Source organism: Cibotium barometz, chromosome 37, assembly GCF_041138505.1.
Source record: "Cibotium barometz isolate CiBa-2024 chromosome 37, ASM4113850v1, whole genome shotgun sequence".
NCBI lineage: Eukaryota > Viridiplantae > Streptophyta > Polypodiopsida > Cyatheales > Cibotiaceae > Cibotium > Cibotium barometz.
The window spans coordinates 44,010,898-44,082,986 of record NC_141082.1 but is presented as its reverse complement, the minus strand read 5'-3'; the positions used below and the strand labels follow the sequence as shown (position 1 = coordinate 44,082,986).

The 72,089-nt window shown below is 42.9% G+C and overlaps 2 protein-coding genes across 2 annotated transcripts in view; one reads left to right on the top strand and one right to left on the bottom strand.

The window, feature by feature from the left end:
• Positions 1-3,765, bottom strand: part of LOC147617302 (uncharacterized) — a 9,706-nt gene extending 5,941 nt beyond the window's left edge. Inside the window, exon 1 of the mRNA XM_086776950.1 lies at positions 3,238-3,765. Within this exon, the coding sequence (XP_086633076.1) occupies positions 3,238-3,650 (413 nt within the window). The 5' untranslated portion in view covers positions 3,651-3,765. The remainder of the gene's footprint in view (positions 1-3,237) is intronic.
• An 18,642-nt stretch (positions 3,766-22,407) lies between these two features.
• LOC147617301 (glycerol-3-phosphate dehydrogenase SDP6, mitochondrial-like) lies at positions 22,408-62,256 on the top strand. Its single transcript, XM_086776949.1, has 6 exons — positions 22,408-23,063; positions 23,228-23,701; positions 28,225-28,556; positions 59,939-60,099; positions 60,195-60,453; positions 61,537-62,256. Exons 1-6 carry the CDS (start codon positions 22,697-22,699, stop codon positions 61,831-61,833), a joined length of 1,890 nt encoding a protein of 629 aa, XP_086633075.1. The 5' UTR covers positions 22,408-22,696; the 3' UTR covers positions 61,834-62,256.
• The last annotated feature ends 9,833 nt before the right edge of the window (positions 62,257-72,089 follow it).

Here is a 72,089-nt window from a genome sequence, read left to right as displayed (position 1 = left end):
CATTTTTGTACTTGCCCATGCGGCATGCCAACTTTTGGGGCTTTATATATATTCACATGTACATTTGTCTACTTTCATTTTCCATGCAACTTGCAAGCTGCAACATTCTAATTTTTTATGTTTTGGGTAAGTTGTAAGTTGTAAGTTGTAACTTCTCTAGGTTTTGCATCTATATTTTTATATTTTTTAGTATTTTTTAATGGACCGTACCTCCACCGTATTTTTATTTTCAAAATTTAGCGGTGCATTCCGAGACCGTATTTGAACGTACCACACCAAATCGAAATTTTCGTACCTGACAACTATGCTTCCATGACAAGACCAAACATATTGAGATCCACTTTCACTTCATTCGTGAGCTGGTCGCCGATGGCATCATTACACTGGAGTATTGTCCTTCTCAAGACAACTTTGCTGATCTCTTCACCAAACCTCTTCCTCAAGATACTATAGATCAGCTCCTTACCTGTATGGGAGTCGTACCCCGTACTGGAGCTGAGAGGAGGTGTTAGATATGTCATCTCCAGCTCTCTTTCACGCCATTTTATGCCCCTTTTTTTCTAGTTATTTATTGGATGTCATTACAGATTTCCACTATTTTATAGCTTATTTTTAGGCATTTATCACTTTTGCTATAGTCGTGTGCCTTCTGCTACTGGTCGATGGGATGTATATAAGCATGGCCATTGTGCCTTCATAATTTATTCAATACTTTTCAATTCTTGGCTCAAGTGTTGGATCTCTCTTGGTTGTCTACTCTCTCGTGTGATCTCTATTTGCTTCTGCTTCATATTCACATATTCTCACAACAATGTGATTCTTGTCCCTTCAAGGACGGTTGGTTTATAGCCTCCGAAAGCAACCGGAAACATCTCCCACACACATAGTGGATGGTTTATTTGTGGTCAAGGAAAAAACTAACCACTCCCACTATGGCGAACTCTGACAAAACGAGAGAGCACCAGATCCTGGAAGAGACTGTTACTTCTACAATGATTGCATCAAGAAGCAAAGCTTCCAGTGGAGACCACATGCAAGCAATGTTCCAGCAATTTATGCGTATCACGACGCAACAGGGGAGACAATTGCTTGAGAAAAAGGCTTTGATTCAAGCCCTGGAGAAGCGGCTACCTTTTCCACATTCCTCTTCACCCATTTCCCTCCCCCTCGCCAGTTCTCACCTAGATCCCTTCCCAGATCTCTACGTCGGCTAACTCCATTGCGGAGTTAACTCAGCAGTCTCGTGCTTTACATGAACTGTAGGTACGGGAGTTTGAGCTTCCGATGCAAGCAACAACTTGCGCTGTTGCACAAGAAGAACAAAGACGACACATGGAACACAAGTGTTTTCTTGCAGCTCTCGATGCAAGGATAGTACCAGCGACTTCCTCGACTCATCTTCATGAGAAGGTGAATTTTGATGAGTTCAGGGGATTGTGCCAAAACACGCAACCGGTCCTCAACAAAGTCACTCACTTGGCATTACAGTTGCAAAAATCCGAGGACAAGAAAGGGCAATTCCTATATTTTTTAGACACGCAAATCCAATGGGATCTCTTTTCCTTTGGCAGATAGCTCATAGGAGGTTGGCTATGGGCACCTGGCTGGCTATTGGAGGTCGGCCTACCCTATGTTCTAGGTGTGGACACCCACAAGAGTCACAGTATCATTGTCTTTGGGATTGTCCCAAGGCGTGGCAGGTCTAGCAGCGGATCCTCTCTATCTTCACCATGGATCAGGCATCTACCCACCCAATTACCTGGGGACGGCAGCCTGGGCCTCTGAGTCAGCACCGGCTCTAGCATACAAGAAGATAGGATAGGACCTTGCCCTTCTCCTTTCTCACCACAGTATCACGACAACCCCGTTTTCAGCAGCCCCAAAAGGGGGAAGTACCACACACACCTGTAAAAGGTGGGAGATCATTAGTAGTATAGTAACGTCGCACATTTGCCATGCTTGCTGCAGCGAGGCCATAGAGGGAATTACAACACCACCCGCTGAGTCCATCCAGAGCATATGGACGGACATCATTCACACCCTCTGTGGCCAATGGGAGAAGTTGCGAGGCTGCTCTGAGCGTATGTGTAAGCGCCGAGAGGCTTTTCTGTGGATCTGGAGTAGCTGTCCTTTCCCCATGGTCAGAGACAGTGAAGTTACTTGGCATTACAAGCCACCTATTTGTCTCTTCCTTGTGCCCCCCCACCACAAGCCTTTCTCCGAGAGCAGCCATCCACCGAGGAAGAGCCACTCTCTGTCCCCAACTGTTTTTCTTGTCTCCCTTGATTGAGACTGGGTCATGTACTTAGCCGTTTCAACTGCAATTTCATAACTAACGGAAGGATCTTTTCTTGGAATAGAAAAAATTTGATGGGGTCTCCTACTTTCATATGCCATATCTAGGAATTTAACCTCCCACCAACACCATGGGGGCAGATCACTTCTATCTGGCATTTAGCATGTCTTGTCATGGCCCCCCTGGCCCTATCCTCCAATTTCCACATTCACTTTCATTCTGACCTTGATTCAATCTATGACGATCGTCTCAAAAAACCACCCTTTATCTCTCTTCGCCTCTGCCAGCCTTCGCTTTACAGCCCAATGCCATAATTCATGACTCCACACAGGCATGTTTCCCCATATCATTCACAAATGATAGCTTGACGGTGGTAGTTAACATGACAATCATGCTCCACTCCAAGAAGAAACTGATGAAATTATGCATAAATCCTTCTTCCATTCAGTCCAACCTCTTTAGGATGGTTGCCTTATTATGTAAAGATCCTCTCTAAGGTTTCAGGACTGGATCCCCTGCCACTCGTGGCTGCCCAGCTTTTTGCTGATCCATGTGTGCAACTGCATCAGTCTACTCTTGTGTCTTCCGTTATGCTAATAAGCCTGGCAAATACCAGTTGACTCTGCCTACTCAACAAGTGTTATTCCAGCTTCCTGCTAACAAGACTTGACAACTTGAGGCCATTCATTCATGTTGTCAAATGAAATCATTGTGATAACATGTCGCTATAGCTAAAACGTCCTAAATTTCCCAGGCGATTCCAAGAAAGGTCTGAGATTCTAACATTAACCTAGTCTAACATTAGACATACTCTATGTGTGAAGTTTTGCCTCTGCAAGAGCAATGTGGCGTTGTTTTTCTGTTGAGAATTTCATCTTAGAAGGGCTTCTTTACAAAATGTCTAGTGGCTTTCAATAGCAAAGACGTGAGGGTTGACTTACTTGTTGTCTTGAGAGGGCTCGGCGTGGGCGGCCATACGGTGGTGGATGGCGTCGGAGGAGGTCCAGCCTAAGGGGTTGAGGACGAAGTTGAGGTGGTGGAGAGTTATGGGGGAGTGGGCAGAGCGCGCGAGATCCTGAACGATCTTGGAGAGGGGTGGGCTGGGCGGCATGAAGAAGGAGTCCTCGGGGCGGAAGGGCAGCCAGCTAGGCGCAAGCTTCTGGAATTTGAAATCGCAGTACAGCTGGTCAAGGGCCCTGACCGTGTTCGCGCCCTCCTCCTCCGCCGCCTCATCCGCCAGCGTCCACCCCTCCGCCTCCACTGATGAGAAGAACCTGCTGGACGACGCTGCGGCTGCCGGTGCGGTTCGCCGCAAGAACGCTCCACCCTCCCGCCGTAATGCGAACAACGCCATATCCGATGGTTGTCTTGGCCCAGCAAGCGCAGCAATGAGAAATGGAAACGCGGATGATCTCTACTTCACGGTGGAGCGTCGTATACATAAATACATGGGTTGTGTGCATACATGAGCGCACCGCCATTGACCGACCAAGTCACCACAAAAACGTATACGCTACTCCTGGAAAATGTTGACCTTGCCTTTTAAGCAGTGCATCTTTCTAGTTCAACCTCTAAGAGCAAAATCAAGCCTCTCAAAGAGTGCATCTTTCTAGTTCAACCTCTAAGAGCAAAATCAAGCCTCTCAAAGAGGACACAGGACTCTCTTGTCCAATCCAACATGTCGCGTAGCGGACCTACACAAAGAGGGACATTGTCTTTTACACAGAGATACATCATAACACCTCAGAGAGGGTTGTCCAAGACGGTGTCAAGGTATGTATGGAAGTTTGAATATAGGGGCTACCTACACAAAGAGAGAGATACATTGGAGACCTAAGAGAGGGTTGCCCACGATGTCTAGGTACATATGGAAGTCTGAATATAGGGGCTACACTCGTGCCTTTGGTGGGGGGGTGCGTTGAGCATGGTCAAGATTCCAAATACTACACATTGCAGTGTGTGATTTCCACCCGAGACATTTGCCTTTGCACAAGGTTTGTTGTAGGATGGAAACCATATGCCCCTTTGCTGGCACATATTACCAACAAAGAGACATCCTCCTCTGGGGGGTGACTTCAATGCACAGAGGCCAAGGTTCATTGAGCACAGTCAAGATTCCAAATACTACATGTTGCAATGTGTTATTTCCACTCGAGACATTTGCCTTTACACAAGGTTTGTCGGAGGATGGAAACCATATGCCCCTTTGTTGGCAGCAGATACTACCAACAAAGAGACATCCTCCTCTTGGGGGATGCACAGAGGCCAGGGTGCAAGTGCATATGTATGTCTTTCACAGTGAAGGCCCGGTTATGCTTGCAAAGGGGTAGACCCTGGCAAATTTTAGCTACATTAGTCATCACATGACACTAGGCACATCACTACTTATAGCATGAGTTACTTCGACATGCGGGCCATGCATAAGGTGTTGATCTACAATGGGATGCCCCATTGTAGATACCATGACATGCTTTCCCTGTGGGAGTGGCTCAAGCATCAATGACACTGGGCAAATCACTACTCATAACATGAGTTACTTGGACATAGGGGCCATGCATGAACCTTTGAGATCTGCAATGGGATGTGCCATTGTAGATAGCATGACCTGCTTTCCCCGTGTGGGGGGGGACTCAAGCACCGTGGATCACTTGATGGGGTTTCTTGTACTTATATACGACACATATCTGTAAATTCACCATCCCCACCACCACCACCCATTTGGGCACATTATATGTACTTGGCCTTCACCATATCTTGCACCCCCTTGGCACACCCATCCAAGATCGCCCTTATAACAATGGTGAGCCACTGGTATAATAAGTGGCCATGTACATACTATTCTAGGTGCTTGTTGGGGTATTCAGAGCTTCATATGTGTGAACCAACCTTTGTATATGTTTATGTGTCCATGTGTTTGTGAACCCACTCTTATAAGTAGTTAAGTGTACCACATGTCATTAGTGCGTGCGTGCGTGTGTGTGTGTGTGTGTGTGTGTGTGTGTGTGTGTGTGTGTGTGTTGACATGTGTCCTATGTCAAAAGATAAGGCTACTCTAAAGCCTTCAAAAAGTATTGTACTTGGTGAACTTCAACACATCTAATCTATCTATAATTGAATCATGCAAAATCATTGGTTTTGTACTCTCTCACCCTCTCCATCTACACAGTGCTCTCTCTCTCTCTCTCTCTCTCTCTCTCTCTCCTTTCTACCATCATGGCTACCTTTTATCCGCTAAGACCCATCATTGGTATCAAAGCTTGAGCCAAGGTTCGCACGATCCTACCACTAGCTCTAGTGGAGCTTGTGATGGCCCCGCCGGCTAAGCTAGGTTGAGGTGGTTGCTCAACCATGGGGGCAAAGACCCTAAGCCACCCAGGCACTGGGCGAAGCCCTACCTGTTCTAGGTTTACCCATAAATATGGATTTTTTGCCATGTTCAATACCGTATTTCATTCTGCTACATCTCCAAACAAGGTAAGCCACACCACAAGTAGATGTAGCAGAATGAAATACAAGGCATGCTAGTAGGACTTTCTTTATGGTGGTGTCTATCAAGGAATGTCCACTAGCCACACTAGAGTGGACTTACTCAAGAACATTAAAATCCGCTCATCCGATTCCAAAAAAATGCTTGCTAGAAAATGGTCACTAGAAAAAATCCGCCACATTTATACTAGACTAGTTTCAGTGCTCATGCTCAGCCAGAGTCTGGTACACTTCACCTCCCACAGTCTTCCTCTAGGTCAACGACTTGGGCCATGTTAATGGAGATGTGGTTGTGCAACTTGTCTTGCCTAGCCTTAGCTTCTTATTGGGCATTTTATTTCATTATAGCCTTTTTTTATTTTTTCCTCTTTCTTTTGGTGAATGGCCTTCTAAAGCGTTAAAGGGCCATAATAGCATCTAAGTTTGCTACCGTTGAATAATCCTTTCATCTCTATACCCTCAAGTGTTCGATGCATGCGGATCCTAAAGAGAATATGGGGGAGAGAGAGAGAGCTTGAGTTCCTTGCAAGCAAACACACACACACACACACACAAGAGACTGTAAGACACAAGAAAGAGATGGATGGCTTAATTTTCTTCTATCTTCTTCTCTTATCTACAACCATAAGAGTACATACAAAAAGGGAAAGTACTCTCCTACAACAACATACAAATAGTGTGAACGTGACTATATAATCTGGCACTATAGCTACGCCATAGCTCTAGTACTCGAAAGTGGATTTCTCACAGCCTGTCATCCACTAGTGGCATATCAACCATAATCTCACCAACCATGCCAATGGCATAATTGTGAAAGGTATCACCCATGCGGGTCATCAATGTCCGCATAGCACTAGTTGAGCTTAATATCTCAACACTCCCCCTCGAGCTCAACTCCACACACTGCACTCCAAGTAAGCTCCTAAACCTATGGAGCTTCTCTTTGCCCAATGCCTTTGTGAAGATGTCAGCCACCTGCTCCTCACATATACCAGATCTACATCACCTGCTAGAACCTTCTCCCTCACAAAGCAATAGTGTACCTCAATGTGCTTCGTTTTCTAGCATGGTATACTAGGCTACTTTTGCTAGCTATATGCTACTTATATTGTCACAATAAATGTTAAAGGTATATATTTTATCATATTTTTTATGAATTAATAATCTTACAAAAATATGTTTAATTTAATTTTTATAAGATTCAGTTTAATGGAATATGCAAGTGGGCATGAGATTAATGTATAGATGTAAATGTGCACATAGTCATTTTATGTAACAAGGCCCACTAGCAATTTTATTTGGGCAAAGGTTTTTATATGTACAAACCTTAGGAGACTTCATATAGTCAAAATTGTGTAAAGGAATACCCCAAAAGTGGGAAAAGGAACCCCAATTTGTACACTCATCTATTCTTAGCTCCTTGGGCTAATTTTATAAAATAAATTTCTCTAAATACTCATGTCATGGAAGTGGAGCTACACGGCATGGGGGGGGGGGAGATTCACCCAATCTTGTCTTGATGGTGATATTATATTCTTTCTCTCTTGTCTTATGTTATGCTATGTGATTTGATTTTTCAATTAAATTCAAGTCTTTGTTTTAATTTTTGATATATTTTATGAGTTTTTAATTATTTCTTCAAGAAGATTAAAGGGTCCTGTGACAATGGTATTAGAGCTTTGGTTTAATTTAATCTTCTTGAAGGCTGTTAAAAACTTGTGGACAAAGAGATGAAAGAGGCAAAAACAGAGGTGATTTTGGTAATTTTTTTTGAATTTAAATTGAAGAAGAATAAGTTTATGGATTTATGTTTATGAATAGGTGAAAGAAGCTTGTTTTTAACCGTTGGATAACCAATCTCTATCAATCTATTGCCTAAAGGATAAAACTAGGTGGAAAACCATTAGTGGGTTTTCCAAAACCATAAAACCACCATCCTCAACATAATCTTTCTGTACTGATTGAATCGGCAAAGAGAGGAGCATTGGAGAGCCATAGTCAGAATTGCTAAACCCCCTCAATTTGTATAATGGAAGGCTATTATAAATCCTACAAATTGGAGAATTTAGAAATTTATCCTTTTACGAGAAAAGAGGCACGGATTTCATGAAAAAGGGGAGAAAGAATTAAAAATGCATATATATATATATATATATATATATAGGGGGGATATTTTTATTTTCCCTCAGGTGCGCTGGGCGCAACCTTTTTCCTTGAGATATTTCAAGCCAAAGGCTTGTTAAGCTTTAATTTTAAGCTAATTTATAAATATATATATATATATTTATACGTTTTATTTCTCTCCACCCACCCTCCTTCACGGGCAACGGAGTGCAGAGTTAAATTTTTCTCAGTCTGCTTCTCTATGGGCCGCCCGCCGGCCGAGGGCAAATAGCTTGGAATGGAGCCTTTACTAAAAGGCTAATTAAACCTTTGCATGTGTGTGTGTGAGCCTTTATATATATATATATTAAAATGGGTTGCTAGAAGTCTGCAGTAGCTAACCACAAGAAATTTTTTAAAAGGAGTTTTAGGTTAAAAAACTTTTAAAATAATAATAATAATAAATTAAGCTTTGTAATCAAGCTTTTCTTTTATAAATAAATAAATCGAATTTTAGTTAAACTTTAGTTTCCTAAAATCTCTATTATTTTCATAAAACTTTATGTTTTTTTTAAAGGCCAAAGCTTATATTTTAAGTTTAATCATTAAAGCTTTAATATATATATATTATAATTAAAGTTTTTAGAAGTGCATATTTTGTTTTTAACAATCCCCTTGAAGAATTTTTTTAGATGGCCAGTTCTTTGGAGCAATGACAGGAAACGTTGCTTCATCACCATCGAGACTCGGCTCCCACAAATCATGAGCTAAGTCTTCGTTTACGATTACTCTTTACCATTTGTAAATTAATTAAATTATTGCATGTATATTTTGTGTTTGTCCAATCAACTATTTTGCAACCACCCAACACGATATCTAAGCTAAATATTTACTATACTCTCTCTATTTATATTTTTATTTCAAATATTTTTGAGAGTATATTGTTTACAATTAAACCTTAATTTATTGTTCCTCGATCCTTTAAATTTGTTTAAAATGGTCAAACAATATCCTTTTAAATCCAAATAAATTTGTTTAAAATGGTCAAACAATATCCTTTTAAATCCAAATAAATTTCATAAGTCATTCTTGAGATTATCACATTTTTTTTAAGGATGATTATTTCATTTGCATGTGTAAAATTAATTATTTCAACATTTATATCCTAGTTTTTAATTAAAAATTATCTGGAAAATATAGTTTACATGCTAGAAAAATCCATAAAAAGAAAAAGAAAGCTTTGTTGAGAACCTCAAAAAGCTTTAGCTTTTGGGAGTAAGACCTTATCTCAAGGCTTGGAAGAGACCCTAAATCCTTTGTTCGAGTCTAATTATTTTTGTGATGCAGAGGTCACAATATTTTCAAGATAGCCACAACAATGTGCGAAAGTTCAAGGGTTTTCATATTTTTGTGATATTTGAACACCACTTTTATTGTTTATTGTCAACTCATCACACCTTCAGGTTATTTTTCTTATCTATGATTATTAATTGCATCAAATATATTTATATTTGTTTATCTAACATTTTACCATGTAGATGTGCTTCCCCAACATCATGTGAGTACGTATTCAACCCATTCATTAATTGCTTTGTGTGTTTAAAATTGACACTAATTAATTCGAGATGTATGAATCCTAGAACTACATTTAAATTGTTTGGTACCATATAGCATTTCTTTTTCAGAATGATTCCATCACTCCCAAGTAAGTCCCTCTATTTTTCATAATTAAAACATACATATACTTGCGATATTTGTGACCTTTTAATGATGTATTTTATAGCAAGGTTGTTCGGTCGACACTTGCAAGTAAGTTCCTATCCTTCATAGCTTAGTAAATAATTCTTCAAATATTTCTAAATAAGTTTTACCTTTCAAACAGTGACTCAAACACCTTCCAAGACTCAATATAATCAATGAAGGATGAAGAAGAATACCACAACTACTTAGACTCTTGAGGTAACATGTTTATTGTATTTGATTATTTAACACTTTTTAGTGAACTCAAGGAGAGTTTTTATGCATCAAAAGTAGAACTTCTTGAAGGAACTGGCCCTTCCATCTTGAATTATACTTTATAAAATTTTCACTATGTATTAATCTTGTGGTATGGGACACGAGATTAATCCTGTGTGAAGGATTTCGATGCATACTTATCTCTACATCTGTGTGGGATAATTTATGGTGGTATGGGACACTAGAATTTATTACACATAGAAGTCCTTGGTATAATGTATTTTGTTAGGAAACGTACTTGAATTTATATAGTATATGATAATTGATCTCCTTTGCTCGCATAAGCAAATAAGCATTTGAGGTTAGTTGCTTATCCAAGCATGAGGGATGTTACATAATGTCCATCCTTTAGTTGTACGAGGACGCTCGGACACTAATATGTCATCCTAGTGAATTAGTATCGTGGTGGGTGACTCCACATTAAATACTGATTACCTAGTGGTATTGGCATAGCCTAAGACCATGCTTGACGGGTGTATGTTGTTAAAGTAGTGTAACAAGTAGTGCCATGCTTGACAACTGTATTGTGGTCAAGTGAAACAAGTGGACTATGCTTGATAACTACACATGGTCGAAGTGAAACAAGTGGACTATGCTTGACAACTACACACGGTCGAAGTGAAACAAGTGGTTTATGCAACTGATGTGCCATGCTCATTGGAGTGTAACAAGTGGCAACTCACACCATGCTAGATGATGTGTACATAGCGATACTCTCATCATAGTGAAACAAGTGGTGAATATATGCTGTGTTTGTGCCTATTAATGTATCACATTGGGATATGTTTACAAAAATAGGTGATGAGCAATGTGTGTGTGTCACACATAAGGGATCTTAATTATTTTTTATTATTTGTGATTTGATGATAGTGCAAGCATCACCAATTTTGGTGTCGCACGTTTTTTTTTTGTTGTTGTAGCATTTTCTTTTACATAATCGAGGACAATTGCTTCCTCAAACGGGAGGACTGTTATTTATCATATTTTTGATGAATGAATAATCTTACAAAAATATGTTTAATTTAATTTGTGCAGAATTCAGTTTAATGGAATATGCAAGTGGGCACGAGATTAATGTATAGGTGTAAATGTGCACATAGTCATTTTATGTAACAAGGCCTACTAGCAATTTTATTTGGGTAAAGGTTTTTATATGTACAAACCTTAGGAGATTCTCTTTGTCCATTCAATCTTGGATTTGGTTTTAGCTCATGTGAGCACCATTGCATCCATTAAGATTGGTGAGCTCTTCTCCTTTAAAACACTTAGCTTTTTTAATTATGTGGAGGGTCCTTGATCACCTCCTAGAAGAGGTTTGTTAGTGCAATCTTGAATAATGTGCATTATCTCGTAATTGAAATTCGGGTATGGGAATTTTTCCCGGTTTCATTTTTTTGGAGTGACCTTTAGCTTAGTCTCGTGCCCGGACATTCAAGGGCGAGGCCCCGAGTGAGAAACCATGCCTCGCGTGGAGGGGCAGAGGGATCTTACATTGACTCTAAGGACAAGGTTTATTAGTTAAAGAAGAAGAGATATTTAAAGAAAATGATGCATTTTTGACACCTCAGTGTGGGGAATTCCCCTCATGAAGGACGTGCCTATTTCACATGTGTGGATGAGTTTTAAACTCACAAATAATGAGATATTTTTATCTCTCCTCTCTCCTGTTTCAACTAGATCCAAAAAGTAAGCTAAACTGACCTAATTAAAATGATCAAAAAGTAACCAAACTAATTTGGAAAATTCTAGAATCATTCGACCACGATAGCGATCCCTACAAGGCGACGTCCAAGATGGCCCCATCCCAAAACACCAGAATATTTCCTCAGGAAGAGGAGCGCGCAACAATGAGATTAGAGAAGATGCTCCTAATGTGGCCCCAACCCTCTCGTTTATAAGCTCCTCAAAGAAATGGTGGCCAAGTTAGCTTGGTTATCTTTTAAAGAAGAGTTTTTTTTAATATTAATGTTAGTAAATGTGTGTCTTTTCCTTTTAAAATAATGAAATAAAATTGTATGAAGCTACAATTTGAAGTGATGCTGTATTCAATGAATTGTATTGAAATTATTATCTTTAAGAGAAAGAGTGCAAGTTTTTCTTGGCTTGAATGCTAACTCCGTTCCATGCTTGTGTAGCGGGGCGGCATCATATGGTTAAAAATGTGTAAAGCAATACCCCAAAAGTGGGAAAAGGAAGCCCAATTTGTATGCTCATCTATTCTTAGCTCCTTGGGCTAATTTTATGAAATAAAATTCTCTAAATACTCATGTCGTAGAAGTGGAGCTATACGGCATAGGGGGTTGCACCCAATCTTGTCTTGATGGTGATGTTATATTCTTTCTCTCTTGTCTTATGTTATGCTATGTGATTTGATTTTTCAATTAAATTCAAGTCTTTGTTTTAATTTTTGATATATTTATGAGTTTTTAATTATTTCCTTCAAGAAGATTAAAGGGTCCCGACAATAAATGACAAGTGCCTTATCCATGGGCTCACCCATATCACCAAGTAGCTTTTGAAACCAACCTACCTCACAAGTTTCCATTAGCAGCAACCCTCCTGTACTTTGCCTCTGTACTCGACAAGACAACTGTTGGTTGCTTCTTACTGCTTCAACTCACATCAGCACTCCCGAATGAAAACATAAAACCACTAGTAGATCTCCTGTCTTCCTGTAACACTACCTGTAACACTAGTAGATCTCCTGTCTTCCTGTAACACTAGTAGATCTCCTGTCTTCCTGTAACACTACCATCCTAATCAACATCTGTGTACCCATGTAGCTGTAGTTGTATCTCTATACAAGTCTCATAGAAAAGTCCATAATCAAATGTGGACTTAATGTAACTAAGAATCCATCCAGCTGCATTCAAGTGTGGGTTCCTAGGGGCCTACATAAACTGACTCACAAGTCTAACAGCATATGTTATGGCTCACCCAAGCCCCCATCAGCGAAACACATCCAATAATGTAACTAAGAATCCATCCAGCTGCATTCAAGTGTGGGTTCCTAGGGGCCTACATAAACTGACTCACAAGTCTAACAGCATATGTTATGGCTCACCCAAGCCCCCATCAGCGAAACACATCCAATAAGAAGATTACCTAGCGAACCACAACTGTCATGGGGATCTTTCCGATGGGCAAGCTCGTAAGTAACCCTTAAGGTCTCCAAGCTCCACAACTCCTTGAGAAGCAATTCCACTGTGCCTCCCGCCGAGCGTTGTCACACCGTCGGATTGCAATACGTGTACTCGTTCCTCACATTCATACAATTTTTGATTTTCTGTTCATCTTTCATTAGTTTGCACCATAGTTTAATTATCAAATTAATCTTAATTTATTAGGTTTCTTTACGCATTCTAGGCATCAATAGGTAGTTAGAGACTAGCTCTATCTCCCTATCAAAATAAAAACCCAAAAAAAATATTAGGAAGATACTTGAATTTGTAAAAATCAAAGGAGAAGTGTAGGCGAAAATCCCATTCTAGATGAATCTCTGAGAAGCAAACGCCCGTTCCATTCATAGTGAACGACGATCATGGTGGCAAACTTGCCATGCCCGTTCCATTCCTCCTAGGCAAATCTTGGGAAATCTTCAGCTATTAATTTGGTAGTTAGCATCAAAAAGAGAATAATTGCATTAAGTAGGCGTAAATTGCATTTAACCAAGGGGTACAACTGCATTTAACCAAGGGGTACAACTGCAATGTCAGAGAATAGTTAAACCTACAGCATTAAATTCTCTGAAAACTAGAAGTGAATGCCTGTACCATTCACTGCGTATGCCCGTTCCATTTTTGCCATGGCTGTTTCTTCCCAGAAGTGCACGCCTATTCCAAAATATTCCCTTCAACTTACCATGCCCATGTCATTTTTGCCACGCCTCTCTTTTGCCCTAGCTCTAGCAAGCATACATCCATGTCATTTGTGCCATGCCCGTACCATTTCTTATTTCTATACCGTACGCCTATGGCAACCTTGCCACGCCCGTACCATCTGCTTGCCACATTTGTACCTTCTCCATTCAAAAACGCATGCCTGCTCCTTCTTGAAGCCACGTCTGTGTCTTCTAGGAAGCATACGCCTATGCCATCTTCTTCCTAAGAAGCGTATGCTCATACCATCCCAAAGCGTACGGTCATACCATTCCCCAAAAAAAAAAGACTGTTCACAAGGGGTTCTACACAGTAATTCCACACATTCATGCACCTACGTTTGGGTAAATTGGTGCGAAACAACTCTCTCTTTGATGATATAAACTCTCCTGAAGCTCCCTCGCTCATAAGGTTAGACCCATCGGTTAATACATCGTGGAGCCAAACGATGCTTGTCTTTGATAGCACTAGTGAGCGAAGACCATCCGACTAGGGGATGAGGAACTCATGACCTTAAAACAGGAGAACCGCAACCTAGGAGTTGGTGATGATGATGATGCTATGTTGTTGCTGATGTGGTCGGGGCCATGTGGCGATAAAAACACCTAGTGAAGGTGGCCTAGGTGATGGCCCTTAATGCATAGCATAAAAAAATGCATGGATGCACGAGGCATAGGTGGTAGGTGAATGGTGGTTGGGAACATGAGAGATATGAGCAGTTGTTGATACAAGCGGTGATGGCAAAAAGCCAAGCTAGCAGTAGAGATGAACGAGCATGATACCATTTGTTGGTAATGTTATAGCCACATGTCCTAGCTATGTTGGTTTAAAGTGCTCCATGGTGTGTGCACAGAGAGAGAGAGAGAGAGAGAGAGAGAGAGAGCTATATTAACGTCTACTGGAGGCCGCCGAAGTCGACCTATGAGACAAATCAATGAACAACTGTCAATGTCCTCTGGATGTCCAAAAAAAAAAGGACAAAATGAACATGAAATAAACTATGAAAGTACTGAGCTAGTGGGGGGGGTGTGATGGATGGAGCACTACTGCTAGATGCTCAGTATGCAATCTATATGCGTATGGTATATAAGAATGCAATGCAGATCTGTCTAGCTCTAACCAATACCATAATGGGGGTGTAATATGTGATACATAGGTGATGGCGAGGCAAAAATCCCTCGGAGCATGATCTCTGGGTGTGAGTGTAAGTGAGCGAGCCACTCCTGGATATGGTGCTGATATCGAGCCCGTATCTCTGTGATCTCCCTCTGGGAGTCTGGTAGTCTGGGAGTCTGGTAACCTAGTGCTGGGAGTCTGGTAACCTAGTGCTCTCGGTCTCCGTCTGGCTCGGAGGTCCGCAGCGCGCCGAAGTGTAAACCCCTCCTGTGTCATGGTAGACACTGGGATAGATCTCTGGAAGAAATCAGTGAGATGGAGCTATCACCCACCTCTCCCTGTGGTACGAGTCCATAGTAGTGTCTCTTTGTGGTGCTGTGTCTTTAGCAAGAACTGGCCAAATCTGAACTGGTCTGCGGACTCCATGATCTGGCGGCGGAGTGAGGGATGTCCATTGAAGATGGTGGTGTATCTCTCTCTAATGACACTATATGCTCTGCATCTGCATACATAATGCTCCTCACTCTCAACCTCCTCCTGGCATAGTCTGCATATCCTCTCTGCTCTGGGGATCCGTGCTGCCCTACCTGTCTCAATCTCAAGCTGGTGTGATGACACTCTAAGCTAGCCAATCACCACTCGGGCACTGTGAGGCATGTACACATCCATATATCCGGGTCGCTCTGGGGATCCGTGCTGCCCTACCTGTCTCAATCTCAAGCTGGTGTGATGACACTCTAAGCTGGCCAATCACCACTCGGGCACTGTGAGGCATGTACACATCCATATATCCGGGTCGCTAAATGAATCCATCCGCTGAGATACGCATAAACTGATCTATGTAGTATAGCATCTTCGACGGTACAGGCTCCCATAAATCCAAGTCTCTTGAGTGAATCGCTGCCATAAATCCTGCCGAAGGACTCTGTTCCTCTCACTGTGGAGAGAGCTGGATGTGTGGTGCATGTATATCCTACTAGACAGGTGATCTATGCTGAGACCATGTTGAGTGAGTGTTGGAATTAGGGTTGTGCATGTATATCCTACTGGAAAGGTGGCAGCAGCAGGTGATCTATGCTGAGACCATGTTGAGTGAGTGAGTGTTGGAATTAGGGTTGCAGGAAAGCACACAAAGGTTGGAGAAGAAGAAGCAAGAATGCACACAACACACAATGTATTAGATTGTGTCAATGTACAAAAGATAAGTTAGCCCTAGAAGGATGGGCGTATATACAAGCCGGGGGAAAAAACCTCCTAAAGAGGGAAAAAGTGCCCCGACGGTCCTAAGTGTGTTCACACACATCACTGTCTATATATATATGGCAACAAATCCCCCTTGGGAGTGATGGTGTGAACGAGAGCTGGCACTCATGTATAGGGGAGTGCCATGCCCGAAGTAGATCAGTCCACAAAGGGGAGCAAGCCCAAAGCTTTGCGGAAAGCTTCGAACTTCTCACGAGGAAGCGCCTTTGTGAAAAGATCGGCGAGGTTGTCCTGTGTTGGCACATAGGCCAAGCTGATCTCTCCTGCTGAGAGTCTCTCCCTGACATAGTGATAATGCACCTCAATGTGCTTTGTGCGAGCATGAAAAACTGGGTTTCTCGCAACTGCCAATGCGCTCTGACTGTCAGTGAAGATAGAGGTGGCAGACTCCTGTCCAACACCCAAGTCAGCCGTTTGAGCCACACACACTCAACCGTAGCTGTGAAAGCTACCCTGTACTCAGCTTCACAACTAGAAGTGGCCACAGTAGGTTGCTTCTTGCTCAACCAAGATATGCATAAGCTACCGAGCATGAAACAAAAACCACTTGTGGACACTCTTGTGTCATAGCAACCAGCCCAATCTGAGTCCGAAAAAGCATGTAAATCTGGCGGCAACGATCCCCCCTTGGGATATAAGATGTATGGTGCCACTCAAGTAGCGAAAGATGCGTTTAACTGCCTTCCAATGCTGAGACCCTGGGCTATGCATAAACCTGCTCACCTGTGAGACTGCAAACTGAATGTCCAGCCTCGTAATGCATACATAAATGAGGCAACCGACAGCTGTCTGATAGAGTGTGACATGTATCTCCAGCATCATGAAGACTCAACTTCAAACCTGTCTCCATTGGAGTAGCAATAGGCTTGTAGTCTTCAAGGCTAAATCTCCGCAACAATGTCTCAATATACTTTGTCTGACACAAAGCAATACCTCCATCACACTGCTTAAATTGTATCCCCAAATAATGATGCAAATGCCCCAAATCTGACATCTCAAAAGAGGCATTCAAATCAGCCTTAAAATCAGCAATATGACTTTCATTTGGTCCTGTGAGCAGCATGTCATCGACATAGAGAGCAATGATTAGATGTACATCATCCACACATTTAACATATAAAGTGCTTTTTGTTGGACTATTCTGAAAACCATGTGCAGTCAAATATGCATGTATCTTTTCATACCAAGCTCGTGGAGCTTGCTTTAAACCATATAAAGCCTTTTTCAACCTGCACACTTTGTTTTCTTGCCCTTTTTGAACAAAACCACGAGGCTGCGATACATACACCTCCTCATGCAAATCTCCATTCAAGAACGCAGTCTTTATGTCAAACTGATGTACATTCCAACCATTATGAGCTGCCAATGCACAAATGCTACGAATGGTAGTCATACGACAAGTAGGAGCAAAGGTCTCATCAAAATCAATGCCCTTTTCTTGAGCATAACCCTTTGCAACAAGTCTAGCCTTATAGCGATCAACACTTCCATCTAGCTTTCGTTTCAACTTAAAAACCCACTTACATCCAATGGCCTTTTTACTAATAGGCAAATCACATAAAGACCATGTACCATTCTTCATTATAGCATCATATTCACTTTGCATTGTAGCCAACCAATTTTCTGATTTTTGTGCCTCATCAAATGAAAGAGGTTCTTCCTCTTCACACATACTAGACACAGCCAAAGCATAACAATCTGATGCATAAGAGGCATGCTGAAAACCTGAACGAGTACGACTAGATATAGGTGCATCAATTTTACTATCACGCAAGGTTTGCACCAGCCATTTAGGCATACCTCTAGCCTGCTCATTTTCAACCCTATCCTCAGAAATTACATCCTGTAAATCTGCATCAGAAATAGGCTGATCTATGATGTCGTTTGGTATCTGCATAGGCTGAATATTTGCCTCATTAGGACTTACATTTGAATTTCCACCTAGGCAACAATGTATCAAATACATCCCGTAAGCTCACACCTATCTCTTTGGTACATGATAACAAAGGCTGCACAGCATCTTCCACAAAAACAACATCTCGACTAATCAAGATACGCTTTAACTGCAGATGAAACAATCTGTAACCCTTGCTCTCAGCACTGTAACCAACAAAAATGCATTTGACAGCCTTATCATCCAATTTTCTGCGTTGTTGCACAGGCACTAAAGCATAGGCCAAGCAACCAAAGACACGCAAGTGACCAATAGAAGGCTTCCTACCATGCCAAGCTTCGTATGGAGTAATAGACTGCAAGGCCTTAGTGGGAAACCTATTGAGTACATATGCAGCACATATGACAGCCTCAAACCAAAACGCATGTGGCAAAGCTTGGCTCTTGACCATACATCATGCCATCTCCATAAGTGACCTGTTTTTCCTCTCAGCAACACCATTTTGCTGAGGGGTATACGGCACTGTACATTGGTGTTTTATCCCACGACTAGCCAGAAATGCATCAAACTCTTTAGACAAGTACTCCCCCCTCGATCAGAACGGAGGGTGCCCACAGTACAATTGGATACATTTTCAACCATAAGAAAAAACTGTTTGAAGCACAAAAACACTTCGGACTTTGCCTTCAGTGGATATACCCATGCATGCCTTGAGTAATCATCAATGAAAGTCACGAAGTACAAGTGTTTACCAAATGACGGAGTTTGCATAGGCCCACATACATCACTATGTACAAGTTGCAATTTACGAGTGGCCCGCACAGAACCATCCTTTGGAAACGCAGAACGCTGCATTTTGCCCAAAATACAGCCTTCACAAACATGTTTCAATGGTGCCTCAAGAGGGGGCAATGAAGCAACCATATCAAATTTCTGCAAACGCAACAAACTAGCAAAGTTCAGATGACCAAAACAAGCATGCCATAGTTCCTGAAACTGCCTTTTCATCAGAAACTGCATTTGTTGAATCTTCCACACACTTGTCATAAGAATTAAGTCTATACAGCCCACGAAACAAGGTGCCAGATACAATAATCGTATCACCAGAAGTCAAATCATGAACAGTACATCTGTCATCCACAAATTTGACTACAAATCCAAGTCTAGCAAGCATAGAGACAGATAATAGATTCTTCTTTATCCCTGGCACATACAAAGCATCTGAAAGTGTGAAAGCGCTGCCATTTGCAGCAGTAAGCATAATTCTACCAACGCCCTTCACTGGGTAAGAAGCATTATTGGCACATGTGACAGTATTCCCATTAGAGACAGCCTCAAGACAAGTGAACATATCACGATGTGAGGTAATGTGCTTTGTAGCACCACTGTCAAAATACCATACATTAGAGTCAACAGAAACTGCCAAACATGCATCATATACAGATGGGTCATACTGGCAATACACGCTAAATGCCCATTCTGTATCCTGCACAACATTTGCAGAATCTGCATTTGTAGAAGCATCCGCTATTGTGGTTGCATTTGACTCTTTCTTCTTTGTCTCTTTAGCCTTTAGCTTAGAGCAATTCTTAATGACATGATCATTTGCCTTACAATAGTTGCACCTGGTCTTTTTCTTACCTTTATCAAGAGCCTTCTCAGACTTATTGTTGCTACCTGTGGAAGGAGAAGAAGTTGCAGACCTACTAATAGGAGAAGAAACAGTGGAAGGGGCTGCCTTACCACTTCTTCTCTGCTCTACTGGGCAGCAATAAATGCTTGATCAACTGCACGCTGCCTGGCCCTGTTTTGCCTGGACTGCGCTTCTTGCAAGAGCTTGTTGACTAAAGTATCATACTTGACAACATGAGGTCTGTCCTCAGTAAGAAGTCTCCACGTGGAAGCAAAAGTCTGATATGTCTCAGGTAAAGCATCAAGAACAGTCTGCACAAGAGAATGATCAGGAATAATCTCACTTGCAGAAATCAACTGTTCTTTGAGATCTTTAATCTCAGCAAGAAAAACATTCATGTCATCATCTTCCTGCATAATCTTCAATTCTAGCTCTTTACGCAGGTAAGAGATTTTTGCCTCGTTACGACCTGCATACAAACCAGCTAGAATATCCCAAGCCTGTTTTGCTGTTTTAGTAGCTGAATGAATATGTGGGGTGATGTTACGTTTGACAGAAAGTGCAATCAAGGCATGAACCTGCGCATCTTTACCATCCCAACGAGCTTGTTTAGCAATGGGTAAAACAACAGCAACAGTAGAGCTGCTAGAACCTGCAACATCCTCAACAGATCCTACATCCACAGAACCTGGACGTACATCCATACCCTGTACAATGTTCCACACTCCTTTTGCAACCAAAACATGCTGCATCATGTATGCCCAAAGTGGGTAGTTGCCGTCTCCATCCAGTTTGTCTTCAGTAGACAACATGCGAAATACATCATTGCTGTTATCAGCCATGGCCACTGACTGAAACTGATGCAAAAGCTGCCTGTAATGAAGCAAAGACTGCACAGAAAACAACTCGTGCTATGTAGCACGGTCCACAATAGAATAAGTATGCATGTTTTGCAGAAAACTGCACTGTTGAAATTTTTGCAGAAAATGATGAAAACACCTGTGCAGAACTTGCAATACAAAAACGGAGCCCGAAACGACCGCAGATGCAAGCGATCATGAAAGCTCACCTCAATCGAAGAACGTGAGTCGAAGGGTGCTGGCGGCGTAGCCCTGGGAGCCGATGCCTGCTCTGATACCAATTGTTGGAATTAGGGTTGCAGGAAAGCACATAAAGGTTGGAGAAGAAGAAGCAAGAATGCACACAACACACAATGTATTAGATTGTGTCAATGTACAAAAGATAAGTTAGCCCTAGAAGGATGGGCATATATACAAGCCGGGGGAAAAAACCTCCTAAAGAGGGAAAAAGTGCCCCAGCGGTCCTAAGTGACTGCCTATATATATATGGCAATAGTGAGAGAGAGAGAGAGAGAGAGAGAGAGAGAGAGAGAGAGAGAGAGAGAGAGAGAGTGTATTGCATATACCAAATCCTCACTAAGTATAATACTTTTATGGTGGGAACTAGTCGCCAAGTATACCTCCTCCTCCCCTTCCCAAACCTCCAAATTCTTGCCACATGGAAGCTTTGTGAAACTCTTCCTTTATATAATATAGAGATAAGCCTTATCTTTTGACTAAGTCACACTCACACTAGTAATGACATTATGATAGGGATCTTACTCATTACAATAACAGGTGGATGTGCTAGATGTGAATTTGGATTACTCTTAAATTCCACTAAAAAAACTCCCTTAAAACTATGAATCAAACACAACCTTTAAACTCATCAAGTACAAAGATACACCACAAGATCATTTTCAGAATTTCATGTAAGAAAAGGAAGTGATAACATAATATTAAAGCCTTTGCAAGGTGTGTGACCTTGAATATTTTCAATGCTACTAATTTATCTTTTCTTGATCTCTTGGCTTTTAGATCCCTTACTAGATGTGTGTGACCTTCTTTCAAATTCAATACTACCTTTTATCTTGACTTTGTCCTTTGTTTTTCTACTTTGACTTCTCAGTTGAGTGCCACATGGCAAAATGATATGCTTTTCTTTAGTTAGTATATGCATATAGATATAGATTACATCAAGTTAGGGTACGGTTACTTAGGGTCGTCACATGTACGACTGTTGGTGGATTGATTTGACCTGCATAGAGCGGACACTTCCAAGAATGCCCATGGTGTAGCATAGACCTGATGCTCCCCCAAAATGCCCCTGGTGTAGCCCTTGTACCATCTACCATTCCATTAGTGCACATGACCTGCATAGACCTAACGCTCCCCAAAATGCCCCTGGTGTAGCCCTTGTACTATGTACTATCTACCATTCCATTAGTGCACATGCGCCATTGTATCCTCTCTAGATACAATATGCAATGTCCCTCTCAACAGTTCTCAAGGCTTCTTTCATAAGAGCACATGAGCACACCTTCACTAATTCTCTAGTTATGTTGTTGGACAAATCATGCTTCACATGGAAGGAACATTTTCTCATTAGACATGTTACTAGGACAGAGGGGCACTAATCTTAGGTGCTCTACATACTAAGTGGAAAAAGGGGGCAAGCTCCCCTGTCCATCTACTGTTCGCAAAATGACAAGGAATGTTAGTTGGAAACGTCGTCAACTAAGGGGCAAAGGGGGGTGCAAACCCGCCTCCATTGAGAAAAGGGAGGCAGAGTTGTAAACACCCTCAACTTAATGCATTATTTGAGCCCACGTTTGCTTCATGTTTTTCTTTATTACTAATAGTGGTTTCCTTTATTGTTAGACCTGTGAAGTTAATTGTGCCTCAGTCAAAACGCCACTTTTAGGGAGCGAAGATTCCCCACCTCACCGCCACCTTCGCTTGGTTGCTTGCTTGCACGGTCTCTCGTCCGCCATAGCCATTGCCTAACCTTGATAGCATTGCATCTTTATTAGGGTTCTCTACCATGACCTGAGCAGCCGAAACCTCTGTGGCTGCTTTTGGGTTTTCCCCTCTCCTTGTTACTTGCTTTTTTTGGGTGGGTGTACGATCATCAGAGGCATGGCGTACCTCTTTCATTGATCCAGTAAGAAGATGTTCAGAAGGGCTAGAAAGCTGTTGGTGGGCGGCTCTGTGGTGGCAGCGGCGGCGGCCCTCAGCTGCTTTGTGGTTGGCCCGGAGTTTCATTTGTGGGCGAGCTCGGAGCAGCAGGCAGCGGTGAGCAGATGGAAGAGCCGCGTGGAGGCGCTGGGTGGCGTGGTGCCCGCCAGGGAGGCGCAGCGCTCCGTCCTGGCCGGCAGCAGCCCTGCGTCCCCCCTAGACCTCCTTGTGATCGGCGGCGGCGCCACGGGGTGTGGCGTTGCCCTTGATGCCGCCACCCGGGGCCTAAGGGTCGGTCTTGTCGAGAGAGATGACTTCTCGTCCGGCACCTCCTCGCGCTCCACCAAGTTAGTCCATGGAGGTAAGCTCTTGAAAACCAATAAAACCTATGCCTGTAATGTAGGTTTTGATCACATAAATACGATTTAACCTTTCAATTTCTCTGTGTGATGGGTGTTGTACATGCATCAACCATGTACTGTAGATTAGTATTCATTGTCGAACCCATGTTTGATGCTTGACCAGGGGTACGCTATTTGGAAAAGGCCGTTTTTCAGTTGGATTTGGGGCAGCTCAAGCTCGTCTTCCATGCTTTAGACGAGCGTTACCACATGCTTCGAAATGCACCTCATCTTTGCGCCCCTTTGGCCATCATGACCCCTTGCTATGAGCTATGGGAAATACCATACTACTGGGCAGGTCTCAAGTTTTACGATTTAGTAGCAGGGCGACAACTCCTACATCTTTCGAGGTTTTACTCTGCACAACAATCGAAAGCTCTTTTCCCTACTTTATCGCAGAATGATCATGGGAGGAGTCTGAAGGGCACAGTTGTGTATTACGATGGGCAGTTCAATGATAGCCGATTCAACATTGCACTTGCTTGCACAGCTGCCTTGGCGGGAGCGGCTGTGCTGAACCATGCTGAGGCATTGGCACTTTACAAGGATGATATAACTGGCTGTGTCACAGGAGCTCGTGTTCATGATCATCTCACAGGTACTTGTCATTTGATTGTTTGACATTTGTCAATGCTCAATTCTTTAAATTTTTGGCTCTGACGAATCAAAAGCTATCCTCCTCATCTGGAAATCTTTTAAACACACATGCCCAACACTTCATCTCTCTCCCACGCAGAATGTATGCGCACACACATGCATGCGTGGTGCATGCACAAGCATACTTTCTTATAAAAGAGGAGGAGTTTTCAAGCTAATAGACTGTTTGTAAAACTGATAAAAATTTGATAGGGATTCATGATTGAGCTCCTACTTTGAATTATGTAAGATTAAACTTCAGATAAAAGGGTAAATGCCAAAACTGATAGAAACTTGGTTGGGATCATGATCGAGCTTCTATTTTGAATAATATAAGATTGTAATAGTTAACTCTTAAGATTCATGATCAAATACAGATAAAAGGGTTTCGCTTTTGATGCAGCCTGTTTTATATGCTTTTGATGCAGCCTGTTTTATATGCTTTCAGCGCACATTGAACGTTTTTGCGATCAAGGTGTTGTAGCTATTTTGAAGTAGCAGAACTAGTTTTATAAACTTCATGAGCTTACATTGCAAGCCTCCTAGTGTATCCCAATAACCCTGCATTGCCTTCACACACATACTTAATGAAAGTGAGTATGGGCTGGTTTTAGACATTTTTGGGCTTGAAGGGGGACTGATTGGGGAATCTCCCCCGTAGTAAGACATGGTGTCCCATACCCCTAGGCCACACCCTAGAGGTGTTGTTGCGGTGAGCATCCCCGATGGGCCATGCTCAACGATGAACATCCCCAATGGGCAATGCTCAATGTCAAGACCAGATGATCGTAATAACTTCTGAGTCTAGGTTTCACTTTTATAGGCCATTGGGCTTTATAATTAGCCCTAGTGCTTTTATAAGCTCTAAACCTTATAATCACTTATCACTGTGCCTCCACTTATAAGCCTCTCCCCACGTTAGGGATATCTTTCCACTAGGCGCCCCATGTTCACTTCTAACTTGATCCCGCGCCAGCGTGCACTTGTCCTGAGTGTAACAATGAGGCTAGTGTGCACCTGTCCTGAGTGTAACAACAAGGCTCCTTATACTTGGACAGATTTAGAGGACTCCTACACTCAAGCCGCATTGGGAGAGTTATGACCTTTGATTCAAAAGACAATTTGGCACAGACCTTGGCACTCGTACAGGAGGGGCCAGATCTCCCACTTCTTTGGGTTATTCTTACATGGTGGCCTCCCCATTAATTAGTGGAGAGCTACTTTTGGAGCAGACTCTGCTTGCCCTCGATGCCTAGTAGCTTTTGAGACAGTACAACATTGCATATGGTTGTGTAGAGCCGCCCAAAGGATTTGGTGGTTTATAGCTCAACTTATGTGTAGATTGAGGAGAGATACCATTTATGTTACTTGGGGTGCTATTGCTTGGCTCACTTAGTGTGGTCCACAAATATTATTTGATGGATTTGGACATTGCCATGATTATATGCAGAGGTGTGGCCCAACGTTGCATGCTATTAGATATTCCTGATTCACACTATAGATCACTTCCCTAGAGGATGGATACTACTAGGGAGATCATTGCCAGTATCAAAGCTTGGCAGATTTGGAGGGCCGTATGCATAGAGGCTATTGAGGGCATTCAGATATATGACACTCGGTGCATTTGTGTTGTATGGGGAGATATTATTCACACTCTTATGGCCACATGGGCTTGTATATAGGGACAATCTAGATCTGCGCAAGTAAAAAGCGCACTGTTTTCACAAGGGAGCGGGATTAAGGGATCTTTTTCTTATCGACCCCCACAAGACTTTATCGTGAAGGATTGTCCGAGGACCTTGGAGGAGCAATCCGAGGAGCGGCTTCTTAAGAACTCAAGGAGGTGGCTTCTTCAGAACCCGAGGATGAGTGTGAAGGAGATGCATGTGTACGCGTCTTAGCTGTTTTCATTTCTTAGCTTGAGCACACACCCATGGAGCTTCATTGCATTAGGCCATAGGTACGAATAGAGCAAGTTTTCAACCAAATCTCCGAGGGATAGTTTGCACAGTAGCCGTTCGCACTAAGCGGAGAAGCTTTGGCTTTAGTGGCGGTCGCTTCAATTTCTCGGGTCATTGAGGAGGACTCTTCTCTCCTGTCGTTTTCATTGGGTGGAGTATCTTCAGTGTTTGATGTCATGGAGGCACCACAAGGGGACATATCATCAGATTTGCCTTTGTCCCGAGAGGACAGGCCATTGGGTATATCTTCACAGTACATAGTTTTCTTGGAGATTGTACCGACAACAACCAGGGTTTTGACTTCAGTGTATCAGTGGATGTATTTCTTAGAGTATGTTGCATAGGGCACGGGTGGATTAGACATACAGGAATGATGGAAACTGTAAATTGGTGTAGTGTTTCTGAGGAGGATTGTTCTTGGTTCTACTTTCTCCTTTCAAGTTGCATTGGGGCTGGTGGAGCCAGTGCAAGCAGTTCTTGTACTCCATCTGAGCAGATGCGTTGGAGCTTGGATAGCGGGAGTTTGCTAGGCCATTCTTTGCAATGTTCTTCTGTGGGCTATGAGAGGATACCCGGCTGTGAGCAGCGTTTTTTATGGACGGTTGGACATACGGAAAGTGCTTGATCAGGTAGAATTTGGTCATCCGCAGGTTTCTTTGTATGTCTTTGTGCTGACGCAACGAGGAAGGAATGTGAGCCTTCTTCACACTGGACGCAAAGTGGTCTCGCAGTGTTTGGATCTTGGGTAGCTTGGATGAGCAGTGCTTGGATGTTCTCCTTTTATGGACGGGCTATGGACATCGTGCAGGTGTGGACAGCTGCAATGCAAGTGGGGAGAATGTGACACACCTCACTTGTAAGATAGCATGTACAGGATTGTGGGCAGGTGCATGTGCCAGATGGCAGTGACAGCAATGATGACATGGCAGAGATGACGTGGCAGGTAGTTGTACGGGCTGTAGTTGACGTTTTCACTCAGCCATATCCATTGTAGTAGATATTCAATTGTACTACTTCTTTCTTGTAATATAGATAGTAGTTTTAGGACTCTTGTGTGTGCTGTATATGTGATTCCATTGCACTCTTCTCTGTATCTCTGAAAACTCTAGCACATAGGCACAAGTGCTCTACACGTGAGGTAGTCTTTGCCGCTTGAAACCTTTGCACTCCCAAGGTATCGTATGGTTCTCTTGATTTATGGCAGCTCCGCCGATGCAGACCCCACATACACTTAAACATGGATAGTTGATGCAAATCAGGGACATGATCAGAGATCAAAGCTTTCTTCAAGTTATTGGAGGCTTTCCTCTCTGTACTCATATCTAGAGGCTTACTTCTTCTTGGTTTAATCATGCAAGGGTGAGGCTATATGCATTAAATGCCGGATACAACGTTGATAGTATGAACATAGCTCCAAAAAGCTCTGTATCTCATGGACTGATTTCAACTCAGGCCACTCCTAAATGGCTTTGAGCTTTACAGAATCCTTCCGTTGCCCATGCTTGAACACATTATGCCCTAGACATTGTGTCTCGGATCTCAGTAAGCAAGAATTCACTTTTTTTAGCATTGTTTCCCGGACAATCTATCATGCTGAAATAAGTAGATCCATTGATCTGATCCTATATGTCATCAATTTTGGTTAATGGGAAAAGGATTTCTAATGGTCACCTTTTTTAATGGCATGGCAGTATGTAAATATCTTGTGTTTGAGAAGGGCCGGTGGAGCGTTAATGTAGACTACCAGGTCTGATGAGCCCCTTTGCCCCTAGTGGTTCCTGGCACTCACAGTCTATTAAGCGGGGGATCCTGAGGATGTGGTCATATCAATAAATAACAATTCTGGATGGTTAATAAGTACAGTCTGAATTCTATTATGAGGATCCAGTGCCAACTAGCTACATCGATATCAGATTCATTCGCATCAAAAAGTCATGTTGTTGGATCTTGGGGTTGGGTGATCAGGCTGTCTTTATTGATGTGCAGTAGTTGTTCCTTCATTATGGTCCAACATGAACAAATTTGAAAAACACGGCCTGCTGCACCTGCATTGTCCTCTGTTTATTTAATTTGGGTGAAAAAGGAGGTGTTCTCATTCATGAAGTATGGGTACCACCCTTTGGGACATCACATAATCAACCTCAGAGCTACTTGGGGCCTTTTGGACATCACATAATCAACCTCAGAGCTACTTGGGGAGGCAATTGTTTATCTGGTTCTTAAACTTTTGCTGCAGTTAGAGAGGTTGTTTACATGGGTTTAGTATTTAGAAAGTATGCACTTTGAAGTATGATGTGTCTATACATGTCTACTTGCTGCCAAAAGAAACTGCCACTTTTCCCTGCTGGAATCTCTATTACATTGATAAGCAGATCATTGATGAACCACAGCGACATACATTTATGACAAGTGAATCTCAGGGTTCACATTGCTTTTGAATGATGAGTGTGGTAGAGAAGAGATTTTACAATTAGGATAGGATGGTTGTGGGAAAATAATTTAATTTTTTGCTTGACTTTTTCAGGAAATGAGTTTGATGTCCACGCGAAAGTAATTGTGAATGCTGCTGGTCCTTTTTGTGATGAAGTACGACAAATTGCTGATAAAAATTTGAAACCTCTCATTTCTCCAAGCAGTGGTGTGCATGTTGTTCTTCCAGACTACTACTCTCCTGATGGAATGGGGCTGATTGTACCCAAAACAAAGGATGAAAGAGTAGTATTTATGCTCCCATGGCTTGGGAAAACATTGGCTGGTACGACTGATTCAAGCACTCACATCACAATGCTTCCTGAGCCACATGAGGAGGAGATTCAGTTTATCTTGGATGCTATAAGTGACTACTTGTGTGTCAAGGTAACAATGTCTTCATTTGCTTAAGTTTCTTTCTTCTGTCGAACAGCTAGCCTTAGTTTTGGACCTTCCATTCGTTATTTTTTGTTGGATTATAATCTCTCTCTCTCTCTCTCTCTCTCTCTCTCTCTCTCTCTCCCAAATTCAGAGACACTGCCTCCCACTAGAATTTCTTGGGCAAGAGAGAAGCACTATGGGGCTTGAAAAACTACGTGAGGATTATCTTACTCCTTTGCAAGTAAAGCGGAGGAAGATTGCCATGGTGAAGGTACATGAGGTTTGCAATGCAGGAAAATGGGCTGTCTTGTGACGGCAAGATTATTATCATGGACCACCATCTTAAATAGGGGTGTGGGTCTATGGGGCCGCATATACATTTAGCATGGCTGCATGGAAGTGCATTGGCACGTTATGGTTGGGCCCAGGGAGGCTTTACAAAAACATACACAGGAAGAGATATGATGTTTTAATACTGGTACTTTTTTTCTTTTTCTTTTTCTTTTTCTTTTTGGGGGGGGGAAGGGGGGGATTCGGAAACAAAGGTCTAAGATTTCGCAGAAGTAGAAATGGGACATCATGCAAGAGTAGGACATCCAGAATTCCGAACAAACCCAATAGTGTAATATTGCAATAAAAGGAGATTTGTGTTGTGCTGGTTTCGGAGAGAAAAAGGCACCATCTAATTGAAAGCTGTCCTCTAACCAACAGTCTCTTTCCAAGCACCAACAACACCAAGGAATAGTTCATCTACATGAGTAAGAAACTGACGTATTTCCACTGGTCGCTTCCGTTTCTAGGGTCTAGGGTGTAGGAGGTGTGGCAATTTTTTAAAAGTCCATAGTTGATTATGGACTTTTCTATGAGGCTGGCACAGAGATACAGCTACATGGATATACAGATGTTGATTAGGCTGGTAGTGTTGCAAACAGGAGATCTATCAGCGGCTTTATGCTTTCTTTTGGGAGCGTTGTTGTCAGTTGGAGCAACAAGAAACAACAGTTGCCTTGTCGAGTACAGAGGTGAGTACAGGGACACTGTAATAACAGTTTGTGAGGTATGAACATTACAACAAGAAAACAATTCTCTATACATCGAGCAACATATGCTTAGTTCTGTGAGTGTAAATGTAAGAAATCCTAGAAATGTATGGGATGTTGATTCGGATACTTCTAACCACATGATCAATCATGGAAAGTGGTTTAGAGATATGTTAAACATTGAAAAACTAGGATATGTGGAAATAGGTGATGATACTACATATCCTATTGTGCATGTTGATAAGGTGCCATTAGGATGGCAAAATGAAGTACTTGGCTAATGTACTCCATGTTCCAAACATTGCAAAGACTTAGTCAATTGGAAAAACGATTGAGCAGGATCTACAAGTGAGGTTTAATCTTCAGGGATGTTATATAGAAGATGTCAATAACCAGTGATACGTGGTTTGCAGAGGGAAAAACAATTGGAAGAATGTTTACATTGGTTGTAAACATGCTTGAAATTGCACATGGTATGAGTGTGATTGCAGACATTGACATAATACATTTGGCATAAGCGTATTGGTCATGTTAATACCTAGTGGGTTGAAAAATAGATAGGCCCAAAGCATTGTTTTATAGATTTGCTGAAGTTCAAAGTGGATGGAATACACAAGGTATGTGAAGCATGCCAATTGGGAAATCAATCTAAGCATGCGATTCCACCTGATAGGAATGTGAGTCAAAGACCTCTAGATGTTGTGCATTCTAATGTTTTGGGACCAACAAAGACGGCTTCAATCCGAGGATGCTAGTATTATGTGTCGTTGATTGATGATCATACTAAGAAGGTGTGCGTTTACTTCATGAAAGAGAAAAGTAAAGTGTTTATGCACTTTCAGAGAAAAACTGAGGATGTATCACCATTTGGTCTTGATCCCTTGACTTCTTGACCGACAGTGCCCAGGATTAGGGTTAAGGACTTAGCCAAGGCGTGGAGACCTGGAGGGTTAACACGTGGGCTAAGGGCGCTAGCAAGAAGAGGTCTAGATTGGCTAAGAGCTTATAATTAATAGCTTGGGGCTAATAATTCCTAAAAGCTTATAAATAAAGCAAGGGCTAATAATAGCCGGATTATTACTATATAAGTGACCTTGGGGTTACTTATTAGACACAAGAGGTCGAGTAGTCCCACGGTGACCTGGGGCTACCAAGGAAGCGTGCACAGGATCGTGTGGCCATGGAGCTGCAAGGTGGGCGGTTTGGCCTAATCGTATGGGATGCTAGGTTGGGGTCATCGGTACCAAGTAGGCTTGCGGCAATTAGACATCTAGCTTGGGGGTGGTTCGAGGAGCTGAACCTACAGCTTGGTGGTGAGTCACTAGCCACAATCCATCGTAGTCATGCGATGCATACGATGATGTATGATGATGTCGGGTCTATGAAACCTCGTTAGGGTTTCGATTCTTGGTCAGTTAATGCTTGGGCGTGGTCTATGAAGACCTTACATTGGTATCAAAGTTTGGATGTGACAATCATGTGGGTGTGTGATGGAAAAAGCTCAAGCCAGACTTGGAGTTGATCAAGTTTAAAGAGGGACGAGTTATTTTTAATGTTGAATATAAAAAGGGGTTGGAGTTTTAAAAAAAAGCATGAAAAGCTTTTTCTTGTGCTAAAGGGAGGGGGGGGGTATTTTAAGACCTAGATTTTTAAGAAAGCACAAAATTAAAGTTGGCTTTTTATAACCTCACTTGCTCCTATAAATTCAACCTTTCCCTCTATTGTTGGATCATACTTGTAGGTTTATGTGGGCTTGGATAAACATCTTCTCCCATTGCTGCAAACCTGCATACCTCGTCCTCGCCCTCTCATCTACCTTAAAGTCCTTTCTCTAACCTTTCACTTCTTTCTGGGCCGTAACTCATTACCTTTTTGCCATTGTTGGGCACGCCCGTTTCGTGTGCACTATATGGAGTCAGTGGGCAGTAATTCCGTGAAGTCATTCGACAGTAACGACGTGGAGTCGGTCAGCTGGGATGACTTCAAGCACGTAAAGCCATCGGGATGCCTAGGATTTTACGGGTCACTAACAGTAAGGCTGGAAGATAAACAGGAGCACGATATCTAGGATCCCTTGAGGGAAGGTAGTGTTAGGCCCAAGCTTGATGGGTGCTTCATGAATTCGCCAACTGATGACCGCAGGGTGTCACGTGGTGTCAAGAGGCTATGGCTAGGTGGGCTTCAAGTTTGAATCCGCACACACATTGGTGGGTTCAAGAGTGGCTCAATAGTCTTGACTTCACAGACTCTTAAGTTGTGACGCTCATTTTTGAATACTGTAAAACCCCTAATTAGTAATTCTTAAAAGGTCTTTGTTGAACTATGATGAAATCTACTTAGAATTGTACATGAGAGAGACAAGAAATTTTGCTTCTCGGTCTTAGACTAGATGTCTTGACCAGTTTTGATGGTTGGATTGGTTGATACTCCGGGGTGGACACAGTTCGACAACGTTATTTTCATTCCACGACATTGAAGTCATGTGGATTGTCCACATGTTCGAACTCATGAACATGTTAGTGGTGGAATAAAACACAATCTCCGTGTAGTCTTGGATGAGGATTGGACAGAGGAGGTCTTGTATTGGAAGTACATGGCACTAGGACTTGGTTGTGTATTCAATGACTAGTGTTTGCTGACAACTAATGCAGAATTCCATTTGGTATGACGGTTGAGTTGTCCTCTGAGTCTATGCTAGGGTTGTTACGGTGGAGCATGTTGCACTTTGTGACTAGATGTCCTATTGGGATTCGGCTCTTGGGTGAGAGTTGGATCGATAGTAAAACAATTTGATCTCTGTAGCAGGGTCTATAAGAGGAGTCTTACACTAGCCTAGGTAAGAGGTAGTAGACTTGAGTAGATGCTATGGACGGATGTCCGGATCCGGGGATTCGCTTACATTGGCTTGTCTCCTTATGCATTCACAAGGATGTCAATTGAATAGAAGGGGGAAGTATGTTACGTTGTGACAGGCCTAGAAATAGGGCTAGGGGCATGTGCTAACGCAAGATTAGGGTTAAGGGCTTAGCTGGGGCGTGGTGACCTAGAGGGTGTGGGCTGAGGGTGCTAGCAAGAAGAGGTCTAGATTGGTTAAGAGCTTATAATTAATAGATTGAGGCTAATAATGGCTAAAAGCTTATAAATAAAGAAAGGGACCTTAGGCTTGGGGATGGTTTGAGGTGATGAACACACGGTTGGGTGGTGAATCGCTAGCCACAATCCATCGTGGTCATGCGATGCGTATGCCGATGTCGGGTCTATGAAACCTCGTTAGGGTTTTAGTTCTAGGTCAAATAATCCTTGGGCGTGGTCTATGTGGAGACCTTACATAACACTCAGTTAACCACCAAAGCCATGGAGGCCAAATCTAGCTTCCTCAAACACTAATGAAGAAGCTTCTTCCTTATGCTCATGCTAGTGTTGCATAGGTTGCCAATGAGGAGATAGCTCAAGTGGTAAAGGTGCTCTACTAGGACCAAGAGTTCCTGGGCTCAAAACCCCACAAGGTGCTTTCTCGGCGGCATTGCCTACGAGCGAAAAAAAAAGCACCTATGGCAGGCACCTACGGGCGGTGGAAAACGATAACTACGGGAGGATCTTGGGCCTAAGGCTAGTTGGAAAAAAATAAAATTGTTGCGCAACGGACCTGGCATCCACGATAATTGACAGTGCAACCTCTCTTAGTCCAAGTAAAGCCAACTTAATAACTCTTTGATAATTACTAACCCAGAATCCAACAGATTTGTGCCAATTTATGATGGCTCTTGTTGCTAGACAAAATTCATCCAAGACAGTCCAAAATGAGCACAAACATAAATAGTAGGCCTCTAGGAACATAGCAATATCATTAGCCAACTCAGAGTCCAAGAGCACCTCCTCCCTGTGCAAAGGCAACCTCAATCTAGAAAATCCACTAGCGGAGTGAAGAAAGATGCTCATAGCCCAAAAATCAGTAGCCCAAAAAATCAATAAAACAGGTTGTTTGAGCTGCTGATGTCATCATTCTACTGCATGGAGGTCTATTCACTGTTGCATGGACAGATTCTTTATTGTACCAACCTTGGGTGCTCAGCTGAATCTCTATTACTCCTGCTTCAAAAGTGTTCGAGATGGCAACTTGCCAGTGGTGAGTAGAATGGACGAGTGGTGAAAGCAGTAGACAAGGAATAGAGAAAGAGAGGAATGTTGGGCGGTGTGAGACTGGCGAGTTCTTGAGAGATCCACCCTAGTTGGGAGTGAAGCTTGGCTTGGGCGGAGGTTGTCCTTACCCTTGCTGCTGAGTGGATTGGGCAGGGCATTGTTTGTCTTTGTTTTCATATTATACTTGGAAATTTGGTCCAAGGCACCCTCAATCTTGTACTTGCAATTCTTTATTGAAATATAAAATTCTTAAAAAGTGGGGCCGGTCCGTTCTGGTCCTAGTGGTGTGTACTTGTGTTGTTTGATTAAGTGGTAATCTGGCGTTATTCTCATTAATGTGTTTAATTACGAGATTAAGGCTCTCGTAATCTGCTGCATTACATTGGTATCAGAGCCAAGGTTTCCTTCCCGTTTTGGTGGAAGAGGTCTTATCTCGTGTTAAGCATTTACTAAGTGGTTTTAATCAAGGATTGCCAGCCAGTGAACTTCAAGTATAGCTGCTACTCTGGAGGCCAACATCGCTGTTAACTTGGAGTTGGATCGTCCATATGTGGGTGGAATGCACTCGAAAAATTCAACTTTGTCCTAATTATCATACACTACCCTCTAAAAATGACTTGTGAACTTGGCATCACGCCAACTTAATGTAGATCTCTGTTGGATCGTCCATCTGTGGGTGGAATGCACTCGAAAAATTCAACTTAGTCCCAATTATCATACACTACCCTCCAAAAATGACTTGTGAACTTGGCATCACGGTCTGATACTATTGTCCTAGGTATTCTATCGATTGGTATGTGCAAGTCAACCAGGGTATTCAGCCCAAGTCTCCCTTATATAAGGGCCACTCCAGCCCATGGATTAGGACCTGACATTTCTACAAACTGTTGAGGCTTGTGCGTAGCTGTCATGTGCATGCACATGGACATGCTTAATCCTTGATTAGCAACAGATAAACATCAGGATTTGAGCAGTATATTCTATCACAGGCTTGAGGAGGGCTAGAGGTGGGACTAGAACCCTATTGGCTAGGCTTAGGAGGGCATGTACTTCCAGTTGGCAGCATGAATAATATTTAGTGTCCATGGAACTGGCCAACAGCTGGTCGGCCAGTTGATTATTCTTCCAAAGGCCTATAAAAGGCACCTTGTTGCTCATTGTCAGGCATCTCTCTCCCAAGTGGAGATTGGTCATAGCTAGGCTTTTTGTTATCCTTTTGGGAAGGCCAAAGGCCACAGCACATGTACCTTTTTGTACTATACGATTATCTCTCTCTCTATTCTCTATCTACATTGATTGTTCTTGCATCAAGAGTTCCTATGCAGTGCGTAGGGCTGAAAGAAGACTAGCCAGAGCTTTCGCATGTCACATTGGTATATCAGAGCATTAGGCTCTGCTATGCTAAGTGTTGTTGGTGTCCCATAAGAAGTGCACATGTCCAAGGAGAGTAATTGAGCATGTGTCAAGACCCCCAGAAGCTGGTTGGTGTCAGACAAACCCAAGGGGAGGTTTCATGAGAGTTGGTAGCCGATTGGGGCTGCCCAAGAAGCTTTTATGAAGCACTCCAAGGGATGAAGTTCATCCAAGGGGTGGAGCCAAGGGTGTCAGGATTAGTTTTCAAGACAAAGGATTCATGTTTGTGTTTAGGGATAGGGCAAGAAGGCAAGGGGACAAAGTGGAACAGATGCACAAATGCACAGATCTCTACATTAGATTTGGAGTGGAATTAGAGTCGGGGAAGGATGACAAGTTTGGGTGAGAGACCATGTGGAGACAGGGGATGATGATAGTCATCCATAGTCAAAGGTTGGAATTTAGCAGGAGGGGGTGTCATGCGCATGCACATGGACATGCTTAAGCCCATGCTAATCCCTAATTGGCAGCAGATAGATTTGAGGAGTATATTCTGTCAACACAAGCTTGAGGAGAGCTAGAGGTGGACCAAAACACTGTCAGCCAAGCTTAGGAGGGCATGTACTTTAGTCGGTAGTATGAATAATATTTAGTGTCCATGGAACTAACCGATAGCAGGTTGGACAGTTGATTGTTCTTCCAAAGGCCTGTAAAAAGCACCTTGTTGCTCATTGTTAGGCATCTCTCTCCCAAGTGGAGATCGGTCATAGCTAGGCTTTTTATTATCCCTTTGGGATGGCCAAAAGCCACAGAACATGTACCTTTTTGTACTATATGAATATAATGAATACACAACAATTTCTCTCTCTATATTCTTTGTCTATGTTGATTGTTCTTGCATCAAGAGTTCCTATGCAGTGCTTAGGGCTGAAAGAAGATTACCTAGAGCTTTCACATGCTACAATTGTTGGGTCGGGGAGGATACCTATAGCACAACCCTAATGCGCACACACCGAGATAGAAACACAGAAGAGAGAGAGAGAGAGAGAGAGAGAGAGAGAGAGAGTGAGGCGTTGGAAAGTGTGTACTTGATAATAATAAGATGTGCAAGTACAAGTACAATATAACCTAGGGCTAAGTGCCCAACACACATAAGTGTGTTCACACGGGAAAAAACCTATGTCTAGTCATAGGGAAAAAATGCCCGTGAGTAGGTTTGTTCACACTAGAACTTCCTAGAGGACCAGATGGTCAACAAACCCCCCTGAATTGAACAGTGTGAACGGAAACAGGGTGTAGCGAACTGTCATGTGCACAGTGTGTATCTACCGTGTGCTACATGCACACAAGACTAGCTTCGAGGTTTGGGGAAGCTTGGAGCTAGGCAGGTTGATTGGCGAGCTGAGTTAGGGATAGACTAACGGGCGGACACCCAAGTATGGACGGGCGGGCGTCCAAGTGTGGACGCCCGCAAGAGCCTATAAAAGGGTGGCCAAGGTTAGTCATTAGTCATATAGAGTCTTGCGTGATTTGTGAGAGCTCTATGGTCAGGAGCCTGGATCTAGTGCAGACGTGCACCTGCTTCAGGCAGCCAAGGCCGGCAGCAGTCTCGAGGCCCGCGAGGGTAGCTTCGTGGCGGTATGGGACGTCGCGAGGTAGAGATTGGTCGGTACGTCCATCTAGTTAGCTCAGCTCGTGGCTCGGTGGGGACAGCCAAGTCTGTGGGCTTGCCCACGGCACGGTTGTCGTGGTTGGGAGGTGAGTCAGGCCTGCACCCCCTTCTTGTTTTTTTGTTTGTTTGCAGGTTTCGAGTCTCGTACTAGGAACGTTCCACGAGGAGATCCTATGGGGATTTGACAGTGGTATCAGAGCGTGCCTCGTGAACGAGCAAGTCAGTAGGTAGAGAAGATGAGGTCGAAAATAGGTATGTGTTCAAGAAGCTTGCTGTTTTGTTTATGCATACTACTGTTTTTTCAGATTGGTATGTTGCTTTTTCATCAAAGAAACCCGTGATGAGGGAGTAGGTGGTTTAGAAGGGTTGTTTTGCTTTGCAAGAAGAAGGTTGGGTGTGTTTGTGCAGTTGCATCATGAACAGTTGAGAGAGAGAAAAAAAAAAGCACGTTGGCTTTTGTTTGAAAGAGAAAGAGAGAGAGAGAGCAAGAGAAGCGATCGTTGGCTATGCATCGTCGGGTGCTGGCCGGGTATAGTTGTACTGCCGGCTGTGGTAGGCGCAAGCGAATTTACGGCCCGGCTATGCAGGCGGCTAGGCCTATGTAGGCTGCCATGCTGGCAGGCGCCCAGGCCTACGCCGGCACGTGGCCAGGCCTACGCAGGTAGCCGTGCGCAGGCGGCCAAGCCTAGGCGCAGGCTGGTGCAGACAGCCATGGACACCCGAGCGAAGGCGGCGCTGGCAGCAAGGCAGGCCGGCGGTGCTAAATCCAGGAGAGGAGAGAAAAAAAAAACCAGTAAAAGCATTCACGTCAAATTCAGCTTGCTTTTTTTTTTGGATTAAACTTTTTTTTAAAAAGAGTTTAAAGATCTCCTTAAGGTTTAAAGGTGTTTTTTTTTTAAGAAAACAGAATATATATATATATATATATATATATATATATAAAACACAAAAGCAAAAGCTCAAGTTGCTTTTGGGGAAGCTTATATAAACCCCTTAAGTGGACTTCTTGCCACACATCTGTCAAGTTTTCAAGCTCTCAAGTTCTCTAGCACTTTCTTGTGCAAGATCGAATTTTCTCTCCACTTACCCTCTTCACGATGTCGACCCAAGAATCCGAGTTGGAGCCCCTTATCGAACGCGAAGGCTTGCCGGCTATCGATGCTGATCTTTTTGATGATTATGTGTCAAAATCAGATTTCCAAGAGTTCAAAGTTGCTCTCGAAGCTTCTTCTTCGGAACGTTAGGCACAAATCGCCGCCCAGATGCAAGCTTTGCAGAACTCCATCTCTCTTTTGACCACTACACTATCTACTCTTTCGGGTATGGATACCTTGGCCTTTGCTTTAGGCCCCAACATTACTCTGGAACAGTTCGGGGACGAGAAAAAGCAGCGTACCAAGGAGATCGTGGACACTTGGCTACATAAGTGGCAAGTCCATTTTCAGTTTTATCCATATGATGATGGAAAAAAGATCCAGGTAGCAGCAGGTTTCCTCTCAGGCAAAGCTTTGCTTTGGTGGAGGAAACTCAACCCTAAGCCAACGACTTGGGCACAATTCGAAGATGTCTTCAAGAAGGAATTCCTCAAGAAAGAGGATGATTATGATGTTGTTGCCCGGTTTACAGCTTTGACCATGACCTCGCAGCACCTCACTTATGAGGTCTACCTCCAGAAGTTTCAGGACTTGCAGATGAAAGCTACAAAGATGGATACTCTTTTGGGGTTCTTCATAGCCGGTACAGACTCATACCGTTTACAGGTTAAAAATAACAAATGCAAAACTTTGGACGAGGCCATTCATTCAGCTCGTATCTATGATGATACAATGATCTCTTCCAAGTCTAAACCCGTTACCGAGCAGGGGGAACAAGCATAAAAGAAAGTTCTCCGCACCAATGGCTAACACGACTGAAGGAATGTCTTCGGACCAGAAGCTCAAGAAAGTGGGACGTTGTTCCATCTGCGAAGAAAAAGGACACATGCGTAATGAGTGCTCGAAGCAAAAGGGTGCAAAGACCAACGCAGGATCCAAGCCAAAGGCAGCTAACCAGTTGTCTTTGACAGGTACGTTAGTTACTGTCATGTGCACAGTGGGTATCTACCGTGTGCTATACGCATGCAAGACTAGTTTCGAGGCTTGGGGAAGCTTGGAACTAGGCAGGCTGATTGACGAGCTGAGTTAGGGATATACTAACGGGCGGGCACCCAATTATGGACGGGCGGGCAGCCAAGTGTGGACGCCCGATGACCGGCCAAGAGCCTATAAAAGAGTGGCCAAGGTTAGTTATTGGAATATAGAGAGTCTCGCGAGTTTGTGAGAGCTCTATGGTCTTGGAGCCTGGATCTAGTGCAGACGTGCACCTGCTTTATGTAGCCGAGGCCGGCAGCAATCTCGAGGCCCGCGAGCGCAGCTTCGTGGCGGTATGGGACGTCACGAGGAGGAGATTGGTCGGTACGTCGTCCTAGTTAGCTCAGCTCGTGGCTCGGTGGGGACAGCCAAGACTGTGGGCTCGCCCACGGCTGTCATGGTTGGGAGGTGAGTCAGGCCTGCACCCCCTTGCTTGTTTGTTTGTTCGTTTGTTGCAGGATTCGAGTTTCGAACCAAGAAAAAAAAAAAAGCAAAACAGCAAGCGTGTGCGCCCAGCTTGATTCGGCGCTTTGCTTTTTTGTTTTACTTATTATTATTATTATTATTTTTTTAACAAAAGTCGAGGGTCCCTAAGGTTTCCAAGGTTTAAAAGTGTTTTATTTTTTTTAAGACAAGAGAATATATATATATATATATATATATATATATATATATTCATTTATTCAAGAAAAAAAAAACACAAAAGCTAAAGCAAAAGCTAAGCATAGCTTTTCGAGATTTTTTTTTTTGGCTTTTGGGAAACCTTTATAAACTCCCTCACGTGGGCTTCTTGCCACACATCTCTCGAGTTCTCGAGTTCTCAAGTTCTCAAGTTTTCAAGCTCTCAAGCTCTCGAGTTCGCTCGCACTTTCATTGTGCAAAGATCGAATTTTCTCTCCACGTACCCTCTTCACGATGTCGACCCAAGAATCAGAGTTGGAGCTCCTCGTGGAACGCGAAGACTTGCCGGCTACGGAAGGCACTGATGCCGATCTTTTTGACGAGTTTGTGTCAAAATTAGATTTCCAAGAGTTCAAAGTAGCTCTCGAAGCTTCTTCGACGGAACGTCAGGCACAAATCGCAGCCCAGATGCAGGCTTTGCAGAACTCCATCGCTCTATTGACCACTACCCTCTCTACTTTCTCGGGAATGGATACCTTGGCTTCTGCTTTAGGCCCCAATATTACTCCGGAACCGTTCGGGGGCGAGCAAAAGCAAAGAACCAAGGAGATCGTGGACACTTGGCTACACAAGTGGCAAGTTCACTTTCAGTTTCATCCATATGATGATGGAAAGAAGATACAGTTAGCAGCAGGTTTCCTGTCCGGCAAAGCTTTGCTTTGGTGGAAGGAACTGAACCCAAAGCCAATGACTTGGGCACAATTTGAAGACATTTTCAAGAAAGAATTCCTCAAGAAAGAGGATGATTATGATGTTGTAGCTCGATTTTCAGCTTTGACCATGACCTCGCAGCACCTCACTTATGAGGTCTACCTCCAGAAATTTCGTGACTTGCAGATGAAGGCTACAAAGATGGATCCTACTACTCTTTTAGGGTTTTTCGTAGCTGGTTTACCAGACTCGTACCGATTACAGGTTAAAAATAACAAATGTAAAACTTTGGACGAGGCCATTCATTCAGCTCGTATCTATGATGATACGATGGTCTCTTCCAAGTCGAAACCCGTTACCGAGCAGGGGAACAAGCATAAAAGAAAGTTCTCCGCACCTATGGCTAACACGACTGAAGGCAAGTCTTCGGACCAACCTTCGAAGAATACAAGTTCGACACCAGCCAAGAAGAAACGACTCCTTAGGGCTTTAAAGCTCAAGAAGGAAGGACGTTGTTTTATCTACGAAGAAAAAGGACACATGCGTAATGAGTGCCCAAAGCAAAAGGGTACCAAGTCAAACCCAGGACCCAAGCCAAAGGCAGCTAACCAGTTGTCTTTGACAGGTACGTCAATTACTGTACTTTCTCGCCCTAGTACTTGTTCTGATTGTCTGTTCAATTCTAAGGTATTTGGCATGCATGATCTTCTCCGAGTTTATGGAGAAGTGAATGGCCATAAAATTCACATTCTTTTAGACCCTGGCAGTTCGCATAACTTTGTTAACTACAAACTTGTGCAGAAATTGAGTCTTGATACGACACTTAGCGACCATACCTATGAGGTACGTCTACCTGCGGGAAGACAAGTTTGGGATCGCAAGGTGGAGATGCTTCCAATCCAGATTCAGGACTACAAAGACACTTTGGAATGCTATGTTATGCATCTGGAAAATGTAGACTTGTTATTAGGGATTGAGTGGTTTAAGACTCTTGATGTCCAGATAGATTGGTCTAGTCATACTTTTTCTTTTCAGCATAGGGACACCAAGTATAGTATTTTAGGTGATTGTATCCATCCCTCTCAGGGACCTCTTGTAAATACTATTGATTTTGGAAATATAATGGATTCTTCTTTGTATACCGCTTTCCATTGTATATTGATTCCACTTTCTTCTTTTCTCATCCCTTCCATGGATGTGAATGAATTAAGTGTGTTTAAAAGCAAAGAATTACAGAAGATACTTGATTCGTTTCAAGACGTATTTCCTAAGGAACTGCCATCGGGTTTACCACCTCAACGGGCAGTAGATCATCGTATTGACTTGATCCCTGGTGCTCATCCTGTGAGTATTCCACCTTATAGGATGAGCCAAGCTGAGAAAGATGAGTTGGCTAAACAACTCGAAGATTATTTGAGGATGGGCCAGATCCGTCCAAGTAAATCACCTTGGGGTGCACCTGTGTTGCTTAGGAGAAAGAAGGACAATACTTGGAGAATGTGTATAGATTACAAAAGATTGAACAAGCTGACTATTAAGAACCGTTATCCTCTCCCTAGATCAGATGACCTAATTGACCGGTTAGCAGGAACGAAATATTTCACGAAGATAGATTTACGTACTGGCTATCACCAGATACGTATTCATGAAAGGCATGTCAAAAGAACCGCCTTTCGGACTAGGTATGGCCATTACGAGTTGTCACGTGCATCCCGCACTTGGATGCCACGTAGACATTTCTGTACAGAAGGTGCAGGACCTGGGATGGTGAACTGGTCCCATGTGAGCCCAGTCCGGGAGACGAGTCAGCCAGGGATCCATCTCAGTCGTCCGAGGTCAGGTGTGCATTGTCCTGCACAGGAAGCAGTGCCAGTCCGCGCTGTGAGTCTCCCTCTGGAATGATGTCAGATGTGCTGAGTATCTGGTTTGCAACTGGATGCCAGGCCTCTGTAGGCATGTAGGTTGCATGTAGAGATGGGGCCAGGCCATAGGGCTACCCCAGTGCACTTGCACTTGTAGTATGGGCATGGGGGAGGTGTAGAACCACCCCCAAGGGGCCAGGAGAGCCTAAGTTTTGCCCACCAGCCAAGGCATGGGGTTGGAGGGGCTGTCGGCCAGCTGTACTACTGCTGGACAGGCAGCCGTCTGGGTCCAAAGCCCTAAACAGCAGGCGGCCAGATGTAGGGGCAGTCCCCACACCCATGCATAGCATGCCCAGCAGCCAGGGTGCTGTCCAGAAGCATGCGCAGAATGGCCAGATTATTGCCTAGTGTGAAAGCAGCAGTTATTAAAGTGTGAAAGTATTTTATTAAAATACTCAGTCGTGGAGCTTCCTGAAGCCAGCCGACTGGATGAAGGGAGGGGTATAAAAGCCCAGCCAAGAATTCATTGTAGTCATCTCATAATTCACCAAGAGCTCCAAGCAACCAAGGGCCAGGACAGCCAAGAACATTGCTAAAGCAAAGGGGTGAAGGACTGAAGGTCAAGGGCAGGATTTCCAGCCAAGAAAAGGTCAAGTACTTTTTATTTGTTTCAGATTTACATCATTCTAATAAAGCAAATACACCATCCGTGGTGGGGGCCCTACAGAGGGTAATTGGGACCCAATACTGTGTCCTTCTCCATCTCCCCCTTCTCTCTCTATTTTTCTGCACATCGCCTTTCAGTTTGTGCGTTAATTCCGTCGCGAAAAGAGTGCTGTTTTCTGAGTTTTGAAGTACCGATCCTTCTCCGAAGCTTCCGCATATTACAGTGGTATCAGAGCTCACTTCAAGGACAAAGATTCAGCAAAGAAAACCAGAAAATTTTTCGCTCGTGTGGTTGGTTTTTAGACGCCGGTGGACTACCCTTTTCGGAGTGACTCCTGTCCCTCGAAGGACGGTTGGTTTAAGAAGCCATGCGACGAGTGGAACACGAGCATTACCTCCGAGCTTTGGACGCCAGATTGACACCGGCGGCGCCCTCGAATCATTTTCCCGAGAAAATGAATTTCAGTAAGTATAATGGTAAACTCGATCCCACTACTCTGTATTCATGGTTACATCAATTTGAAGCTTACTTTGCCGCAGTTAGGAAATCAGATATTGACAAAGTGATCTTAGCCAGTTGGTATTTGGAAGGTGAGGCCATTCCTTGGTGGACTCAGTGGGCTCATGCCCACACCAGATCAGGTATGGCAGCTTATGGGTGGGACGAGTTCGTCCGTGACCTTAAGCAGCGGTTTTTACCGCCCCACTACCTTGAGCGACTCGAAGACGAGTTCAGGGGTGCGCGTCAGAATGCGCAACCAGTCCTTCAGTTTGCCAATAGAATTTCGACCTTGTGTCTACAATTAGGCTTATCTGATGCGGACAAGAAAGGGCAGGTTTTGTATGGCCTGGACACGCACATCCAATGGGAGGTGCGTATGTTTAGACCAGCCACCTTTGAGGACGCACTCTCGCTTGCGCAGAGTGCAGAAATGAAACACAATGGTGGCAAGCCCAAGACTTCCCAGCCGGCTTCTCCCAAGGCTAACACCTCGGGGGGCAAAAGCCAGAACCAGACGGGGTCTTCCCCAGGACACAGCCCGGGAGCCTCTGGCTCCAAGAACTCGAACAATGCGTCTAAGCTTACTCCAGACCAGAAAGCGAAGGCAGGCAAGACAGGTGGCAAGTTGAGTGCTGAGGAGCTTGCTCAGTACAGGAAGGAGGGTAGATGTTACTTTTGTCACACAAAAGGACATACTTCTCGGGATTGTCCGAAGAAGCCTCCAAAGGCCGCCGCCGCCTCCACAGCTTCCGTGGTGAGCACAGCTCCCACACAGACCCCAGCGGCTACCCCTAGTTCTTCAACCCCCGGTGCTTCAGTTGGAGCAATTATTAGCCGGGAGCTCGAAGATAAGCAGAAGGGCGCCCATGACCAGGAGTATGAGCGCAACGAATTGCTCAAGTCCTTTGGCTACATAGGTGGCCAGAGAGTCGTTGTCTTGTTTGACAGCGGTAGCACGGAGGATGTGATCACGGAAGAGGCCGCTAGGCGTGCCCGTTTCGAGCTAACTCCGGTGGACAAACAAGTTGAGGGTTTTAGCACAGGTATGACAACGAGCGTCAAGTATGAAGCTCTAGGTGCTAAATTAGTGATTCAGGGCATAGAGTTTGTGCGTGACTTTATGGTTGCCCCTCTTGTAGGAGCAGACATAATTTTGGGTATCCAGTGGTTTCACAAGTTTCTTCCTGATGTCAAGTGGGACAAGCACACGTTCCAGATTGATCGGAATGTGTCAAACACCCCCGTGACCATTAAGTGTGAGCCAGGTATTCCAAACTTTCCGCTCATAAGCCACTTGCAGGCTAAGCGAGCAGTCAGGAAAGGCGCACAGTGTGCGATGATTTACACCCAGATAGCCCAGACGGTGGCCAGTGCTTCCGAGAAGTACTCGGTTCTCCATGAAAAGTTCCAGAAGATTTTTCTTCGGGACAATCTCTCTCCCCAGCTCCCCCCGTCCAGACCGGAGGATCACAAGATTGACCTCCTCCCAGGCTCGGAACCCCCGAGCAAGTTCCCGTATCGCCTTTCTAAGGCAATGGAATCGGAGTTGGACCGCCAACTCCAAGAATTGTTGCAAGCTGGCTTCATCCGCCCCAGCGTGTCGCCATTTGCAGCACCGATCTTATTTGTCAAGAAGAAAGATGGGTCTTCTCGGTTGTGTGTCGATTATCGTGCACTCAACAAGCTGACTATCAAGAGCAGATTCCCGATGCCTCGAATTGACTATATTCTCGAGAGGCTGAATGGAGCTAAGGTGTTCTCTAAATTGGATTTAAAGAGTGGGTACCACCAGGTTCGGATTGTTGAGGGGGACATCCCCAAGACAGCTTTCCGTACAAAACGGGCCCACTATGAATTTGTGGTTATGCCATTTGGATTGACGAACGCCCCAGCTACATTTAACCGCATGATGATGCGTATTTTCCGGGAGTTGATTGGAGTGTGTGTGTTCATATTTCTGGACGACATACTCATATTTTCAGCTACAGTTGAGCAGCATGACATTGATGTGGAGAAAGTCCTTAGGTTGCTGGAAAGCAACGAGCTCTATGTCAATGAAAAGAAGTCAGAATTTTATCTGTTCCAGGTACATTACTTGGGATATATAATCAGTGCCAAAGGCATTCGACTTGATCCGGCTAAAGTGGCCGAGATTGTTAACTGGGAAGTACCTCAGACTGCTTATGACATTAGATCATTTGTGGGTATATGCCAGGCATATTCCACCCACATTGACAAGTTTTCTGATCTCTCGGCAGACCTCACCGATCTGCTAAAGGGAGTGAAAACAAGGAGGCAAAAGATTCGAATGACTCCACGAGCGTTGGAGGCATTCCAGAACCTCAAGGTGGCTTTGTCAGAAGCGCCTTGCTTAGCCCTTGCCTCGTGGGACGAACCATTTCAGGTGATCACCGATGCGAGTAACATCGCAATTGGAGGTGTATTGCAACAGAATGGTCATCCAGTAGCTTACATGTCTCGTAAGTTACTGCCCGCCGAAAAGAATTACTCAGTCTATGATCGTGAACTCCTAGCAGTCATTCAGGCCTTGAAACATTGGAAACATTTCCTGTATGGCCGTGACTTCGAGGTCCGCACTGACCATCAGGCATTGCGCTGGATTCAGACGATGCCAAGTGCACAGTGGAGTGATCGACAACACCGCTGGAGTCGGATATTCCAGCAGTTCGGTGGCATGATTGAGTACCTTCCAGGAAAGGCCAATCCAGTGGCCGATGCTTTGAGCAGGAAGGGACAAGTATCTGCGATTCAGACCACTAGAATTGACCTTGTTGGTACTGGACTAGAAGACATGAAGCACACGTACGCGGATTCCGAGGAATTCGGTACTCAGTGGGAACAGGCATTGGATGCCACAGGACCATGCCATTTTCTGATACGCGATGGTTGGCTTTACTACAAAGGCCGACTGCGTGTCATGAAATCATTCCGGGCAGCTCTTCTCCATGATGCCCATGACGCCATTACAGGTGGTCATAGGGGCATGAATTCGACTCTGGAGAAATTAGAACGGCAATACTATTGGCCAAAGATGAGGCGTGATGTGTTTACATATGTACAACGCTGTGACATTTGTCAAAAGGTGAAAGCTCCTCGTGGAAAGAAGATAGGGTTGTTACAGCCTTTGCCAATTCCTGAGGGTCCTTTCCAAGACATTTTGATGGACTTTGTCACAAATTTGCCTCCCAGTCCGAGTAAGCGTAATACACAGTGTTTGACTATTGTTGACAGGTTCAGCAAATTTGTTATGCTTATTCCTTGCAGGGCCAATGTGATCGCCGAGGATGTTGCCCAGCTATTCATTCGGCATTGGTACCCGATTGGTGGAATTCCTAGGACCATAGTGTCAGACCGAGATGCCAAGTTTACCAGTCATTTTTGGAGGGCATTGTTTGATAATTTTGGTACTAAGTTGAATTTTTCCAGTGCATTCCACCCACAGACAGATGGCCAGACAGAGATATACAACCAGTTGGCCTTTGATGTGCTGAAGTGTTATGTCCACGATCAGCAAGGTAAGTGGGAATCGTTTTTGCCTTTAGTTCAAGCTGTTTTGAATGACTCTTTTTCTTCAGCTATTGGCAGGACTCCATATGAGGCAGCGTTTGGAAGGCCTTTCCAGTCGTTGTTAACCAGGACTTCGTCTTCAGTACCGGAGACGAACAGAGTGACGGAGTCTTACCAGGAGATCCTAGAGTCCGTTAAAGACAGATTGGCTAAAGCGCAAGAGGCCTACACTCGACAGGCCAATAAAGACCGAAGGGACATGAAGTTTTCGGAAGGAGATTGGGTATATCTTCGGATTATGAAGCAAAGATTAAAGCAGGTGGGCAAGCGATGCCCAAAGTTGTCTTTCAGGAGCTTCGGACCATTCCCCATCCGGAAAAAGATTAATGAGGTGTCTATGCAGTTAAAGCTACCTCCGAGTTGGACTATGCACGATGTATTTCATGTCAGTTGGTTAAAGCCATATGCAGGTCCACCCCCTTCAGAGGTCAAAGACGAAGCGGAACTAGACATCATTGATGAAGCAGAAGTAATGGTTCCAGAACAGATCCTTCTGCACCGTTTCAAGCATGGCTCAGGCCGAAGACTACGACAGTTCCTCACGAAGTTTCAGGACCGAGGAACTCATGAAGCGGTATGGCTCGACAAAGAATTTTTCGAAGACTATCCGGCATTATTGACGGATTATTTGGAGGCTATGCAGCTTCCGTCAAGTTAAGCAGAAGGGGATGTCACGTGCATCCCGCACTTGGATGCCACGTAGACATTTCTGTACAGAAGGTGCAGGACCTGGGATGGTGAACTGGTCCCATGTGAGCCCAGTCCGGGAGACGAGTCAGCCAGGGATCCATCTCAGTCGTCCGAGGTCAGGTGTGCATTGTCCTGCACAGGAAGCAGTGCCAGTCCGCGCTGTGAGTCTCCCTCTGGAATGATGTCAGATGTGCTGAGTATCTGGTTTGCAACTGGATGCCAGGCCTCTGTAGGCATGTAGGTTGCATGTAGAGATGGGGCCAGGCCATAGGGCTACCCCAGTGCACTTGCACTTGTAGTATGGGCATGGGGGAGGTGTAGAACCACCCCCAAGGGGCCAGGAGAGCCTAAGTTTTGCCCACCAGCCAAGGCATGGGGTTGGAGGGGCTGTCGGCCAGCTGTACTACTGCTGGACAGGCAGCCGTCTGGGTCCAAAGCCCTAAACAGCAGGCGGCCAGATGTAGGGGCAGTCCCCACACCCATGCGTAGCATGCCCAGCAGCCAGGGTGCTGTCCAGAAGCATGCGCAGAATGGCCAGATTATTGCCTAGTGTGAAAGCAACAGTTATTAAAGTGTGAAAGTATTTTATTAAAATACTCAGTCGTGGAGCTTCCTGAAGCCAGCCGACTGGATGAAGGGAGGGGTATAAAAGCCCAGCCAAGAATTCATTGTAGTCATCTCATAATTCACCAAGAGCTCCAAGCAACCAAGGGCCAGGACAGCCGAGAACATTGCTAAAGCAAAGGGGTGAAGGACTGAAGGTCAAGGGCAGGATTTCCAGCCAAGAAAAGGTCAAGTACTTTGTATTTGTTTCAGATTTACATCATTCTAATAAAGCAAATACACCATCCGTGGTGGGGGTCCTACAGAGGGTAATTGGGACCCAATACTGTGTCCTTCTCCATCTCCCCCTTCTCTCTCTATTTTTCTGCACATCGTCTTTCAGTTTGTGCGTTAATTCCGTAGCGAAAAGAGTGCTGTTTTCTGAGTTTTGAAGTACCGATCCTTCTCCGAAGCTTCCGCATATTACACGAGTTTCTCGTATTACCTTTTGGATTAATCAATGCTCCAGTCACTTTCCAGCAAATGATGAACGATCTTTTTCGTGAACATTTGGAAAAATTTGTGGTGGTGTTCCTAGATGATATTTTGATTTATAGTCGTACTCTTGAGGATCATGTCAAACACCTCACGATTGTCTTATCTATTTTAAGATAGAATCGACTATATGCTAAGTTGAGTAAATGTGAGTTCTTTATGACCGACATCATTTACTTGGGACACAAGATCACTAGAGATGGATTGAGCATTGACTATGACCGAGTTCAGAAGGTTTTGGACTGGCCTATACCACGAACAGTGAAACAACTTCGTTCTTTTCTCGGTTTTGTTGTTTTTCTTCGGAAATCTGTACTGGAGTACTCTCAGCTCACACTACCGATGACCGACTTATTGAAAGGTCGTGGACGTAAGTCCAATCAGCCTATCACTTGGAATAACGATTTGGATATGGCCTTCAGACTTTTGAAAGATAAAGTCAAGGAAGCACCTATCTTAGCATTGCCTGATCCTAGTCGGCCTTATGTTCTTGAAACTGATGCCAGTGACTATGCTATCGGGGTTGCTTTATTTCAAGATGGTAGACCGGTTGCTTTTGAAAGTAAAAAGCTAGACGACACTCAATCTCGTTGGCCAACCCTTGAGAAGGAGCTTTATGCTGTGATTCATGCTCTCAAGGTTTGGAGACATTATTTATATGGATCCAACTTTGTGGTATTGACTGATCATCAGCCAATCAAGTATGTGTGTGATGCGGATGATTTGAGAGGAGGGAAAGCTCGTTGGGCAGAGTTAATGCAAAATTTTGATTTTGAGATCGGTTATCGGAAAGGGTCCATGAATAATATTGCAGATGCGCTTAGTCGGATTAGAGAGGTGAATTCTTTGTCGTTCACCGAGATTTCTACTGACTTATTTCAGTCATTGAGAGGGCTTTGCAGGACTGATAGTTATTTTGGTCCATTTTGGCAGAAGATCCAGAACGGGAGCTCATTGATTGACCAAGACTCGGTGACTGCGCAGTCTACCATTCAGGCTGCAGGAGGTCAGTGGATGATTCGGAATGGTTTACTATTCCGTAATGACAAAATTTGTGTACCACAGATCCCGAACATTAGGTCCAAGATTCTGAGGGAGTGTCACGACGCCCCTTCTGCTGGACACCCTGGGGTACACAGGACGCTATCTTTAGTGAAACACACTTTTTATTAGCCGAAGATGAAAGGGTATGTAGAAGATTATGTTCTCAAGTGTCAGATTTGTCAGGCAAATAAAGCTAAACGCTTTAGACAGGCTGGGTTATTGCATCCTTTGCAAATCCCAGGTAATAAATGGGAAAGTATTTTCATGGATTTTATTACCGGATTGCCAAGAACACATCAAGGCCATGATTCTATTTGGGTTGTGGTAGATCGCTTGACAAAAATGGCTAGATTTTTACCGACCCGGAAGACTATTACAGCTACGCAATTAGCTCGGCAGTTTATCGAGCAATTGTTTAGACTGTACGGGTTACCGCAGGACATAGTCAGTGATAGGGAAGTTTACGAGTGAATTTTGGAAACTTGTTTTTGAGAAATTGGAAACAACTTTGAATTTGAGTTCCTCAGATCATCCTCAATCTGATGGCCAGACTGAAAGAGTGAATCAGATTTTGGAGGATATGCTTCGAGCATATGTATCCAAAAGACAGAGTTCATGGGAGGATTATCTTCCTATGTTAGAATTTGCATATAACAGTACTAAGCATACGAGTACAGGGTTTAGTCCTTTCATGCTTATGTATGGTTTTCAACCAAGATCACCTGTTACAGTAGGATTCTCAAGACTTCAGCATGATGCAGCACGTAATTTTTTGCAAGATATACAGGAAATGTTACAAGTTGCAAAGGAATCTATTAGAAGTGCTCAAGACCGAGACAGGTTTTATTCTAATAGACATCGTTCACCTAGAGAGTTCTTTGAAGGAACGATGGTGTATTTGCGAGTTCCGAAAGATTTCGAGACTTTACGAACAGGTAGATCTCCGAAATTATCCCTAGATACTGGGGACCATTTCGTGTTACACGACGGATTGGTTCAGTTGCATATGAATTGGATTTGTCTTCTCATGTGAAAGTTCATCCTGTATTTCATGTCAGTAGACTTAAGGAAGTACTGGGTGGAGCAGATCAGTTAGTTACTCCTCAAGAAATTATAGATGTCCAGGACATGACATTTGTTTCGTACGAACCTGAAAAGATTCTTGGCTTTCGTAAACGAAGATTGCGTCATACGCTTATCACGGAATACAAGATCAAGTGGAAGGATCGTGCTGAGGAGGACGCTACATGGGAGACATTGACTTCTCTTCAGAGAGATTACCCTGGCTTTTTAGTGAGCTCAGGAGTGAGCTCTTAGAGGAAGGGGAGTATGTCATGTGCACAGTGGGTATCTACCGTGTGCTATACGCATGCAAGACTAGTTTCGAGGCTTGGGGAAGCTTGGAACTAGGCAGGCTGATTGACGAGCTGAGTTAGGGATATACTAACGTGCAGGCGGCCAAGTGTGGACGCCCGATGACCGACCAAGAGCCTATAAAAGGGTGGCCAAGGTTAGTTATTGGAATATAGAGAGTCTCGCGAGTTTGTGAGAGCTCTATGGTCTTGGAGCCTGGATCTAGTGCAGACGTGCATCTGCTTTATGCAGCCGAGGCCGGCAGCAATCTCGAGGCCCGTGAGGGTAGCTTCGTGGCGGTATGGGACGTCGCGAAGAGGAGATTGGTCGGTACGTCATCCTAGTTAGCTCAGCTCGTGGCTCGGTGGGGACAGCCAAGATTGTGGGCTTGCCCACGGCTGTCATGGTTGGGAGGTGAGTCAGGCCTGCACCCCCTTGCTTGTTTGTTTGTTCGTTTGTTGCAGGATTCGAGTTTCGAACCAAGATCGATCACGAGGGGATCCGTGGGGATTTGACAGTTACTGTACTTTCTCGCCCTAGTACATGTTCTGATTGTTTGTTCAACTCTAAAGTTTTTGGCTTGCATGATCTTCTTCGAGTTTATGGAGAAGTGAACGGCCATAGAATCCACATTCTTCTGGATCCTGGCAGCTCCTAGTATAGATGTGGAGGACAAGTGGGTGGCTCCATATCAGCACACTTAATAATCTGGTATAGACATGGAGAAATTGAGTCTTGATACGTCACCCAGCGATCATACCTATGAAGTACGCCTACCCGCGGGTCGGCAAGTATGGGATCGAAAGGTGGAAATGCTACCAATCCAGATTCAAGACTACAAAGATACTTTGGAATGCTATATTATGCACCTAGAACATGTAGACTTGTTATTAGGGATTGAGTGGTTTAAGACTCTTCAAGTCCAGATAGATTGGTTTAGTCATAATTTTTTCTTTTCAGCATAGGAACACCCAGTATAGTATTTTAGGTGATTGTATACATCCCTCTCAGGGACCTCTTGTAAATACAGTTGATTTTGGAAATATAATGGATTTTCTTTGTATATTGCTTTCCGTTGTGTATTGATTCCACTTTCTTGATTTCTCATACCTTCTATGGATGTCAATGAATTAAGTGTATTTGAAAGCAAAGAATTACAGAAGATACTTGATTTGTTTCAGGATGTATTCCCTAAGGAACTGCCATCGGTTTTACCACCTGAAAGAGCAGTAGATCATCGTATTGACCTAATCCCTGGTGCTCATCCTGTTAGTATTCCACCTAACAGGATGAGCCAAGCTGAGGAAGATGAGTTGGCTAAACAACTCGAAGATTATTTGAGGATGGACCAGATCCGTCCAAGTAAATCACCTTGGGGTGCACCTGTGTTACTTAGGAGAAAGAAGGACAACACCTGGAGAATGTGTATAGATTACAAGAGATTGAATAAGCTGACAATTAAGAACCGTTATCCTCTCCCTAGATCAGATGACCTGATTGACCGGTTAGCAGGAGCGAAATATTTCACGAAGATAGATTTACGTACTGGCTATCACTAGATACGTATTCATGAAAGGCATGTCGAAAGGACCGCCTTTCGGACTAGGTATGGCCATTACGAGTTTCTCGTATTACCTTTTGGGTTAACCAATGCTCCAGCCGCTTTCCAGCAAATGATGAACGTATTAGAAGTCATCTCTTGTCCAGTTTTATACACCAGGGCCTTTGTTGTGGGTGTGCCCGCCCTTATCAGTGTTTTATCATTTTTTCTCACTCCTCGCATTTTTTTCCTATTTTTTTCCATTTTTTTGTGGCTTGGGAGGCAGCCCTGAGGTGGCGGGAGGGCCCAGTTGCTGGCCGACTGAAGGCACTGGTCCACGACTCCCTTACTAAGTTGGTCGACTGCTGATACATTGGCCGACTGGCTGTTTTTAGCTGGTCGTGGAGATTCAGCAACAGTCGGCTGCCTACAGTAGGCCGACTGCACATGTGGGGGCATATAAATAGGCCCCCACCCCCATACCACATTTGTATCATATTCGGGATCTTCTTGTGTATATCAAAGCAGAGTTACACGCCTACATCTATCTCTCTCTTGTGCTGTTTTCTGCCTGCGTTTTTTTTGCTCGTGTGTTTCCAGATCTGGTCATCATCTCCGCTGCGTATTCTGACATGGTATCAGAGCCCTAGGCTCTAGATAGGTCTTGGGATTTGTGTGAGCAAGAGGGGGACTGTTTTGTGGCTGATTGGTGGACTGTTTTGGACTGTTCGGGAAGAGGAGAAGCAAGAGGAACGCGGGCTGATTTGCTGGACAGTCACTTGCAGGTTTTAGTTCTTCTTTGTTCCCAGCCACCCACCCTATTCAGAGTACATCCCCGCAATGGCAGATCTGTTTGAGATGGCCGAGAGACATGTGAAGTGCTGTAAAAATTGAAGTTGTGAATTTTACCGTTCTGAAGCTAGCCATTCCCTTGAGATATAAAATTGGTTTAAAATTCTAAGACTCCAAGATAGATAATAATTGATATTATTTGATTTTTGCAGGGCAATGGTGTGGTAAGTATTAGTCGAGAGAATTTTTACAAGGAAAAAAGCTAGAAAAATTCGTAAGTTGCTAATTATTGAGACTTATGCTGATAAATCTCAATTTTGAGCTGAGCATGGTGCATTAGTAATAAGTCAAAAGAAAATATCAAATTATTTTAGAAAATTAGAAACAAATTATTTTTGTGATTTTAGAAAAGAAGTAAATTTTAGTCTCTCGTAATGATCATTCGGACACCTAGGGATATCTAGATTGTAACCTTAATTAATGGAACCTTAATTATAAGGAGCCTGCTTGGGTAAGCTGCTCAAGGGGCTTGCTTGTCCATCTCCCTGCCATGTGTCCACCTTACCTTGTTGCGAAAGTAACTAGATGCTTCTCACTATACCCCTCATCATTCCCTTTCCCTGTGTGACCACACCTACCATAACTGTGCTGAATTTGGGTTGAGGAGAGGCTTCTTTTCCCTAATATCATGCTGAAAAAGGTGCGTACTTTCGGAGTTGATTTTTGTCATCATTCTCTCCCCCTGTTGCTGCCTAGTGCTTTCTACTATTATCCCCTACACTCTTGGGTCTAGAAGGCTGATTCCCGCTTTCCCAAAGTCAAGCTAAGTGCATTGTAAGTAATTTTCTGGTTTTTCTCTGAATTTTCAACAATTAAGCTTTCCCTCGTACTTAATTATGCTGCTAATGTGTTATGGAGTGCCATATAGTGTCTTGGGAAGTCCTTTCTAGGGGTTCTTCGCTCTTTTCTCTACCTTTTGCTCTCATTTCTGCAATTAGAGAGCCCTTTCTCTTGAAATTAAGTTTTGGGAAATCCATTAATTGTGATTAGTAATTAGGTTTAATGATTAGAGAAAATAGAGAAATAGAATCATGTGATTAGGCTGTTCTCTAATCCATTCCTTGCTAAAGATTGGCTATTTGTGAGAACTTTTCTCATAGGAAATTTTCTTTTCTCTATGTTTTCTTAGTTTTCAATTAAATTAAGCATCTCTTTTATGATTTTTAAGAGAATTAGAGGTAAACTATCTTCTCTAATCTCCCAAGTAGAGTAGAGAAACTTATGTTGTAATTATGGTTGTATTGTGCTGTGTTTAGAGATTTGTATGGTTGATTAGGGCTAGGGTTTCGTCTCTTTTAAGTAAAGAAATGGTCATTCACAATTATGAAAAAAACATTACGGCCGCGAATAAAGCTTTATGGCTGTGAATAACGCAGTACAGCTGTGAATAACACGTTATGGCTTTGAAAGGAGCATTATGGTTGTGAATAAAGCGTTATGGTTGTGAATGATGCATATGGTTACAAAAAAGCATTATGGCTGTGAAGGATGCACCATGGCTGGGAAAGATGTTTAATGGTTGCGAAAGACATATTATGGTTGTGAATGAAGAACCTTGGTTGAGAAAGATGCAATATGGCTGTGAGAGATGTATAGTAGTTGTGAGTGATGTTTATGGCTGTGAAAAGACGTATTATGGCTGTGAATGAAGAATCTTGGTTGAGAAAGATGCAATATGGCTGTGAGAGATGTATAGCAGTTGTGAGTGATGTTTATGGCTGTGAAAAGAAGTTCTACGGGTAATTGGTTTCATGATTAAGTTTAGGATTCAACATCATGATTAATTACTCATTCTTATGAGCATTGGGTTAACTTATAGCCTTTAATCTGGTGTCTATTAACGAGATAGAGAGAGGCTTTCAGAAATTCATGTATATTTAGGCATAAACTAAGGCTATGGTTTCCCTCTCTTGTACTATTTGAGGTTTACAGGGGGAATTGGAGAGAATATAGAAGTTATTTCTTTTAAGTAGTTAAGATTAAGCATGCATGCGTAATGAGTTTTATTACTGAGGTAAGAGTTCTTTAATAATATACAATATACAAGAGAAATCAGGGTGTGTGAGTAGGGATTGGTTAAATCTGTGTATGGATACGAAGAGATGGAAGCGTTAAGCCATACCTTGTAATGTTACACGTAAAGCAGTTTTATAATATTAATTTGAAATTATTGTAAATAACAATGATTATGCATTGAAATATTGTCAAACTCAGAATGAGGTTGATGGCCTATGCCAGTCTTGTGGTAAGGAGAAGTGCGGGTGAAGGGTCCAGCCAACCCTGACTTGGGTCCTTTGGCTTGGCATGGGTGAGGTCAGGATTAGCGGCCTTGGGTGTGGGGGTTGGCCAGAAAACATATACCACGCAAAGCGACCCTTGGCGACGATGCTCCTTGGCTCGGTTGACCCCATAGCCAAGCGACATGAAGTAAAACAGGAGAGCGAGTCGGGTGAGCAAAAGCAGTCCAAAGGTATGTGGCCTGCCTGGGGTGATTCCTAGGTGAAGAAACCTTTGGTCATGGGAGCTAGCCGTTGAGGTCTTGAGAGCCAGGTGTGCAAAGCAACCCTTGGATATGGGGGCTGACCGGGGTGATTCTCGAGTAAAGCAAATCCTTGGGTATGGGGGGGCCATCTAGGTCTCATGTACAGGTACGGTGGTAGTTGAAGAAGAAAAGAAAGGATTTTTCATGTTTTCTAGATTTTCATGTTTCATGTAAATCCTTGTGTTGTTGAATTGAAAACCCCTTTGGGCTCCTTTCCTCACCACGAGGGGCGAGGATGTCACTTGGCACTATAGGCCTCCAGTTTGGCTTTTCTCACCTCCCACATGTACTACTAGGTAGCCCCCCCCAGAGAGCGGCCAGCCACGGGGGTGGAGCTCAGGTGTTCACTGTGTTTTTATCCCTCCTTGCGAGGTGAGCTTTGTAACCTTATGGCATTTTCTCATTAACTAATAGAAGGATCGTTTTTCCGGGGGGGGGGGGGGGGGGGGGGGGGGGGGGGGGGGGAACCCCTTGGGCTCGGAGCCAAGCGTCTTGGGACCCAAGTGAAGGCAATCCATGCATGCCAAGTGGCTGAGGGCCCGAAGGCAGGTGGGTCGGGGCCCCACAGTTCATCGTTGGAGTATGAAGCACAGCGTGAAAGAGGTGGGCAACCATTGCATGAAGTTATCATTTCACAGCTTCGGACCTTTTACTGTAGTGAAGAAGATCAATGACATCTCATGAAGCTCCGTCTTCTACCAAGTTGGACCATACACGATGTCTTCCAAATGAGTTGATCGAAGCCCATATGTGCAACTGTTACCTATGACAATAGGTCCATGATGGTGGGCTCTCGGGATTGATAAGAGTATCTGTCAGAGGTGGAGACAGAGGAGCATTACATTTGCAGATGCCCTGTTTATTATGAGATCAGAGGGAGATTTCATTGCCTTTTAAGAGATGGATTTGGGCCACTCACCCGAGTCATGGATTATTCTGATCAGAGATGTCTTGGAACACAGACAGCTTGATGCATGCATCATAGAGACATGGACATGATGCCCCCCACACCTCTACCTCCCAGACCTCTATCACAAGCTTCTTTGCCCCCTGTCAGGAGAGCAGTCTTAAATGATATAGGGAGACCACAGAAAGGGCCTCGTCTAGCAAACAGATCAGGCAGCACCTGCCAGTAGCAGCCCAGCCGCCCACACTCAGGTTCCTAGGAGTATCCATCAAGAGAGCATTCGAGATGCGGAGAGCCAGACTACCTAGACCGGCAAAACAGAGTGCACACTTCCCTCGTCAGTCTCAGACCTGGGAGATACTCCAGAGACACCGCAATACTTTCCCATGAGAGGTGGATATTGAGGAGCTCTATATAGTTGTTGAGGCGGCTGGGTCTCCACTCTCTAGGATGCCACCACCCCATGAGGCTCAGTCTCTCTAGTTGTATAGACCATACCTCAGTTAGTCACTACTTTCTTGTATGCAATTGATGCTGTTGTTAGATTTAGGTTCTTTTTCATTTATGTTATTTACCACGATCATTGTAACCCATGTATACTTTGTAACATATTTTTGGTCTCATAGACCCTACTGGTTTTTTGAAGACGTTAATTTAATGTACACACGATCTCAGAGAGGGACAGATGAGGGATGGAGGCAAATGGAGAGACCACTGATTATGATGATTGCCCGCATGATTTGGAGCAAATCATCAGTACCACATGAGATTGTTCGGGCTGAGCTGGATGCCCCACCAGTAGTAACCGAGGCCCTATTCCAGGCAGTTACCTTTTTACAGCGGCTATGGGAGCTCCCTCAGCAGAGGTACTCCCGATTGGCATTGACCTCATCCATGCAGTTGGCAGAGGATGGAGATACTCATTGCTGGTACGCTCAGATGAGATCATGGTTTGACCTACATGGTTTGCGGATACAGGCACTACCACCCTTTCAATACAGTCTGGATTGTCCATTTTTGGATCTCACCCGCTCAGAGCAAAACCGTGTGATCAGGATGGATATCATCAAAGTGGACACAGAGAGGACATGGACTAGTCCCCCTTGAGCCCTTAGGCACGAAAATGGCTCATTACAAGAGCCATTTCTACACCTCTCACCAGATGATTTTATCACCCGCCCGGCGTCAATGGATGTACGTTGTGCAATTGGACAGATCTGGACCTCATCACACCAGCTGCGGATTGAGACAGGGCGATATGTGCATCAGATCTTGGATGACCGCATTTGTCAGCTATGCTACCAGGAGGTAGAGACAGAGGAACACTACATTTGCCGATGTACAGTCTATTATGAGATCTGAGGGAGATATCACTGCCTCTTCTGAGGTTTTGGACGCAGAGTCATGGAGTTTGAGGATTAGAGATGCCTGGGATTGTTTCTACTTGAGCTCAGGAGACACAAAGAGACCCTCTCGGCAGACAGGAGGCCGAGCCATGATGTACCTAGACAGAGGACCTTGACATTTCTTCGGCACCAGCACCAGCAACCCAGCCCACACACCTCCTGATACCTCCTCCATTGGGCCATCAGGGCACCGGCCACGCTCCCAGGGAGTCACCACTGATAGAGCAGTTATCTTATGTCGTGCTCGTCGGCCACGGCCACTAGGATCCCGACCATGGCATCCTCACCATCGCCAGATCAAAGCCATTATTGCTTGGCATCGGAGGCGCCTACCTCGCTTCTACGACCTCTCCATTCTAGACAGCCCCATGGCGGAGATACTTGATCTAAGGAGAGGGCAACACTTCAACTAATCAGCATACATGGATCTACCTGATATACATTTTTTAGTATTTTCTACTCAGTATCATCTCGGAGTCTTACAGTTCAGTTCTTATAACTGTAGGACAATTAGTTTATTGTACTTTTTAGTCTCATTTAGTTGTTCTCTTTGATGAGACACCAACTTCAGATGTACTCTCAGTTTTGGTCTCATAGGCCATTATAGCCTCTTAGAGATGTTAATATATCATTTCATTTCTCTCGGCCACATAGGCGCTCTGCCTGTCAGCTCCAAGTCGAGGAGAAGCTCTGGCGATACAGAGACGCCCACACAAGGCATGTGGACATCGATGCCCTTTACACAGTTCCTGAGGATGATGATGAGACCTTTCCACAAGCCACCCTAGCTTGATGTTCCTTGGACCTTGGGTCATCATGCTATTGTATTCCTGATTATGTATTCTTGAGGATGCTACTTGTATTTGTAGCTAGTAGTCTTTTTCCAATGTTTTATTTTTCTGTTTTACCAAGATCAGTAACACTTGGATACTGTGTAACACCTTTTTTGTCTCATAGACCCTAGTGGTCTTTTGAAGACATTAATAAAAGTTTCTCTCTCTCTCTCTCTCTTTTTTTTTTTCGTGAAATGGTGTTTTATATTATATGTAAAATGTACATCAGCCACATGGCTCACACAGAACCTATGGCCCCAAACAAAACCCCCACAAAAGATCCTCTAAAGGATCGTGACCATGCAAACCTGTACACTAATAAGAAAGCCTCCTAGCCAAATAAGCATCCCAGATAGAAGCATCAAAGATGAGCCAGCCGAGCCGCCGTAGACCTTAAGGAAATAACATCTGCATCCAGTAGCTGAGCTGAGAGAAGAGAAGAAAACTGCCAAAGCAGCAAACCGCTCTCTCTCTCTCTCTCTCTCTCTCTCTCACACACACACACACACACACACACAAACAACACACGATAAAACATGTATTTTTTAAGATGCCAATTGTAACTAGAGAGATTAGGATGATATCGTTGTCCTTTAAGGGTGGTATTAGACCTCTTAACAATCTCATTGGGCTCGTTTCGAATGTGTCCAAGAGTAGTGGGCAGGGTCAATAATTTTGCACTTTAGATGTTTCACACTTCTTATTGATAAAAGCATTTTCATATTGCGATAGGATAAGATATATATGAACTCCAAGAAATAAAGACAGGTTAACTCTAAGGAATGAAGGCAAGTTTTAATGATTTGAAGTGTAATAGTCCTTTTGTTTTTGTGTTTTAGGTACGTCGAACGGATGTGCGTTCTGCATGGAGTGGCATTCGGCCACTTGCTTCTGATCCATCTTTGACCAGTACAGCAAATCTCTCTAGAGAGCACATTGTTTGCACAGGGCCTGAAGGAATGCTGACCATCGCGGGTGGAAAGTGGACAACATATAGGAGGTTTGAAAGCTTCTGATGCAACTGGCCAGGATTTAGCAAGAGATTTGAGATTAACTACTTTGAACTGATGTGATTTTGATGGGCTATTGATTCAGTATGGCAGAGGATGCAGTTGATTCAGCCATTAAGGTAGGGGAGTTGACACCTTCAAATGGTTGTATAACAATGGATTTAGTCTTGACTGGAGGAGAGGATTGGGATCCTGCTTCTTTCACCTTATTAGCACAACAATACATTCGCATTAAGAAGACTCAAAGTGGTAAGGTTGTTCCGGGAGCGATGGACACATCAGTGGCGAAACATCTGTCACATTCCTATGGCAGTTTAGCTCAACGAGTCGCAAGTATCGCTCAGGTAAGTGAAACAGGATGGTGATTCCTTGTAAGCATCATACTTCATGTGTGTGTGTGTGTGTGTGTGTGTGTGTGTGGGTGTGCGCGCACGTGCACACACACACACACACACTGTGTATTTATGTATGTCACCTCTCTGGTTTTTGTTAAGTTTGAGAACTAACCCAATGAGTTTTCCATTGGTTTATCTTTTTGCTGTATTAGCAGACATGCAGATTTTCTTTCTATGTATGTATGTATGTATGCATGCACTCTGGTTTCTGTTTAAGTTTGAGAAATAACCTGAACTTTGCATTGGTATATCTTTCTGCTGTATTAGTGGACATGCAAATTTCTTTGTAAGTCTTTGTCCAAGTTGCGGGGCCAGCTGGTTTATGCTAACCTTAAGCGGTGCATTTGTCTGACCAGCTACCTTGTACGTGTGCGTGTATGTGTGTGTGACTTCCTTTCACCTCTGGAGAAGTGATAGAAACTCAGTATGGTGGTGTATCTATGAAGATTTGTCTACTAAAGCGGTCAGGTCTTTGTGCATGAACCTGCACCACTCCTGGGTGCTGATGACCTGAGCGGGGATGTCATACCATGTAGTCTATGCTATGCACGATGTAGTTGATGATTTGAAGCTTTGTGAGGGTACTCTAATGAAGTTAAGATTTGACTTTGTTTCTGTTAAGTTTCAGAAATAACCGAACACGGTGTTATATATGTATGTGTTTATGTATGTTAGTGAATGGTAAAAGTGGAAAATGAGAAATCATTGTTTTTTAATACTTCTTGCTGTTTAGGAGGGGCTTTACAGACATAGCACACCCGTAAATCTCACCCACCTGTATACCACATGGGTGGCTGTCCAAACCACTGCCAGTCTGATTTTGCAGAAGATTGAGCAGGGGTTCTGTGAAGAATTTCAATTTCATTTTATGCTTCTTGCTTTCCAATTTCATCTCACTTCCAAGCCTTTTTTTAAGCTAGGAGTGTATTCCAATCTTCTGATCACCTTAAGGTTTAGTAAGATTCATTGGCCAAGCCACTTGTAAGTATATTGGTGGGGATGCATGTGGGTTAATATTGTTTCTATATGCAGGATGAAGGGTTGGGGAAGCGCCTTGCCCATGGATACCCTTATCTAGAAGCAGAAGTGGCCTATGCAGCAAGGAATGAGTATTGTGAGACAGCAGTTGATTTTATTGCACGACGGTCGCGATTGGCGTTTCTTGATACAAATGCAGCTGGAAAGGCGGTGCCTCGGGTAGTGGAAATACTTGCATCTGAGCATAAGTGGGACAGAAGCAGAAAGAAGGCAGAGCTTGAAAAAACCAATGATTTCCTTAAGACATTCAAGGCATCACAAAATGCTCAATTTGATGATGGCAAACATTAGCTTAGTAGGCAAAATTCAAAACTTGGAGAGTTTTGTGCTAATGTTTATCTACAGTTTTTAAGTAATTGCCCAATTCTTTGTTATTGCAATAAAGCCCTATAGATGTGCATAACATGTTCAGCACCATGCCATGTTACTGTATGCAGAAAAAAACTAGATGTAGTGTCAAGGGACTTGGGCGAGTAAGATTATCCGTCCAAGGCTTGTTGGCAGCCAGGGTGAGTCCTGCCGAGGTAACACCTGACTCCCTTCGCTCTGTCGCTGCGGCGGGGACTTGGGCAATTAGGCTGATAAGGGTGGGTCCTGCCGATGGCCAGATCCTAGATGTGTAACCAATCTGACTGAACAATATGTATTGTGACCAAAGATGATGGGTGATAAAGTAATTAACTGTCTTAAGTTCTGGTGGCTAGAGCATTCTATTATTTTTGACCCCACAGATTTTTTAGAGACTGCCAAGGGACACTTGGATCAACATGCAAGTAAAAGAATGTGAGCTGAACCAAGGTATTATCAAAAACTAATGACCGTTGGATCTTCAAAGATCTAATGGTCAAGAGATGGACACACAGATCAACATGGGAACAAAGACCTCGATTTGGGTCTTTGCAGCCCAGATAATATTAACTTTGAAGTTGCTCGCTCCTAGACACAAAAGTACAGCCTGTCAAGAAAAGAAAAAAGTTAATCTCTCTCTGATTTTCAAAGTAGTGCATGACATCAAGACTTGCGAAGGCAATTCCCCTAACAATTGATCCAAAGTATCCAAACTTAAATGTTCACATGTGGCATAATCAAGTTGTGAAGAGTGCAGGCAGTTTATTGAATTCAAGTACTCGGTTCTTCCTTATGAAGTTGTCAAAGCTTTCCAACCTATTCAAACTTACTGCAAGGCAATTTGATGCTGATGGTAGGCTTTCTTCTCATTACTGTCAATTCCCCTGATGCTACACCTTTTTTTTGAAGTAGATAATGCCAATTACAACACACAAATGGAGGCCCACTGGTCAAATACCTCCACTACACATTGCAGTCTCCTCGTTCAGCCACATTGTCTTGCAATTCCCTCAACTATTTTAGTAATACCCTAAGTTTGTGATATTGTGTTACATATCCAAATCAAATTGGAAAAAAGAAACATCATCCTCAATTGCAAGAGTATTGTTGATGTTGAAAGTAGCTTGGAAGACTCTTGGAGACCCTTGATGTAATTGAGATACGAAGTATGGACTTGGCAGTTGTGAGAAGTTCGAATTTTGCACTAGCCCTTTGATTGGCTTGCACCCATTTCCACCTTTTGACGTGTGTGTGCTGTGCTTCTTATCCAATCTCAAATCCACCACTAGTGGCTGATAAAAGCTGCGATGGGAGTGGAGTACACAACAACAATCCAAGGACGCATTACCCAAACGGAAGCTTGGTTCCCAATCATGACCCATGTAGCAACAAGAGGGCATTGGAGAGAACAATGAGTTTTTTTTTTTTGGGGGGGTATAGCTAGGGATTTTTTTTTATTTTTTAGTATGGGAATTGATAGATCGCATGCCGTTAGGCATGCAGGAGGAGGGGGAGAGTATTGAACCCAGGTTGTCATGGTGTAGGGCAAGAGCCCTTATCGCTTGGGTATCTCCCCCACCTCACGATGAGTGAGTTAGTAAGGACCAAATTATGTTTTTTTTTTGGAATGGAGAGGATTGCTTCAAATTATGTTGCTATGAGTGCTCCACACACCACCTTCTGGCCCATTTTGCTATCAAAAATAGCGAACCGTTGCTCGAAAAATTACTAGTTTACGTTCTTGTTTCTAGGTCAAAGCCTAACTAATGCCCCTTTCCCCATGGTGGTGTTGGATCTTGTCACTTGCTCCTAGAGATTCACACTACCTCTAGCCCTTGCCTTGTATTATGTCCATGATTCACTAGACATGAAGCTTTCCATGTCTTGCAATCATTGGTCAAACATCAATGGTCAATGATCAACTATTGAAGGTTAATGGTTGGCAAGCAAAAACTAACCAAATGAAATCTTTTGCCTTCTGCACTCCAACAATATGCTATATCTCCAATGGTGAATGTAGCAATGTATTTTAGAAGGGTAAATGAGTCTATTGGGTTGGTAATATCAATAGACCTTTCCCAACTAGATGGCATCCATAGATAGGCCTACTCAAAAAATTAGGTAGGAATTGGTATCATTGTCTCATTTGTGATACTATAAATTTGTCATTGTTCAATAATATACACGTGCATTTCATTAGTAGAAAGATGATGTTTTCATCAAGTTGAAAATAAGGCTCCTTGACCAATTTGTCCTCTTGTAATTTCTTAATAAATTTACTAATCCCTATGATTTGTTGAGGGATGGGTCATGTTGATCCATTTGGTCGTGCTTACCCATTACACTCTTGCTTGCGATTTTCTTTCACGTTATATCATGGTTTCATAGCATTGATCAAATCTTAAAGTTTTTGAGGAGTTGACCATAATTGAGCATAATTCTTGTTCAATAAAGATATTTATTAATCATAAGATGTAGAGGAATATTAATTATACTACATGCATCATTTCTAGTTTTTGGTAGGATTTTGTCAATCATGTTGACTCTGTTGCACTCATTTGTCATTTTCTTCAAAGCTATATTTATTGTTTTATAATATTGCTTAAATTTAATAATTTTTAGTGAGAACTATAGTTCAATAAAATTATTTTAACATTAAAAAAAAATCAAACTTGAGAATGACATGCATAGTATATTCTCGGGTTGTTTTTGGTTTTTGTTGTGTGATACAATTAAATAATTGTTTATTACAAGGTGAAAGCATGCTAATGTGTTACAGGATTTTATAGAGATTATATATAAAGATTCTCTTCTTTAAGAGGTTTCCAATGATATATAGCATCATAGGAAATTTTACATTGTGGGTCATCTTTGGATGCAAAAATCATTATAGAAAGTCATGCTAACTAGCACCTGTCGTCTCAGACACAAAAAAGTGTAGCACGTGAACATGCTTCCATCCTACAATTAAATTAATGGTTCATTCCATTACTTAGAGAAAGAGTATGTAATAAACCTAAACAAAAGCAATGTAGCAAATAGAACTTTTTTTTTTAATTTAGTAATCAATAAAGCATGTGTATTAAAGGTTGTAATTAAAATGCAGTATATATATATACATTATATATGCATCGACAGTATAGATATGTAGCTTAGTAGGAGAGCTCATACCATGCAAATAAGACGTTAAGCATTGATGCTCTACTTTTGTCCCTTTTATGAGAGAAATTAACTCCCTTTGTAAGAAGGGAAGCTTAACCAAGGTGTAATCTTATAAGCTAATCGGTTTCTATCAATAATTAATTGATTAGAATAAAAATGAGCCATTGTGTGGTGTAGTGGTAGTGTGAGAATTGATAATCATAAATGTTACTTGTTATCAAGGTTTAAAACAAATATGTTTTTTAAATTATATTTAAGTCTTTGTTTTGTTTCTTTCCTCTCTTTTTTTGGAAGAGGGGGGAGGAGGGGAATAGGGCTAAGCATGAACTTGAAAACAAACAATATAGGAGTTGAAAGTAACAAAAACCCTCCATTATGGGCTTTCCTTCCTCTCTCTTTTTTTTTTTTGAGAGAGAGAGAGAGAGAGATTAGAGTTAAGCATGAAGTTGAAAACAAGGAAAATAGGAGTTGAAAGTAACAAAAACCATCCATTATGGACTTGGTAGCTCCAAGCAAGTAAGAGGGAAGTGTGAGAAGGAGCATCATTAGATCTAGAACACTCATATTGTAAGAAAATGTAACAGTTGGTGGTGGCAATGTACCAATTATCAGCCACCCACGATTGGGTCTAACAAGCTGAGATTGATCGTACCCCCAATTGTGTACATGGATGCATAGATACGTACATGGACCAACCCCTCACCCCGCGAGGATAAGGCATCCTGGGAAGACCTTCTAACCAAGAGTGTGGACAATTGGCCCACACTTACATGCAACCTACTTGGTATGGTGCCAAGCCTACATAAGCCTTCTTCTAACCATCTGGCCATACTTGGCTAACATCCACTAGTGCCTAAACTAGGAACTGTTGGGCGTACAGATCGGGCACTCATCAACAAAATGGCTACTCATCGTACATGGGGGACTCAATAAATAGAGCAATATGTCACCCACACAGTGATAATAATGAGTGTGGAGCATTGATTTCCAACACTCCACTGCCAACCAGCCCTCTAATCTTCCACAAAAGATAAGCTTGGGAGAGTTAAAGATCCCTTTGGTCTATATATACTCTTTCATCTTCCACACTATCTTTACATATGGGGGGTCCCTTTGGACTATATATATCATTTCATCTTCCATACTATCCTTGCATATGGACTTACTTGGCATTTCTTTTTCCATCTTGCCATCCCCATTACCCATAAGATAAGAGGGGTCCCTTTGGACTATATATATCCTTTCATTCTCCACAATATCTTTGCATATGGGATTACTTGGCATTCTTTTTTTCATCTTGCTATCCCTATTACCATGCGATATTTGCACCTCCAACACATGATGTATCGAGACCACACCATTCCTAATTATAACATCCTACCAACATATGTCCCCATCAATGTACTCCTTATAGCTGCTAGCACCCTTGGAGGCACATGCGTCTTTCTAGGCCGCATGGGCTTGTTGGGGAGGCCCTAGCATGCTAACAAGTCTCCACTCTACCTAATGAGCTCTCCAATCTTCCACAAAAAACACACTTGGGAGAGTTGAAGATTGGACTATATATACCCTTTCATCTTTCACAGTATCTTTGCATGTGGAATTATTGTTGGCATTTCATAAAAGACACTCTTGGGGGAGTTGAAGATAGCAAGGATCCCTTTTGACTATATACCCACTCTATATATACCCTTTCATAAAAGACACTCTTGGGGGAGTTAAAGATAGCAAGGATCCCTTTTGACTACCACTCTATATATACCCTTTCATCTTTCACACTATCTTTACACATGGAATTACTTTCTTTTTCCATCTTACATCCCCATTACTCATGAGAGATACCCATGCAAGATTTGCACCACCAACACATGTTGCATTAGAAATTGTAATGTTTTATAGTAGGAAACTCACTTATGTGTTTTGATTTATAAACACACTCAATAATCTCGTGATTTTTGAGAATAAATGATCGTGTTAACCCATTGAATCACAACTATCCACCATTGGTGTTGATATTAGCTTTCTCTTCCATTAAAATTTTTCCATGTTGCTTTTTCCTTTTATAAAATTATTTTATTTATTTTCTTTTTAAAAAAACAAAGATAATGCTTATGTGCCTTCTTCACAAACATCTAAGTGTTTAAGAGATCTTATAAAAATCATCCTCATGTAAATAAACTTCTCATGTTGGACCCACCTAGGGAAGTTAAGACCCAATGACACGATTCAGCAAGGCTAAAGTAAGCTCTTGAACATATTTCATGCCGCCGCCCCTAATGGGGACTAGCCTAGGACTTAGATCCATTCGGTCAGTCGTCCATTCCAAACTAATATATATTTGCACGGTGTTGTTGATTAAGAGGTAACACTCCAAATAAACATATAGTTTTGGAGTCTTGGATGTGTTTGGTTTGTTTTTTTTTTTAATTTTGCTTTGAAGCTGGTTCTATTTTTATCTTTTACAAGAGAGAAACCATGGTTCCTTGTTGGTGATTTGCATGATTTTGGAGCCCAAAAGGCTTAGATTTTGTTGCATTGAGCCAAGGAATAGCTTAGCATTATGATTAAGAGTCAAATCCACTTCGAAAATATGAGCATTACGCTTCAAGTATGGAGTAAAGAAGATATGTAATTTTTTCCATGCATTTCATATTTTTTTATGCATTGTTTGAACTAGTAGCTTAGAAGTATGCAAAACTAACAAAAAACAATTAAAATACTTACATAACCATTATTAACTAGGATTAGAATCCTTAATCATCTTTCATCAAATCAAAAAAAACCTCAAAAACCATGTCGAACAAGCTCTCCAATTGGGAGATGTGAGCTTACAATCCCATGAAAAATGCATTAGTCAAACATGTGAGCTCCTTGAGCCTAGAGACGTGAGCCGTTAGTCTTGACACATGAGCTATGAGTCTGGAGGCATGAGTCAATAGATGCCAATCAACCATACGTGAGTCTACAAGTAAGTACACTAATATTGTACCAACCAATTATTATTGCCTTAAAGACTTGTAAGGACAATATATTGTACCAACCAATTATTACTACCTTAAAAGACTTGTAAGAACATACCCACTCATTTCTTATCATACAATATATATCAACTACAATTTCTAAGCAAAATTCTTATTATTCGTAATTATTGGGACATTTAAACACAATCATTGTCCAATAATCACACTAACCCTGTCTTAGGCCTAGTGCATAAAATTGTGTATCCCAAGTAGACCCATTTCATGAAAATAAAATACAAGAGCCTAGCTCATACTAAAAAGGCATGACCCTAATAGACATAAGTCACCAAGCGTGAGTCAACACAAAATAAGCAAATATATTGATCTTAATTATGCCTTCTAAAAGAGAAAATTCTTCTATGTGATCTCTTTATGGTTTTCTATGTGATGTAAACATTCTCTATAGCCAATGGACAATTACGTTGTGCGAGTACTTGATTCAAGCACACCTTGCATGGTATGGATACTTGATCAAGAGTGTTGGAGATAGGATGAACTACCATCCATATCTTAATCTTAGTGAAACTTTGTGGAGGTTAATATTACTTTGTGAGGATACAAATATTAGCCTAAGATCCGAGGACTAAGTAGCATTCACCCATACACAATATCAATGATGTAAGCCTGCTCTCTTAATAGTTTGGGTGAAGATGGCACCTAGCTCCACTTTGTGTGGTGTGTGAGAATGTTGTGTTATACCTTGTTATGTGATCAATTAAGCTGTGGTGCTGTGTGAAAACTCCTTACATCAAGCTCATTATGCTTTTTCTCAAGTACGCGAGGTGGAGAGATTTGGGTGAAGATGGTGCATAGCTCCACTTTGTGTGATATGTGAGAATGCTTTGTGTTGTACCTTGTTTTGTGATGAATTAAGCTATGTGGTGCTTTATGAAAACTCCTTGTATCAAGCTCATTATGTTTTTTCTCAAGTGTATCTTTTGCTTAGTGTTGCTTAGTGAATCATTAATCTTGCTTAGTGTTTGACTTTGTGTCCCTTATTCTTACTAATTTGATTCTCATTAATTTGTGGTGTTTTTCTTAATCAATAGCTCAACACAATTACTTTTTAAGTGCTAATGTACACCATTCTATATGAATGTTGGATTCTTCAAAAAACATGGAGATTGATTCTGATGTTATCAATGAATTTGGAGAACCTCAACCTCCTATAGGAGGTGATGCCAAGGGAGAGATGGTGGACCTAGTGTACTATAAAGAGGAAGATAAGGAGATTCTGGAAAGAGTGCTCGAGACATCTCGCCTATTGCTTACAACTGGTGAAAGTACTCCCAATAAATATGTAATAGTAAACACTTTTAGATTTCCATCTTCGATTGGCATTATATTTTTGAAGAGCATGGATCATTCACTTTTAAGATAATGACACTTGACTTATGTTTTTATTTTTAGTCTTGAATTAGAAATTTTTTCTTTTTTAATTGTCTTGTTCATGTAATTTCACTATCATACAAAGTGTTTCTTTGAGCAAATGTTATAGACACGTACTCCTAATAATTAGGCATGCCTCTTAATTAGTAAAGATAGAAGTTTTGTTGCCTAGAGGTGTGAGGTGCTACACGTCTTTAGTGTCTCACAAACAACATACACTTTTTTATGGCTTTTGTTAGTGGGCAACTTGGTATTAGCGTAGATTTTGCTTGGCACTTTTTTTTCTAAGGATCATATTCGTACCCTCTTTATTTAATGAAAAAGACTGCAGCTTGTCATCCCCACAACATAAATAATTGAGGCATACATTTGTTTTGATTACCCTTTCTTTCCCATCAAACTTTGCATAAAGGAGCTTGTCAACTTTATAACTAATTTTGTTTGAAAAAGAATGCCATGAATCTTTTCACGTCCTTAGCCCCACTTTTTGGTGTAATACATGTTGGAGATCACTTCAATTTGTCTAAAACAAGGGAGTCCCACATCTCAAGCTTGCACAATTTTTTAAAAAAAAACATTCCTTCACGACACCACCATGCCCTCCCTCTCCCTCTCCCCCCGCCACCCCCCCCCCCCCCCCCCCCCAAATCCCATTTGGGAAGAAATACTTGGGAGGAGGACTGGTGACGGATTGAATGGATCCAAGTTATGACGTATTCTCACAGGATTCAGATCAAACCATAAATGCCTCATTCCACCATTCTTGCACAATTTGGCGCAGCACCAGTGATAACCGAGGCACTTTGTCAAACAGTAATGTACTTACACAAACATTCCCTAGAACTGCGTTCGAGTCATCCCCACAACTGGCAAAGCAAGGGCATCATAGAGTGTGGTATGCTAGAGTCACTGGTTTCTCACATAAGGGGGTTTATTCATGCAGATCACATGGGTGAATTTACCTAGAGGCGTGGACATCTACATAGACACATGTCACGTGCCATACAGATCTCGAATGTATTGGAGTTTCAACTCCAATACCTCAGAGGCGAGGGCATTGATAGGGAGGACCAGATCTGCCAATTGCCAAAGGTAGAGATGAACACTCCCCAGTGTATGAAGAGATCTAAGAGATTTCATAGTTTCTTCAGAGGGATTGTCCAAGATCATTGGTTTTCATATCAACACTCCCTCAGGCTCTCCTTGCTGGAGATCCACACACATAGAACCCTCCTTCAACATGAGAGCTGAGAGCCCAAGTCGAAGACACCTCACAACCAACCAGCACCACCTTCTTCCACATGACACAAGAGGGCAACACCAAGCATCAACCACAAGGCCAAACGCTAGTCCGAGGATCTCCTGGACTCACCCTAGACAAAATTCCAATAGTTGCAACATGCCATATGCCCACCTCCATGTGACAACTTCAAATCTAGGAAATTCTATAGAGACACAAGGGCGACGGTTGACCTTGCAGGTTTGATGTCATGCATGTGCAGATGAGAGAGGTAGAACAGATTTATATAATATCTTACCTAGAGAGAACAAAGCTTCTAGAGAACAAAGCTTCTTGTGTGATACTTAGTGATTTAATGTATGACAGAGTAGAGAACAAATTTGGAGGAAGCAATCCTCTACTTAAACATGCATGGACTTAGTCGCTTACATGAAACAATATTTAGGAGATCCATAGAGGTCAAAGCCTAGTTTATATACAAGAATGAGAAGTTACTTAGGCAATGGAACATAAACTCTTAAGTGCATCGTGCATAGCTTTCCCATAAGCCAATTTAAAGGGGCAAGAAAGCATCAAATACTGTAGATAACTTTAGTACCAAATCTCATTAAAAACTTGGCCACCAGCCTTATGCAAACGTTTACTGCACATTAAAAGAATCAACAGCCTGGGAATAGATTATCATCGAGGATAGTTTTAGAGAGTTGCGGGGGGTTTCCCACAAGCCACGACTTGTGTCCTGCCTTGCTTGCCACGCGAGACCTTTCAACTTGTATCCTTTTGTTAACTCTCTGATTTGGGCTTATCTTTTCTTTGGCACTACTGAAGAAGTCTCTCCTACTTTAATTTTCCCATGATTTTTAAATTTTTCTTGCAAAGTCTCATCCACCAATCATTCTCATATGAGAATCAAATGCCTCCCTTCCCTACTATGAGAAAAGTGAGGACTTCATGATTATTATTAAGCACACAAGACATAGAGATGCATTTTATATGGATCGTAGGGGTGCTTTTCATTCGTAAATTTATGATTTTCCACACAAGTTTATGAGGCCTAAAGATGCATTTTATATGCGATCACTTGGTACCATAAATGCGTGTATATCAAGCTTTTGATTGTATCCTTGAGTGCCACAAACTTGATCATGTTCAATGTAGAAACGCAAGGTGCTACATCTTTATACAAGTAAAAAAAGCTCTTGTAGTAGCGATATTGAAACTTGTATATTGCAACTCTCTTAGTGATATCTATCATATTTATCTTCATATATAAAGTATTTTACTATTTATTCTTGTTTATGTGAAAGAATATTTTGAGAACACTTCAGCATTTTAGAAACTATATATCGTGCTTTACATTATTCTAGGAGCAGTCATTATAAAACATT

Bases quoted from the DNA above. Each gene is read 5' to 3' on its own strand.
- LOC147617301 (XM_086776949.1), top strand. From the start codon at position 22,697: ATGTTCAGAAGGGCTAGAAAGCTGTTGGTGGGCGGCTCTGTGGTGGCA. The intron at 23,064-23,227 runs GTAAGCTCTTGA...ATGCTTGACCAG, and splicing joins CACCAAGTTAGTCCATGGAG to GGGTACGCTATTTGGAAAAG. The intron at 28,557-59,938 runs GTAACAATGTCT...TTTGTGTTTTAG, and splicing joins GTGACTACTTGTGTGTCAAG to GTACGTCGAACGGATGTGCG.